Here is a 62,110-nt window from a genome sequence, read left to right as displayed (position 1 = left end):
GCTTCGTCACGCCAGTCAGATAAACCATCACACAGATTTATCAGCAAACCGCTGGAAAACCGTCAGTTTTCATTCAGAATGGCTTTACGTCGAGGTTGTAGTCGTTTTCTGTTGTAATCGTTTGTTTGTGAAAATATCGATATTGACATATAAACACACATCTTATCACATGTGCAGATTTTGACAGAAAAATCTCGTTACAGACACGGATTATACAATCCAGGGTCACTGCTGTGTTTCATGACCAGTCAGTGAAGAGGAAAGTGTTCATGGGTGCCAGAAGTCGATTCCCACACTTGGCCACTTTCTGAAGTGTGTCAACTATGTGTGTGTGTGTGTGGGGGGGGGGGGGGACGACTTAGCAGGATATCCTGGCTAAGACGCCCGGTGCTGCTGAGCCACAAGCCTGTTCAAGCCCCCAGTGGGTGAAAGGTCGCAGGTATCAGGTGAAACCCGAGGCGCCGTCGGCCTCATGGGCCGCGGCGAGGAAGGTTACAAAGAGCGCTCCATTCAGAAAGCCTGCGGCGGATTATCTCCCGCAGCGCAATGGAACCGGGGGATTGCATCAGCCGGCCGAAGGGGGGAGGAGCCTGCAGGGGGGGGAGGCGCCACGAGCAAAGCCCCTATTGTCAATCAGATTTTTTAGGTTTTTTTCTCCTTTCCTTCCCTCCACCTTCCTTTTCTTCCCTCCACCTTCCTTTCCTTCCCTCCACCTTCCTTTTCACTAACTCGCCCCACACTGAAGCAGAGTTTCCAGTTGTGCAGCTGACTTCAGCGTCTTTATCTTCATTTGTTTGTGCAAAAGTTAAAACTACAAAGTTGAAGAGCTTCAACAAAGTCCTCCCCATACAATCCAGTTCAATATAATCTTTATTTATAAAGCACTTTGAAACAGCTCGAGCCAAACAAAGTAAATAACAGCATGAGAAACTTAAATGACAAATAAATAAATACAATTAAAATGTGAAAAGTCTTAAAAAATAGCAGAAAATACTTTACTGGTAATACAAAAATATTATGTAGAAGAAAATTCTATTTAGATGTTTTATAAGAGAAAAACATATAAATATAAAACTGAACTTAATCTTATTGATATACTTGTAAATTCAGAAATGTAATCTGGTTATTGAAAGATTTTTTTTTTGGGACTTTTTACTTGAAAAAACTGACAAAAAAATATGTTTCAGGCGTAAACTTGTTTTTTTTTTTAAAGAATAGTTTCGCCTTTGCAGAACAATGTTTTTAAAACGACGTTTGTTTTCACGGAAACGGCAGACAGGCTGAAAAATATGTAGTTTACATGTCAGGCCACTAGTGGCCGCTGTCTATTTTTTCAAAGAAACACATGCACAAGAGAAAAAAAGTGCAATGAACATCGACAATGGGAGTACACCGACACTCGTAGTTGGATTGTTGATACAGAGACGCTCTGAAGGCGGCCATTGTTGTTATCGTCCATCTGCTTCACTACGGCCGGGGTGCACAAGCGCACAAGCGCCATTTCTGTCGTCTACATGGAGAGCGTTTTCATAAAGTTGCATTATTCCCCGTTTCCACGTTTTCAACAAGTTCCACCTTGGAAGCCGTTTCCAAAAAGTTGCATTTCACCTGAAAATGTCGTCTTAATTGTAAGACTTTATCAAATAAAGAAATACTTTATGTCTTATTCCTTTAAAAAAAAATTGGATTTAGGTTTAACGTATATAAAATCAAACATGTTGGGAATGTATTTATTAGGTTTAGTTTCCTGTATATAAATGCAAATGGACCATTGCCATTAGAAATCATCATTAGAGTATAAATGGCCTGTGTGACGAAGGGAAAGGTGTATTCTTTAGGTCCTATGGCTCCATTGGTTGTGTGAAAATACCTTTAATTTCAAAATAGCATGAACAAGTTTACATCGGACATGAGCCAATACATTTTTTTTTCTTGATCCGACCAAAACTAAAATCCATTTTAACAATTAAAGGTCAAATCTGAGCCAGAACAGCTTCAGTGTACAAAAATCAATTTCAAAATATTTATAGGTTTTATGTATTTTGGGGTCACTTCAGGGGAAGTAATCAAATGAAATGAAGAATATTTAAGGTTTTTAGTTTTTTTTTTTTTACCACAGTTCAACAATATGATCTGAACTTCTTCACGAACAATATTATCTAAAAGATTTTTTTCCCGACTCTTCACCTCCGGCTCGCTCCCACCATCTGTTGCATAATTAGGCTTCGCTCGGAAAACTCGAGTCTGGATGAAGCATTTCTCTCCGGGGCTCCAAGCTATTCAGCACCCGGCCGTTACCTGGCGCAGAGCCTTTGGAGTCAGCCGTGTGATGTTTACACACTTCTTCACTGCTGTTTCACCTGCCCACACACACACACACACACACACACACACACACACACACACACACACACACACACACACACACACACACACACACACACATCTGGATCCAGCAAGTCAGCGCCACACCAGAGACTAAACATCCCGCGCAATTTGTCTGAATTTGAAGAAAATTAAGAGAAGAACAAAAAAACTGGGTTGCTGCGTTGTAAATGTGATTTGTGAAAATATAAGATGCAGGTCTGCGTTCTCCAGACAGCGAATGTGAACTGAAACTTCACGAAGTTCATAAAAATATGAACAGGAACTGATGCATAACACAGAAGACGAGGTTGAAGTGCTTCAGTCTGACGTGCACGAGGCTTGTTTCCATGGCTGCTTATCATCCATAAGTCGTTTGAAACGCAGGATGGCGGCGCGCTGGAGCCGATCCCAGCCAAGGCCACGCCCCCCCCCCCCCCAAAAAAAAAATATTAATTACCACGGACCTGCATATCCACCTGGTTCAGAGCTGCTATGAGCAGCCAGACCTGTAGGGGGCAGTGTAACCAGAAGCATGAAGCCACTATAGCCAATCAGAATCCTGGAAAAAAAACATGAACTGTGCCGTAAATATCCGCCTCTTTTGATGGAATTTAAAAAAAAACAAGTTTTTCTAAATCTCCACGGTGATTTTCAGGAATCCTCGTTTGTAGAGACTCGTAGAAACGCAGAGAAATATCACCTTTTTTTTTTTGTTTGTTTGTTTTGCCTGAGTCTGAGCGGAGGCGGGATGCATCGTGGAAAACATGCAGAGACACACTCATTTCAGAGCTGGTGATTAACTTTGAATGCATGTTTTTAGATGGGAAACCAAAGTAAAAAAAAAGAAGGTTAAACTAAAGAAAGTAGAGGAGGAATGGGGAGATCCTGCAAAATATCCTCAGGACAGATCAAAACGCAGACTTGATGTTCCTGCTGTGAGGCGTTAAAATAGTGCTGAAATAACCTTTAAATTTAAACCGTAAAGATTTTTGTTTGTTGCGGCACAAAGTATAAGTGATGAATATTTTTGCAAAAATCAAACAATTAATAACAAAAATCTCAATATGAAATAAATTTTAATGAAACTAATAATATTTAAATAAATATCAAATAAAATAATTTAAAAAAGAGAAATAATAATGCATTTAATTTCTAATGCACTTTTCATTTTAAAAACATCTAAAAGAACTTGTTGCATTATGGGTGTTTAACGTCAGTTTGAAGAAATGTAGTTAGAAAAAATAAATTCAAGGTTTTCTTTGAAATGTTCACAATTTGCTTGGTGGGTTGGTCGGATTGGAACCTCCAACCTGCTCTGTGCTGTGCTCATCTACCTTACGATCGCAGCCGGCTGGTCCTGCATGTTAACGTCACCATGTGTTTAAACTGGAACTGGAGTGTCGTGGCGAGAGCTCAGACTCTGGAGAGCTTCTTATTACTGCACACTTAGTGCGCCCAGTATTAAGGCATATATATATATATATATATATATATATATATATATATATATATATATATAGGTGTGTGTGTGTGTGTGTGTGTGTGTGTGACGGCGGAGGTGTGAGTCCTGCCGGACTCTCCCACAGTTTGAGCCTGAGAACTGGGGCACGTTTGACTCCACATAAAGCCTTTTTCATTATGTGTTGGATCCTGACAAATCCCTGTGTGATCTGTTGGCATCTATCCTTCACGTGACTGCACACCTCGTACACACACACACACACACACACACACACACACACACACACACACACACACACACACACACACACACACACACACACACACACACACACACGCATCTTACACACATTCCTTCTCTCCGGCGGGAGACGAGGCCGGCCGGAGACAAAGCTAACGTTAATCTCCCGCCGAAGGTCGGCGGCGCTTCCATTCAGAACGACGGTCAGGAGAGCAGATTCTCAAAGGTCAAAGGGAAACTTGGCAGTCGGACCTCGAGAGCCTTTCAACAGTTTTTACTGCGGTCGATTAATTAAACGTCGCCGACTCAAAGTCGCACACAAACCGGCTTCATTCCGCCGCACAGCGAGAGTCGGATTCTTCATTTATGTCGACCGGGACTCGTTGCCAAAAACCCACTGGTGCACGTAACTCGTCTTTACACGCCAGGACCAGTTTGCTCCGCACCCTGACAGAAAGCGCCATATGTCTCTGTCCAATAATTCACCACAGCTGCCCGGGCGCATCCCGCCTGTTCCTCCGAGCTTATCAAACCTTTATCTCCTCTCGTTCAAACTCCCACCACGTCTCAATGTTACAGCAAGAAACAAAGTCAGTTGTTTGCACGGTGGACGTTCTTGTTATTTGGACACCTGAAGTCACGTTACATCAATGAGCAACAACAAGAATATTTCATGTCATCGGCCTGCGCTCAAAGCAAGACGTACTGTCCCAAGCACATTTCCAAACGTCCTTTATCACCCGGGCCCTCGCCGAGCTTTTTGTTTCTGTCCCACCACTCGCTCGTCCTCCCTGTCTCATAGGCTCCGCCTCCAGGCGAAGGCAGACAGGGTGAGGGTTTTTCCACTGTCCGCTCTGTAAACTTCCACTGCGGAGAAGGGCTGAGAATGCAGAGTCAGGGGGGGTCCGCGCTATCTGGTTAATTCTGAAATGAAATCCTGTGGAGGGAGGGAGTGCGTGTGTGTGTGCGTGCGTGTGTGTGTGTGTGTGTGTGTGTGTGTGAGATACAGGAGAAGCTTGCTGCATCATCCTCTGTCAGCACTTCATTGAATATCAAAAACTAAGCTGCTCCCTAGTGGTAGCTTCCTGCAACTTCGACCGTTCTTTTTATTAAATCGTGTGTGTGTGTGTGTGTGTGTGTGTGTGTGTGTGTGTGTGTGTGTGTGTGTGTGTGTGTGTGTGTGTGTGTGTGTGTGTGTGTTGGATTACTGCAACATGAAGTCTTCACTGCATCATTCCCTGACAGTTGTTCTGTACATATCAAAGCAGCTGGCGCCCTCTGGTGGCAGCTTGGTGTAACTTCAGCCATTTAAGGGGAACAAATGATCTGCAGCTTGTCTTCACATTAAGAACCATGCCTGTGCTCGCGCCCGCGTCTAAAGGCCTGAAATCCTAAACGGGGTGAGAAACTCCCTCTGGCCGGAAGCCATTCTTGTCCCCCTGAAGTCAGATAAGGGCCAAAGCTAAAAATAGCTCACAACCATAAATGGAGAAGGAAGTCAGATGAGTGTGAGTGTGTGAGTGTGACTGACTCAGGTGATAAGTTTCAGTGAACGGACGTCACATGCGCGCTGACTTTTGACACGATATCGAGAGAAACCAGAAAAGAGTGTGTGTGTCTGTGTTGCTGAAGTTGGATTTTATGACCCTGCAGTGTGCGCACAGTTTAAGACGACAACACGAGGTGAACAGCGTGTTCTTATTTTTTTTCCACCAAATTGCCAGGAGGAAAAAATACCCACACAGAAACACACTGCAGCAAATACAAAACGGCGTCTGTGGGCAGAATGTCCCGGAGTGGCAGAAATGTTGGATATTTAGAAGGTGTGGTGTGTTTGTGTGCGTTACTGTGTTCTTTCTCTGACGCAAATCAAATGATGTGAAGGCCTAAACGAGACTCTGTTTACTGACGCAGACCGATTGCGGCTCCAGCAGAATGGACGGCGTGCCAGAGTGTGTGGTACTCACGGGGAAAAGCACGATGGGGACGGTCAGCGTGACGGCGGTGAGCACGGCCAGACGCACCAGCAGCAGCATCGTGTCGAACTTGTACACTTTGGTGAAGGTGTGTAGTAACTCCGCCTCCACAAAATCTGCGTTGAAGAGGAGAGACGCATCGCGTTGTGGGCGGAGCCTTGAAAAACAAATACATTTGGTCCCATTGAGCCCGTGTGCGTTGGTCTCACCGTAGAAGGTGAGGTAGCCGAACAGCGCCGACAGCATGTACATGATGAGCATCGCCAGGATGGACAGGTTGGAGACGTTCTGCATCTTCTTTCTGCTGCGGCTGCAAACAAAACACACCTTCACCTTAAGTGTGTGTGTGTGTGTGTGTGGTGTGTGTGTGTGTGTGTGGTGTGTGTGTGTGAGACTCATATTCACACACCGAGGGAATCCAAAGTCATTAAAATACTTTTAATGTGTGTTTCTGGACATTTCAGTACCTTAAAACCTAGAGTATACAGTTTGTTTATTGTGTCTTTATGACAAGAGCTGCGATACACTGATAGACAGACAGACAGACAGACAGACAGACAGACAGACAGACAGACAGACAGACAGACAGACAGACAGATAGACAGATAGATAGATAGATAGATAGATAGATAGATAGATAGATAGACAGAGCTTTATTGTCTCTCATACATACACACCACAGGCGTATACAAGAATGAAATGTTTCTGCAAAAGGCTCAACTTTGGCTTTTAAAAGCAAACAATAAAGATATAAATCTACACAGTAGAAGATATAAAAAACAGTGTAAATCACAAAAACTGAGAAATTGTATTGGATTTGTGATGAATAATTACAGATTATTTCACTGGATTATAATCCTCACAGATTTGCGTTCGGGGGCCACGTTTCACCAGTAAAGTCAAGTTTGTCTTTGTTGTACATTTTCACAAAGCCAAACAATTTGAACATAAAGACAATTTTAATGATGTTTCTGGTGAACTGATGAAATAACCCCTCCTGTGACCACTATGACCAGGACCAATTAACGATGCACCGCCGATGTACGGGTGATACAGCTTTAAGAAAATCCAGATTTATCAGACACGTTCATCAGAACGAGCTTTGAAACTGACGTGCAGCGTCAAGTAGTGGTAATTTGACACCAGCTTCATTACTGTGAAGACAGGAATCATTAAGATATTCATTAATTATTACTATAACAAATTATTTAGAATGTAGTCGAAGAATCGCCAAAGCAGGGTTCAGAAAGTCTTTGCTCTGCTTGGAGAAAGGATTCCCCGAGTACTGAGACGTCTTCAGTACTCGGCGAGCAAAGTAATGGAGTATTTTGACGTGGAGGGACTCACTCTTTGAGCTCGCTGTAGATCGGCAGAACCTCCGGGTGGCAGACGAAGGCGAAGGCCAGGATGGGCACCGTGTAGGCCGTCTGCAGGGAAAGTCACAAACAAATATTTAATATTTAAAAGGAAACCAGCAGTGTTGGAGCCAGTGACACATTCTAAACACAATAAACTATCGAGGGACCCAAAACCGAACCTTGTGGGACGCCAAAGGCAGAAAATCACCAAACTACGCCAGCTTATTTACTCAGACGTAAAGTGAAGATGTCAGGACTTTTCTTCCAGTAACTGAAGGACAGAGACGACTTGTTCTTTTGGAAGCTGCAGGAGCTGGAAAAATTAAAGCCTCGGAAAACTTTATCCATTTTATTTTATTTATTTTTTTAAAAGTGGTGACGCATTGAAAAGTTGGACGTGAGTCGACGTAATCTGTACATTTCATTTCCCACTGCTGCCGTCAAAACGTTGGCTTTTACAACTGATGTCAGAGAGAAAATAAAGAACATTCCTTCTGTTTTTCATGAATAATCATTAAGTTAAAAGGCCGTTTTATTTGATTTAGTATATTTAATGAGTGTATATCTGTAATTCGTCCAGTTTTTTTTAATGCAAGTTCTTCTCTCAGGGCAAAAAACACAATAAAACTGGCAAATCAATGGAAATGAACCTGTGTACTTCCCTCTAAAACGTCACTGAGGATTTCGTGTGGTGTCACTGTGACGCTGATTTATTATCGATGAACACGCCGTTCCCAAACATGTTTTAACAAGGACTCGCTTTTCTTCACGTGTTTGTTTTTACTGCGTCGTGGATTTCTAAAGCCTTTAGTCTTAAAAAGAAAGACAAACTGCCGGCGCACCTGAGAGTTGAAGACGAAGTACTTGGGCGTGCACATCTCCTCCTCGTCGGCGTGGGGCTCGAAGTGCACCCCCGCGGTCTGGTGCGCGTCGTGGCTGCCGGGCGCCGCCGGCGAAACGTCGGCTCGGGAGAAATCCATCTGCGCCGTCCGGTTGTGCGGCGCGTACAGCCCCGGCGCGTCGGAGGCGTTGGCGCTGAGGTTGGCGTGGCCGTAGAAGAAGGGCAGCGGGCAGGGCAGCTGACTCTTCTTGTAGATCAACTGTGAGGAAGAAGGACGGGACGGGATTATGCTGCAGTCACGACGACGTCGGAATCCATCAGAACCTGTCGGGGCGTGCAACTTTAAAAATAACATTGTCCAAGCGAGCGCCGTGTCCAAGACAGGCAGCAGCACACTGAGGTTTCACACACATAAAACACATAAAACACATAAAACAAAATATAAGAAAAATGTCAATACATTAAAAAACATGCACATTTTCTATCCCCAAAAAAGACCTATCACAGTGCTGTCGCCGATATGCAGCATCAAGGAGTTGTAATTTGACACCAGCATCACCGTTTTGACTGTATAAAGGAAATAAAAAAACATGTGATGCATGCACACCTTCTGTTTCTCACTTTTATTCTACGTTTGATTTAAAAAAACAAAAAAAAAAAAACATTAAAACTTGCTCACCATCATTATATAACTTCAGGAAGATTGTGCAGTAAAATACTATATTTTTACGCGGTATGACACTGAAACCTGCTCTGATGAAGAATAATACCTTTTTTCCACGCGGCCCTACTCGCCTTGCCTCGACCCGACTCCACCACCGCGGTGTGGGCGGAGTCACCTGAGCTCCCCCCGTATGATGCAGAGCGAACATGCATCGGATACCAGCTCAAACTAATTAAATAGTGTATATTTCTATATGTTCAGTAAGGCCGAGTAGGAACTAGTGGGAAGAAGAAGAAGAAGAAGTACTTACAACACTTAAGAAGAAGACCATGCAGCTGAGGGAGAAGCCACTGGTGTAGCCCAGGTAACCTGGAGAGGAGAAAACAGCAGCAACTGAAGCACCAGACACTTGGACCTGCAGTCAGAGAGTTTTTATCTCGTGATTATTTAGTTCTCATTTTCAGGTTTTGCCCTACTTTGTGCAGCTTTCTCACTTTAAAGAACTTGATTCCACTCACTGGACCTTCGGCTCATTAAATAACTTTTTACTCTTTATATCGAAGCACAAAGGAAGCTGCAGCGGTCGTTTGATCCAAATGACACATAAAATGACAATAAAGCAGTTCAGTAAATGACCAAGCAGCTTTTCTTTGAGACACTTTACACAGTTGGGAGGAGGAGGGTTAGAAACGTTTCTAGAAGAAGAACCACACAACCAGAACCAATGGAACCACTTAGCAGACGAACAATCTCCATTTTTCTTCACATTTCTTCAGTTTGACTTCATCCCTCCCTCTGCTTTACCCGCCCAGACACCATCTCTCATTCCCCCTCTGCTCTCTTCTTTCCTTTTGGCTTTCGCCTCATTCTGGGACCTATTCTAGGATGTGGGTCGCGACCCAGGAATCCGATGATTCAGAATCCGACGGAGCGAAACTCACACAAGTCCAGTTGGACGCTGGAGGTTCGGTCCTTTTCGGCTAATTGTCTTTCATTGCCTAATCTGAACGGAGGAGGATTTTGGCGCCGACCCCTGCTCCTAGAGCCTCTGAGCGGCGGCGCTGACGAGGTTGTGTTGTGTTACCGTACGGCTGACGGAGAGCCGGACTAGCGTTACATTATTTCTGGTTTGGCAGCGCCGAGGCCGGACAGCTGCAGGAACATGGAAACCAACAATCCCAGCTTCTTAGAAGTCCGAGTGTGACGGAGAACATGAGGCGGCACCTTACCCAGGTTTTTCAGGAGGGACAACGGGAGGATGATTCCCACCGAGACGAACACCACCAGGTAGTTTCCGTTCAGGTACCACTCGCTGCCGAGCACAGCGCAGGGTTACAGTCACACTCACTACGCACACATTTTACCTGCAAAGAGAAACTCACCCCGAGTTTTCCTCCAGGCGCATGAAGGTCCTGATCACCTCTGGAAGCTCGTACTTCACGATGAAGAGGTAGCTGGACATGGCTGCAGGGGGGCGGAGTCAGTCAGTGGGTCTGCAGGTATCACAGCCCTTCAGTTTATAAGGAATCTAGAGATTCCCACTTACCTCCGATGTTCTGCATGATAATGGATCCGAACGCGGCCATTTTCCCCGGCCAGCCGAACGCCCGCTCGCCCAGCTTCTCATAGATGAGGGATCCTGTCAAGAGCAGACGTGGCGATGAACATTCACCCGCACGGATCAACGTGAAAAGACAAAAACCCCGAGGTCGTCAGAGCCAGTGACCATCACATAAAAACTGCTTCTGTCATTCCAAAACTCTTTAACCCGTGTGTCTCTATTTGTGTGACTCGCAGGACATTTGTACTTCACAGATTTGCACACAGACGCCGTATTAAAAGGGTTTTAATGACCTCAGCAAGGACTGGCAGGTGCTTTTTGGTCGACAAGTTGTCTTGTTGATATTCATAACACGAAGTAGCCTGCCGTCTAAATCGAGGGCAAAGAAAACCCAGAAGAGCACTTAGAAAATCCGTCTGGTGGCGAAGAGACATTTTCAGTTCCTCGCAGTCGAAACACAAATTGTATTCTGCATGTACACACATTTTTACACAAGCACATGTTAATACTGTGAAAATACAAATCAAAACACAAACAACTATCCACACATGTAAAGGAGCTGCACACAAGTGTTTGGCCTCATTTATTTATAGCGTTTTAAATGAAAATTCTAAATTTTTGCGTTTTGAGAGAGGCACCTCATGGAGATCAGCGTCTGTTGCCATGGAGACGCTCCCCGCTCAGTGTTTCACAGTCATGTAGCTACCTGACAGGCTAGTTAGCATCGATATGAGCTAACGGCTATCATGCTAGTGATGCTAACTCGGTTCTGCAAACAAATGTGGCGTTGGTGAAGGTCTGCGCTCTACCGAGTGTAGCTCTAGTTTGTTTTTGTAATGAAACACACATTAGCTCAGAGAACAAAACGCTCGAAACATTAACAATGCCAGAACACGGACATCTGTATGGGCAGATGAGGGAGTTGGATTGTTATTACGGTGACTGTCAAAATAAAAGTACCAAGTCCAGGAGAATCTGGACTGGGAGTCATGAGGAGGAAACACGTGCAGAAGAACTATTCACTACGGCCGTGGTGTGCCTGCGCAGTAGTGACGTTTCAAAATAGTTGCGTTTCCATGGAGACAGTCGTGGCGTTTAAAAAAATAAACTCGTTTTCAACAAGTTGCATTTGCTGTCTTTTGAGGTTTCAGAATAAGATTGTAGTGAGTCATCAACGATCCTCACAGTCCACACACAACCAACCTCCTTCTTTTGCAGTCATGAGCAGCAGATGCACCGAGTAGAGGGAGAGAATGGCCACGCCCACCAGGAGGATCCTAGAGAGAGAGAGAGAGAGAGAGAGAGAGAGAGAGAGAGAGAGAGAGAGAGAGAGAGAGAGAGAGAGAATCAGCTTGTATTTCTTTTAAACCTGCAGATCTGAAGTTATTTTCACCCTCCTCCTCCTCCTCCTCCTCCTCCTCCTCCACCTGCTGGAAGTCATTCAGGTGACCATGCAGCGAGCGGCGGGGCCATGGGGGGGACATGGGGGGGAAGAGGGGGGGTGGGGGGTGTATTGGGTGACAGCGGGGCGTCAGATGTTGGAAGCCGTCCATGAAAGCTGATGATGCACGGGACGGTTCCGATGTCAAAGCACGGCGGGACTGCGTGTCACCGCCGCAGACGGTAATGTGATGAGGATCGGCGCTCTATTTTTAGCGAAGTCGCCGAGTCGGAAGGTTAATTTGTCCAACAGATCGAGCGAAAGATGAGACACAATGCCGACAACGAACATTATATCCCTACAAATCCGTTGTTTAAGAGCGAAGAGGATGAACACTGCAGCTCATCATTAAAAGCTTCCAGGTACAGGTTCTGAGTTTCTGCCACGATTTGTGCTTTTGATGTAATAAAGATGTATTTCCACAGGAAACGGTTCTGTGGGTTCGTTCTGTCACTTCATACGTACACGAAGAGCACGATGCCAGTGTTGGCCATGGCGTAGGACAAACCCAGGATCCCGCTGCCCATGATGGCGTTGCTCAGGTTGAAGACGGACATGCCGAAGGAGGTGTGGCCTGGGTGCTGAGAGAGAGAGAGAGAGAGAGAGAGAGAGAGAGAGAGAGAGAGAGAGAGTTTTTATTTTATTTCATTTATTCTACGATAACTTTATAGTAAATTTTGATCAGTTTTCCACTTCCCAAAAGATTTCTATTATATATAAAATGTGTAATTGTGTTTTTTTAGACTGTCCCTGGTGCGTTACAAAGGGTTAAACACACATACATTACTGCTTTCTTTAAGTATTTCTGTGTTTTTGAGCCATAAATTTAAAACCAAATATGACAGATAAAGTTTTTCTTAAGCGACGCAGTAAACCACTTTGTACTCACATCAGGAAGATTTTCATAATTTCAGCTCAAACTGTCTTAAATTCAGCTTATTATACATGAAGCGATTCACATTTTTATATGAAACTGCTTGAATAGAAAAGCTGATTATGTTATTAAATATGAATAACTCTGAATTATTTGCCAGAAAATTTAAATTCTTTGAAATTTGAAGGTTTATTGAAACTTATGACGGCTTGAATGTGTACGAGAATATTTAGCTCAGTTTATTTACCTTCTTTTATTATCGTGTTAAATACTTTCTGCACTTGTTCCCGTCACTTTAAAGGTAACTAATATTTGATATTTGAAGAAGCTCTGGATGTTTGTGAAGCGTTTCCTGAATATCTGATATTTATTCTGAGATTCTGCTTCACTTCCTCCTCACAACACAAACAACCTCGAACTTTGATGAAATACGTGACGTTTTGCTCAATGACGAGAAAAACGTCATATTTTGGACAATTTTAGACTTAATTGCTCTTGTATATAAATCACACAGCTTTAGTTTGATTTTTTTCACATAAAAAAAAAAAACATTCAATATTAAAAAGTCAAGGTCAAATCTTCAGTGAGTATTCCAATCAAACCTCTGAGTACATTCTTTTTTCAATCTGGAAGTCTAGAATTCATCTAGAAGGCTGAGGAAGCCATGTATTATGTATAATAATTGTAATTGACAACACCGTTGCCATGGAAACCAGAGCGGTAACCACGCAGCTCGATAACATTGACACTGTCAATATTTGCACTCATTCTGTGGAATGTCTGTTCGAGGAGGAGATTCATTCTCTTACATATTCTTCATGGTATTCCTCGTATTTCTTCTTCATCAAACCATTTGACAAGAACTTCTGGCTTTCTCCGTCTTCGTTGTCGTCCAGAAATTGGCTTCATGGAACAAGAAAAAAAAAAACAGAGAGAGAGAGAGAGAGAGAGAGAGAGAGAGAGAGAGAGAGAGAGAGATTACAACAATCTGAAAATGTTGCAGTCAAGATTTCACAATACAAGTAAATACTACACACACTTTGTGTAGATAAGCGGGAACAGAGTAAGTTCAGTCGGTGTCGCGTTTAAATGAACCAAAATCAGATGAAAGAGCAAAATGAACGTATAATTGAACCAAAGTTGCAAGGTCGTGAATATAAAAGGAATTCTATACTCATAATAAATGTTGAAGAGTCTTAGGACCCGCTTTTGCATTTTCGTTTCAGTAAAACTTTACACACACACGTACACATACAAAACTGTGTGTGTACAAATGTAAACAGACCAATACATACACATAGAAATCTTTATACTCATACAAATGTCAGTACAGACACACAAAATGAGATACACACACTCAAATCTCTAATTCCTATTATATCGGCACAATAATCCTCAACTAGAAAAAAAAGACATATTGATCTGTGTAAAAAAGTGCTTTAGTACGTTGTACTGAAGTATTTGCTCCGGTTGTGAGGAGCAGGAAGAGGAGCAGCGTTACATTTTTTTGTGTATTTTTCCCTGTTTACATGGTAACGGAGCGTTTTCGAAAAGTTGTGTTTTCCCGTTTCTACGCTGACGGATTTGAAGCATTTTCAAAAAGATGTTTTCCCTGTTTACATGAGAGCAGATCATTTCTGAAAAGTTGCATTTCTAAAGGAGATGAATTTGGAGTGTTTTTTCTAAAACACGTGGACTCGATCCCACTGAGGTCGTGACACCGCCACAGGAAGTTCAGTTAGGAGGTGAAACTCTGCGCTCGCCGCCGGCTCACCTGTCGATGGTGGCCTTCTCCGAGTCGATGGGCTCGCTGAAGCGGTCGTCCAGACTGTCGGCGCTGTCGTCGTCCAGCTCCGTGACCACCTTCCTCAGCTCCATGCGATCCACAACCCCCGGCATGGCGGCGCTCACGGCAGGACAGGACGCTCACAACGCTCGCGGTTCTGAGCCTTCTCCACAAAGTGACGCTGGACACTTTTATAAAATGTTTTTAAAAGGTGGGCTGGATGTGGTCACCTGGAGGAGGTAAAAACACAACATGGTCAGAGGTTTGGTTGTTTGGCTTCTTCAAGTTCAGCACAGTAGTGAACAGTGACGCCGGGAACGTGTTACTTAGTTACTTAGTAATCCTCACCCTTATTTTTTTACTGTAAACTGCTACTATATTCAAACCAGTAATCAGATTACAGTTACTTCTACAAGTCACTATGCGTTACTATTGTAGTGTAACTATTGTAGTGTAACTATTGTAGCGTTACAGCGTCACTGTTGTAGCGTTACATTGTTACTATAGCAGGAAGCCCCGCCCCCTTTTTTTATAGGCAAAACCGGTTGTCATTTTTATGCCGTCGGTAGCCGCTGAAAGTCACTTAAAAGGTAACATGTAATCCAACAGTTACTTTTAAAAGCAAGTAATCAGCAAAAAAACACTTACTTACTACGTTACTTCTTAAAGGAGTAACTAGTAATTGGAATACTTTTTAACTGGTAATGAGGGAAACAGCCCTCTGATATATGTATGACCTTACAGAGGAATGCTGGGATACGACACAATCTTGGCACCTCGTTTTCCAGCTTTTATTTTTTCTCTTGATTTATTTCGACTCATAAAACACGAATATAAATCTCTCCGGTTTCCTCCGTCAGTGGGACGGTGTAGCGCGAACGTAGACGGAGTTAAGTCAACAGAGAGGAAGCAGGTCATGGATCCGTCCGGTTCACGAGGCGCGGCGGCCATCAGCAGGGCGAGGTTTACCCGCCTCGCCGAACAAATAAAACAAAAAACAAAAGAAGCACAGGAACATTTTTCTGTTTTCCAACAGCGGCGTTCATCTTCAAGTTATGTAAGAAGGAGGTCAGAGGCAGGGAGGGGAGTCAGAACGATTCCAACCAGCAGCAAAATGATTTACACTGCAGCCCGTCACTCACACAAAGGACTCTTTGATCGGGCTGCTGGGAGCGGAAACTGCCAAAAGTACACAAACCCTGGTGACAAGTACACAACCGCAATAACAGCAACCGAGATCAGCTCACAAAATAAAAGGTTCCAGGTTTACCAGCTGCCGTCTGGGAAACTTGTGCCGAGGCCCCGTTTACATCGTTCCAAGGGAAAAAGCAAAGTTTTGCATTAAACGTTTTGAAGAAACTCTTTTAAATCCGCTGCCGTTTCCTGTTTCCTCTTTACGCTTCCTGTCGACGTCTGAACATGTGAGCTTGTGTCTTCAGTGTGTTGAATTTTATTCTTGTCAAAGCAGGATCCAACAATAAAGTCTGTCTCTATTTCCATGGACGAGGCAGAAACCAAACCCTTAAAACGGTGCAGTGAGCATGTGGGGCCACTAGTTGGCGCTGATGATTGTTTTCTTAATGAAGCAAAACACACAGAGAAGTTCTAAACGTTAACGACGGTCAGTACGCTCATGAGGACGGACAACCAAGTCGACAAACCATCAAACGGTTTACGTTTCACTAACTGACTTCATCTTCAAAAACCTGCCGCAAGGGATTCTGGGAAATCAAAGATGGCGTCGCGGCCGCTAAAGAGAAAATATCAACAATCAGTCAGAAAGTCTGACTTTCTCAGAGAAAGAGTTGATAACAGCCTGAACTGTTGTGGGACTGATGGTTCCAATCCAGATGGAGTGAACGAGCAACGTCCCGCGAATGTTTAATTTAAATGCTGAAAAAAACGTGAAAAAACGAGTGTGAAGACGAATTTTGCTTCCGAGGGTTTTTAGACGACGTATTAAGAGACGGACGTCAACAACCAAAAGCTGCATCCTAAATATTTTTCATTTTTATTCTGCCGGAGTCACTTTCCCCCCCCGTTTCCATGGAGACGGAGGCGTTTTCACTTCGGGCACAAAGTCACGGAGCCGCATTTTCATGGCGACGAACCCCCGAGCCGCCGTTCTCCGTGTTGCTGCCATGTTGGCTGAGCTGCAGTTTTGTGTTGACAGTCAACACGTCTTAACCTCCCATGTTTCCATGAAGCAGCTGGACTCCGGCTGGAAACACCTGAACGTTTTCCTTCCCCCCGTGGCCTTTCGCCTCTGGAGGCTCACTCCCCGCGAATGAATTTATTTGGATTTTCAACGTGTGCAGACAAACTAAAACGTGCAAATGCATATTCATCTTTTTCCTGACATGTAAAAAAAAAATAAAAAAAAGTCATAGATATGACTTATTGTAGTCCTCATAAAAAAACTAAAATTATAGTGAACCATTAAAAACACACAAGTGTACAAAGGTACGGTATAGAGCTATAATAAATAGATAAATAAGTTCTTCCAATACAAATCTGTTGAACAAAATTATTTATCGCAAACAACCATGGACAACACACACCAGCAACACACCAGCAACACATCAGCAACACACACCAGCAACACATCAGCAACACATCAGCAACACATCAGCAACACATCAGCAACACACATCAGCAACACACATCACTATGCCGCTCCTCCCGTGGCGCAAGGCGGCGGGGAAACTGGAGAACGGGTCTCGCTTCCCGCGGCCAAGAGGATTAACCTGTCTGACTGGGTTAGCATCACATGCTATCAACACAGGGGCACATGCCGCACACACACACACACACGCACGCACGCACACGCACGCACGCGCACACACACACACACACACACACACTAACATCAAGGATGAACAAAACGTGCTTAAAGGTTCATTCTTGCATTTCTTGTTGTATTTTGAGTTTTTTCTATTTTTTTTTATAATCAATTATTTCAAATAAGCATTCACTATTCTTATATTATAGATACATTTTCCATAACACCCGTATAGAAGGACATAAACATTAAAAACCAAACAGAAAACGACGACATCAACAAAAGAAGGGACCCCCTCTCCTCTTCCTCCTTTTACTTCAGTCTTTTCTCATTAAATAAGTAAAATTTCTGTTTCAATTGAATCGTTCAGACTTCAGCATTCACACACACACACACACACGCACACACACACACGCTATTCAGATAAAACACACAAACTCCACTACAGTGCAGGTTTACATCATTCCAAACCTGTTCAGCTCAATGTGAGAGCAGAAAGACTGAAACATTTCCACTGAGGAAGACGATGGTTTGGATATTTCTCTCTGCTCTCGTCAGAAAACCGACAGGAATACTTCATCCATCCTCAACTCAAACAAACTGTTGCATCAGCCGTTCCTGCAGAATCCCTCCCAGCCAGAGTGCAAACACAGTGCAGGTCCCCGAACAGATTCCTTCAGCCACAACAGCAACAAAACAACAGCAACAAAACAACAACGCGTACACACGCAGAATTGACAAAAAGAACCAACTTTTTACAAATCATCTCCAAACTTTCATCATGACCCAGAAAACTACGTTCACTTACTGAAAAGTCCTTCAGGAAGGTTTCCTTAAAAAGTTCCCTGGTGTTTTGTTTTTGTTCCTTCTTTTTTTTTTTTTTAGAATGAGTTTATTTGAAGACGTGAGACGGACGGCAGACGAGCTGCGGCTCTTTTGTAACTCAGGTATGAACGGCGGCTTTTAAAAGGGCGGAGGGAGGGCCTCCGTCCTCCAATGAGGGCAGAAGCACTTTTCCTCAGGACGTCAACCCCCCCGGACTACACACACACACACACACACACACACACACACACACACACACACACACACACGTGTCAGGTAGAAACACAGACAGGGTGTCCAAACTTTGTCCAATGAGGGCCGCTTTCTGAAAAATATCAGCAAAAAGGTGAAGTTTATCAAGAAAATCGATAGAAATCTATTTTTTATTCCCCAGCAGGACGTTCTCTCGCTCAGTGGCTGTTGGTTCTATATATTTCTCTCTATATATTATCTGTATTCTTACCCTACTTGCATGTATGTCAGAGTTACGCCTCGTTTACGCGACGTTTCAAGTGAAAACATCGTTTTTGTGTTTCCAGTTCACACAAAAATGACGCAAATCGCTGAAAACGATGTTGCTCTGTTCGGCCACTAGTTGGTGCCGTCGATCTTTCTTTCTTCTTTTGCGCGCAGGGAGCAACACATTTTAAATATACCAATGGGGAGGACGTCTGTATGGACTAACAACCAAAACGCAAACAATTGTTTTTTTTTTTTTCTTGAAATCGTTGTTGCGTAAACGCAAACCGAGAACCGGCGCCGTTAAAGACCCGCGACATGATCACATGACCAGTTTTCTTACAGGAAGGAATCACACACACACACACACACACACACACACACACACACACACACACACACACACACACACACAGGTTTCAGGGTAGTGGGCCGTGCCACCAGCCGGCCAATCAGAGAGCAGCGCTGGGGGGATGTCACTGCACCTGAGGTCATGTTCGTGTCGGGGATGAGCGTTTTTTTTTTATTTATCTCAGTCGACTTTGTTAACAACTTTCCAAAACCACTAAAGCCACTCCGGCTCCATGTGAGGAGCAAAACTACAACCTCTTCTTTTTAAAAGCTTCTCGACTCAATCAAGCCTCAGAAAAGTTCCGCAGCTCAAATTCAGATTGAATAAGAAACATTTTTAACGGCACAGTGTTGTCCGAAGCGCATATAAATCTATATATACTCGATTATTGGAGCGTATATCGATATGAACTGAGGAGCTTTTTTACTTCTAATTAAAACGTTTGTGATTGTGTTTGAAGTTCTTTGATTTCCATGGCGCCCGGTGCGCCATAAAGGATAATTAAGTCAGAGTTAAATAGTCACATGACGTGTGTGAACACGTGAATCTTTGTGGGAAAAGTTCCAGTGACTCATATTTCAACCAAAGCAAAGTGTTTGTTTCAAAAGTCAGTTTGTCACCATTAATAACGGGAGTGAAAAGGCAGATTCTTCTCTAACATTCCTCCGAGTGGGCGGGGCTTAGTTTAAACACACCTGGTCGCTCACCTGAAGCTGGAAGCCCCGCTGCAGGCTGCACAAGCAACCTCAGGTATTTTGGGGGCAAATAAAACCAGAAAACAAACCAACAAGTATTACTGTAGTTCCTCAAGAAACACGTATTCTGTAGTAATAAACCCATTTTTTATAACTCTCCTTATTGGAAGCAGTTTCACAGGTAATGATAGAATACAGTGCAATGCAGAAAACCTCCCCCCCACCATCACACCCCCACCCACACCCCCACCACCACCATCACACCCCCACCCACACCCACACCACCACCATCACACCCCCACCCACACCCAGCAGTTATCAGAGCACAACGGTCAAGGACAAATCAACAATACTAAGTACTAAATAATACACGAAAAGGAGAAAGACAAATGGAAAAATAAAAATAATTATATATATATTATTTTTAATGACGAGAGTAAATACAATAAAACGCATTTAAAATAATAATAAATCAACAATACTAAGTACTAAAGAATACACGAAAAGGAGAAAGACAAATGGAAGAAAATATAAATAATTATATATATATTATTTTTAACGAAGAGAGTAAATACAATAAAACGCATTTACAATAATAATAAATCAACAAAAGAATAGAAAAGGGAGGCTCAGTCATTAGACGTCAGAGATTCAATATGATTTAGTCTCCAAGTATTTTTGAATGACTTCAGTGAGCAATAATGAAAAATAAAAAATAATTTTTAATTATTTATTTTTGTTTTAATGTTTTTAATTCTTTTCAACCACTTTCCATCTTTGAACAGTCGACTTCATACATTTAGCAAAGTCTTTACTGTTCATTTCTGTGCTGCTCTTTCATAATTCACATAAAGTTTCAAGTGAAAACGCATCATTTTGAACGCTTTTACAAAAATAAATATATACGTCTTGTTTCAGGGAGGTTTTTGAAGCAGGGAGTAAACAATTTCATATTGGAATTATTCTACTAAGGTTTTTTTTTTCTTGCGTTTGACCTTTTAAACAGGCGACTGAATTCAGGAGACCTACCATAGTAACGGCGTCGACCCATAACATAAAACTACCTGAATACACAACCTCGGTAACACATGGTTGACACAGAGTGTGTAAAAGTTGCTCAAATGAGAAAGCAACTCGATGTGTCCGGCAGCTGAATCTCCATCAATGACGACCCGTTCTCGGCTTTAGAACGACCATCAAAGAGCACCGATGGTTTCTGGACCCTGAGTTTGGTTTCCTGACGTGAAGCGACTGAGAGGAAAACACGGCGTGTTGACGTCAGCTGGTAAACAAGAGGCCCCAAGGAAGACGGACAAAGAGGTCATTAACCCCCGAAAACATGGGGACAGTGAGGACCGCCGCCACGTTCCCGTCTCTGGATCGCCGCCATCTTTGTTGTGAGGCTTCGTCAGCCATCGATAGGAGCAGGAATCTGAAGGCCTCTAAATTAAGACCGAACCTCACGAGCCCACGTGACTGAAATACCAAACTCTGCCCGTCGGTAAATCATCGGCCAGATGACGTCCAATATTTGTCCAAATACTTTAAAAAGTCCGTGGGTAGAAAAAACTAAAGGGGACCTGCCAGAGCAAAAGATAGTTCTCTTCCATCTCAAATGCTGTAGTTCAGAAGAACGTTTAAAAACTGTCTTGGCTTCATGTTGGCGTCGTCTATTCACCGTCTGTCCGGCGTTACCCAATCTCAGGGTACACCCTGGAAAGGTCAACGGTCCGTGATCGCAGTCACGCTGACTCAGTGACACGAATTACCGCGTCACACCAGTGGAAATTTACGGTTTGCCCGAAGCCAAAGAGCCTGCAAAGTGTTGTACTGGACAGCAGTACTGAGAAATACCTCCAGTGTGTTTTCTGAGCCGATCTGACTGACACTGATACTGGTACAGATACTGATATCGATACTAGTACAGACACTAATACAGATATCGATACTAGTACAGATACTGATACCAACACTGACACTGATACAGATAGATACTGATACCAATACTGATCAGGATACCAATACTGATCGGGATACCAATACTGATCGGGATACAGATATCAATACCAGTGCTTTAAACTAAAATGTGACGATAAGCATACGTGGTAAAAGAAGCAAGTTAGAGATATCTTATTTCAAACTATGTAAATATTGACTTTTTAACACGAGACTCGATGTACAAACAGGCAGTATTGGAATAATCAATATTGTTATCGGTCTTTACGTCACGAGTGGTTAACAAAGCAGCCTCAGAATAAGAATATCCCCCGGGTCGAATTCCTGCCTGTGTAAACTCAGAAGTCAGAAAGTCCCGGCAATGTGTTCCTAAATCAAATAAATACTACAAGTATCACAATCAATTGATTATTTTCAAAACCGTTTAGAAACCATCCAGAGCAGACACTCATCTGGAGAACAGAAACATCAACCTTACATCAACCTCACTGACGGTAAAGTCCGGGTCAAAGTTGTGTAAAATCTAAGTGTTGAAAACTTCCTGATGTCTCAATAGTGTGAGGGTGGTGCAACTTTTAAAAAACACTTCATTAGGGTGTCTGGACGGATCCTTTAAGGGTGTTTGTTGGTAAAAAATGGAGGAAAAAAGAAGTGGTAAAGAGAGAAGACTGCCGTCAGGTTAGAACTGTACTCGAGTACAAAGGATATAACTACAAACATGCACAAAGTGGAAACACCGAACGAGGAGCTGCGGTTTGATATCGTCCAGGATATTCAATAGGAAAGTTAAAACTCAAGCGTCACAGATTGAACATCGACAGGAAAAGTGACACCAAGAATAAAACAAACTAATTCCAGGGACTGAACAATACTCTATAAGCATTAAAAACGACGAGTACACAGACATTATCTCAGTCTATATTCTCCTGGTAGTTTTATATCTGTGAATCATCAGTAACTGTCCATTCTAATGACCGTGCACTCGCCATCGTTTATATATATATCGTTCTCTAGGTGCAGCACAAAAACAACCAACAGCACCCACTAGTGGCCCAACTTGAAAACTATCAGTGTTTGTGTTTTCAAAGCTTCCCTGAAACGAAAACGCAAAAAAAAAAAAAAAAAATAGACGCATTTTGACAGGATATTTAAGTTCACCTGATATCTAATTAAAATATCCTGAAGTAATACTCTGATCTGAAGTACTTTAATGTCTAAAGTCGCCTCAACAGTTTCTGGTATAAACTGAATTTTCAGGTTTTTGCCATCCTGGCCCCGCCCACAGCGCGCTGCGATTGGCTGCATGGATGGTAAGTAACGAAAAAAAAGTTTTTAGAAGATTCAGTTTTTATATATGAACTCGTTACGCAACATGACTTGATCATTCTTAGAGTTCTAACGTGATGCCTCACATTGACAAAGTGTCGACTCGACGCTATTTTCGTTTCCCAGCGTTTTATTTCTGGGTTCCAAGTGTGAACGAGCGCCGCAGGCTCCTCCAGGCATCAAGTAGAAAAAGTTCACAAAAACACTCTTTGTTTCTTTTTAATGACGAAAAACTACGTCTAATAGATTCGGCACGCTGGACAGAAAAGCACAACGATGCTTCACAGTAATCTCAGTTTGGATTGTTTATCTGGGAATCACCCGACATAAATATTCCAAAGAGTTTAGGATAGGAAGGAATATTTCTGTGGCAGATTTAAAACGAAAACTTGTGATTCCACCGCGGTCATGTGACGCGGCAGGTCGGCCTTCAGTCAAATCCCAGATTGAGGATTTTTCGGCGTCCTAACCTGTCGCGACTCGCTGCGCTGCCCTTATCGGTTGTATTGATCCGCCTGCAAACAGCCGTGTTTTAGAACAATATGCAATTTCCCTCAGCCGCCCTGTTCTGACCTTGAGTCCTTGTGGCTCCGCCCCCCAGCGAGCTCATAGGAAAAGCCTCGGATGAACAAAAGGAGGAATTTGTTCTGCTACAATATCAGAATGATGAGGACAGATTTATTAAATGTTTCCACGATGTGGGAGGATGAAGGCTCCGTAAATGTGACGCCTCATTCAGAGAACGTTTCTCTCTCAGCGGCGTTTTGAAAACGATAAGAGTCGGAGCATTTTCAGCGTTTTTTTTAAAAGTTTCACCGAGGGAGTCATTTTCAAAAAGTTGCTCTTTCAGCGCCTCCGAGCACCGCCGTCGTATAAACGGACACTCATAACGCAACGGGAGTTTTCTGTTTTCATTCAGAAATGTCTTTGTGTTAATGAGGCCTAAGAAACATTACGTGACTTGAAACTTTCATTTAGTTTTCTGTGATTAATAAATTCAAATTAACGTATTCAAAATCTAAACTCCACCAAAATAAATGAACAGGAGCTTTTTAATCCAGTCCAGCAGCTACGTCACATGAAACCAATTTAAAATACAAGAAGAAGAAGAAAACACCTTCAAAAAGTTCATAATTCTGTTTCCCTTTTATATCCTGATCGTAGGATAATAATCTCCGTAGATTATTATGGATTTATTATCCAGAATGTGATCAGCCAAAATGAAATCACTTTTTTCCTTTAGGTCTTTTTTTGTAAATCTGCAAAATTCGATCAAAATCGGTTCACAAGTTTCCAAGTTCCGGTGTTGAAAGCGCGGCGGCGCGTTGGCGCTGGCGGCGGCGCGTTGGCGCTGGCGGCGGCGGCTCTTTAAATCAAACGAATCTCATCCTCTATGCTGATTGTTACAGATTTAAGAGAAGCTGAATGTTGTGATCGTAGGACTTTTACATGTTCTTATTTCTAATTGATATTTTATATATTTTCCATACATCTAGTCCGTATATATTTGGTATCGTATCATACGGCTTGTTTATCCTTCTCTTCATGGGAAACAAATTGAACAAGTGCATGTAAATACATTTCTAGGAATTACTTTTGATGAAAAGCCTCAGATAAAAATCCTGAAGTCCAAATTAGCAAAAGAAATATTGGCATAATGTATAAAATCAGTATTTGATCAAAATTCACTGAACTTATTCTAGAACTCCTTCATTCTTAGTTATAGTGTCAAAATGGATGCTTTTTTTTTTTTTTTTACTTCAGATCATCACGACTCAAGCAGATTATTATTTTACTCCAACAAATCCTCTGTCAAATCAAAGACGTTAAAAATACACAATATTGTACTTTTTGGTGTCAAATGTACTTAATAATCCTTCAAATCAATAATGCTGAAAGAATTAGTGAATTAGTGGCGGACGAGTCAGAAAACACAACCACACATGATCAATACTTCAGTCCTGCTTAAGTTTTCAGGTAGAAATATTCAGCGTCACTTCCCCAGATTTTAATCTAATCTCTTGAGATTACAGAATAACACCAAATTATGCCCCCCCCCCCCCCGTTACGCGAAACTCCCCGAGTCTTCGTGTCAAACGATTTCCTCTGAAACCGACTCGGCTCGTGGCTCCTTCACACATTCACACCGCCGGTTACATCAGCCGGCGGCGGTGGCGGCGGCGGCGCACAGGAGGCCCTGACCTACATTTCTCTCATTCATGTACCCCCCCCCCCCCACCCCACCCCCCCACCTCTCCTCCGCCGCAACTTTGTGAAGACATGTAAACGACATCATTTTCAAGATGTTTTTGAGCGAAATGCAAAAACTTTTCTGGAGCAAGAATGAAAAAACTTTACATTTTCACTTGGCCTCGGCGCCGTTTCAAGTGAAAATGCAAAGTTTTTCTTGCGTTTTGGGTTTTCGTTCACGCGACAACGCTGCTGAAAACGCAACTTCTTTAAAAACGCAACTTCTTTAAAAACGTAACTTCTTTAAAAACGGCTCTGAGCAGGTGGAGGAAACACAACTTTTCTGAAACGCTGCTTCTGCGCATGCACACATTGTTCTCTGCATGCATGTGTGTGTGTGTGTGTGTGTGTGTGTGTGTGGGTGGTTTCTTTTACAAAAACACACGGCAGCACCCACTAGTGGCCTGACGTGTGAATCACATCGTTTTCAAGATGTTATTGTGTGAATGCAAAACTTGTAAAAACGAAGCATTTCCACTGGAAACGGAGCCTAAGATGGAAAACAAGTTGCCCAAGAAGATCAATAAAGTGTCTTTAATCGTGATTTTCAAACCTTTTCTCAGATTTTCCAGAACCTCCAGCTAATGTTCATTCACACGTTAAGTTTTCACGCTGCTCCTTCAGAAGATCCACACATCGATCGACGTCACACCAAAAGCTTCTTCTGCAGATCTGTGACGCTTAAAAAAACAAAATCCTCCCAGCAGCTCCTCGTCTGACGATTGTACAGAAAGTCTGTTAGCGACACAAGAAACTCACTATGTCTTATCCTCCGCATGCAGACTTTTCAAAAGTGCCGTCAGAAGTAATGACCAGGAGGCCAGAAAATTCGTTGAGCGGAACGACGGCCACCTCTGTTATGTAAGTAAAGAGCGCAGAGGGCTTGAAAACATACAGTCACTATGTGGCAACTGGGTATTTTTAGCCTTGAAGGGTGGCTGCACAACCTGAAGTCACCACTTAAACATGCTCGATCATAGAGATTACCCCTGGACATAGAGATTACCCCTGGACATAGAGATTACCCCTGGACATAGAGATTACCCCTGGACATAGAGATTACCCCTGGACACCGTCCTGCTTTTCAGCCCTGGGATCCAAACTGTGCTGTGAGAAGCATCATAAATGTGTTTTTTTTTTCTTTCCTCTTCAAAGTGCTTCCAGTTTACTTTGTGGACAAGGAGAGAATAAAACCACAAGTTCAGATGATGGAGATTAAATCCAGTTAAAGTGATGAATTCAATGTTTTCCATCACAGCATGACAGCAGTTTGCGCCTGTGGCTGCAGCCATAATATATTTATCAGCTCTCAGGGAGGCCAAACACAGCATGTCACACCATTGGCTCTCGTTTCCAAATCCAGGATTTTTACATAAAACTTGTGAGCAACACAACAATCCTTTGTGTAAAAAAAGGAGAGAATCGACCTCCTTTGTGTTTTTCCTTCATTCTCACGTGAAGAAACTGAGGAGCAAAACACAGAAACTTCATGCAAACTGCAGCCACGATCAACCGGTGGACTGAAATGGTGTTTTCTTCTTGATTACCGGGAGACTGAAGTGAGTTGGTTTCATAAATAAAGACGCGTGTTTTGGCGCTTTGAGGGCAACACCCTGCAGGAAGACGCTCCTCTGGAAAAAACGCGTTTTGTTTTCTCCTTTTAAAACTCCAAACTGTTCATGAGTTTACATCATGGGGGAGGGATTGTATCTGGTACATTAAACGAGGTTGGAAATCCACAAGATCCGCGCACCAGTGATCCTTCTTTAATTTCCAATCTCACTTTCAGAAGAATTAAAGCGCCCGCGTCCTGCGCGTCAAACGCGGCGGTGCGGAATTAACCATCTAACTTCTCCGCAGATTGCGGAAAAACGTGTTTGAGTTGGAGAATTAAAGAAAAGAAAAACAAAGAGAAAGGCAGGGTGTTAGTGCTTGTCTTACCGAAAGTGTGTGAGAGAACGCGGCGGACAGCTGCAGCGGGCGGCGGGGCGGCGGAGCGGCGGAGGCGGACTGCCGGAGCCAGAGGAGACCCTTCCCATTTAACTAGACTGAGTGGAAATTTCCATCTGCCATGTGATGATGGCAACTCCTGAAGCGTCGTGTTACACCGCGGAGCGCTGCTGGGGGCTCCTCATCCCCCCCGGCCACCTCCTCCTCTTCATTCCTTCCTTTTCTCTTCTTTCGCAAACACTTTTACGCACAAAGTCTTTTCTTCTTTTTTTGGGATGAATATTTCAGAGAAACTTTCAAACATTAATGCATTTTTAATTTTCCAAACCTGAGCTTCATATGTAAACCCGAGCGTGCACATTGACGTCAGGAGAAGTGCGTTTGCAGAGAGTTTGGGGTGAAAAATGTGGTTTTATTTATGACTCGGACGCGCGCTCCTTTGTTTACATTCCGCCAGGCCACGTTGCGGAGGGGGAACCTCCACACTGCTGCACACTGCAATCATCTTTTAAAGGGAACGGAGGGATGCTCACAACACAAAGCTTAATTAGTAAGTCAAAGGAGGCTGTTTCTTTAAGCACCTTTTACCCCAAGGGGCAGGAACAGAGGAAGAATTACCTAAATGAGTTTCTTCATTAAATTGCAGCAAATGTTCAGTTGATCAACTTTTGTGAAGGAAATTGCAAAACAATCCTGCAACTAAACACATTTTTGAGACAAATTATGAAACGACAGTCCTGAGCTGCTTTAAAAATACGAGACAGACTCAAGCATTCAAACTATGGAGCAGGAGAGATTCCTCTTTTTAATCTTTAACAGATGTGAGTAAACTAAATGGCAAACCTGAGAGAAAATACGTCAGTGATTCATGTCATGCTCTGATTCTCACGCACATAAACACTGCAGGTAAACCAACCTGGAGGCCTGTGCAGGTTCCACATCACTCCTCCTCCCCGAGGCAGAGAGAACTTCTGTAAAACCTGGTCTGATGCCTCAATATGAGTTTAACTAAGATGTTTTTAGAGTGTCAGGAGGTGGATTAATGTTTTTAAACTGAGTTTAAATTCTGCTTCTTTTTCTGCACAATTAGTTCTGTGCATCTCCTCTGAGTGTGAATTTCTGTTGTTCTGTCGTCTTAGTCTGACGATTTCTTTTCAAATATTAAACCGCAAAACCAAAAAATCTTTTTTCAAACGGAGGAGATGAAAGAGATGAAAGAGAAACATGAGAAACGTTTGTTTTAATGAAAGATGAGAATCAAAGTGTAATAAATAAATAAGTAATAAATGATAATAACTACACTTTTCTCATTCTGTTGCACACACATGTTTAATTATACATTCAGAGGAGGTCATCATGAGCAGAGAGTCAGTATCGGTGCATCTCCTCCATAAAACTAACAAAACTAAATTCAAGCACCTCCTTCCACATCATTCAACACATAAAGCCTCTGGCAGGTGATTCTGTAGCGCCGGTCGCCGGGATTTCCTCTTCCTGTCTTTACTGTGAAGAGGAAGCCGAGGATCGTCTGATAATATCCGTTAGTTTGTCCTCAGGAATATCAGGCTGGTGCAAAATACTACATGTATACTTGAAATAGTACTTGAAATACTTGAAAAGGAAAGTGGCTCCGCCTCTTTCAGAGATCCTGCTGCAGATCGTCTCCTTCATTGTGTTTCCATCCATCCATCCCTCCATCCCTCTATCCATCCATCCCTCCATCCATCCATCCCTCCATCCATATATCCATCCATCCCTCATCCATCCATCCCTCCATCCCTCTATCCATCCATCCATCCATCCCTCCAAATGTTGTTTTTTCTCTTGTTTCCATAGAGATGTACTTGCATTTCGCTCCGTTTCCATGGAGACGGAGTCACAGTCTTTTTTATAAAGTTTTCAAAAAGTTGTGTTTTCAGTGGTTAATGGGTCTAAAACTCAACCAAAGATTTCCGTTTTCAGTGTCTCCTTCTGTTTGTTCATTCCCATTTCTTTATCTTAGTGTCATGTTCATGTAAATGTGCGGTTGTGCAGCAGTTTCATGGGGGGAAAAAAAGAATTCCATGTTTTTTGCTTGAGTTTCTTTCACCAACAGAAGTTAATTAGGAACAATTTAAGCAACGGCAGAGCGGCTGTCAGCTTCCGGCTCCGTGAACTCTCACATGAGGGCAGTTGGTTGGTTCTGTAGGAAATAAAAGTTGTAATAATGGCCGACGGTCCACAGCTGGGATGTGGATCCAGAGTAGCTGGTATCCGTGATTCAGCTCCTCCTCCACGTGGCACAGCCACTCAAGCTGTGTCCATGAAGAAGAGTTACCTGATATGAACTCACTGAGCTTCACAGGTTTAAATACGCTGCAGTTGAACCTCCATGTTCCTCTGGTGTGGAACAGACTTCATGATGTTTGAGCTTCTGTTGGGAGCAGCTGGGAACCATAAAACTCTGTATGTCAATACAGAGTTTGGTTTTATTTCTTCAAGCTCCCTAAATATTTCATGAAATGTAAATGTCTGACATATTTGAAAGTGGTTTCACGGCAGTGGTTTAGTGCCGTTAAATCAGACCAATGCATTTCTGTGTGATCGCTTCACGAGCCTGTGGTTACCTGTTGGATATAGTCGGCAAAACTCCAGTTTTTCTTGGGGAAAACGGTAATTTTCTGTCTGTGGCAGCAGTGAATTCACTGGGGGAACCGTCCATCTGGTGGTCTGATGTCAGCCGCCCCCGACTCCTGCAGCTCCAGTCTGGAGGAATTAATGCTAAACTTAATGTGCTGCAATGAAGGCGACTAAAATGGACATAAAACGTTCTTTGAAGGAGTCGTATCCTCCTCCTGTTCACCTCCACCTCCTCCTCCTGTTCACCTCCTCCTCCTCCTCTCCTCCTGTTCCTCCTGTTCACCTCCTCCTCCTCCTCCTGTTCTCCTCCTCCTCCTGGTCTGGTCGGTCCAGAAACCTTCAGTATTCTAAGTTTCTAGCTCCTCCTTGATTTTCCTCATTTGAATATTGGATCATAGGAGCTACATTCAGAATCTGCTGTGTCTGTGTGAGCTGGACTGGCTCCACCCACACATGCCCATCTTGGGAAGAGGAGGAAGAACTTCCTCTCGTGGTGCCATGTGCCAGAGCAGAGCTGCCTAATTGTGGGAGGAGTCAAAGGGAGGAGCCTACCTTGATTGGGATTGACTGAACCCCCGATGACACTATATAGGGTTTGATTTCTGATTGGATGCTTGGAGCAACACACTTTTTAAAACCTGAAACAGAGGAGTTTCTGCAAAAAGTTGGTCAAATATATATATAGAAATAAATAAATGAATAAATGAATACACGCAGGCGAAACCATAACCCCCACCTTTCTTTGGCGAAGGTAAAAAGTGCGTTCTGAGATTTTATTTGCCTCAAACTTTACAGCATCTTCCTACAATCATATCGTCTCATCTCATGTTTAACAGTTTTTTCATAAAATGACCAAGACTTTTTCTTTGTTTCTTCTTGAGCCACCGTGCTCCACTGGGACGTAGCAGAGCGCCGCAGAGGGAAATAAAAGAACATTCTATTCTGTTCTGTAAGAACATGGGTGCAGAGCAGAGACACGTTGCACCACGTTGTGGTCGGAGCCTCGCCGCTCCGCAGCCTCACAAATGAAAGGAATGTTCTATTTCAGAGAAGTGGGTCACTCGGCTCTCTGGGTTTCTACAGTTCGGACCTCAAACCCACACATCCATCATCTGCTGGCTCAATCTGCTGCTTTCCTGCAAGAAGAGAGCAGAGAACCAAGGACTAACTGCAGTGACATCACCGCATGCAGAGCTCCTGCAGGCTGATCCGAGGTGTTGGTAATGACTGTCAGCTGAAGCTGACCTGCCCTCATGTGTGACTCACGACTCGCAGCAACTCGTGAAAACTATAAAAAGAAGAGTTCGACTGTCTCACCTCGTTGAAGGAGGTTATTTCTCAGCTGAGTGCGACCGAGACTCCTGCTGATTCATCCCCGCTGGTCGGCTGCAGGAGGAGAGGAAGAACCTGCAGTCGGTGCTGAGGGCGGCAGAGCCCATCAGAGACATTTGAACTGAGCAACTCGGAGAAAGACGCTTTAAAACGTGAAGATACACAGAATAAACTGCTTCTCGCCTCAAGGAGCCACACAAAACTCAAAGAACGACTCTTGTTGACATTCTTTCTTCTTGTGGAGTCGAATGTCGTTCAGAATCATTAACCTATAAAACATCGTACGATATATTCTCTTGGTTGGTTTTTGTGACGTACGTAAGATGAGTCTGTCGCAAGTGAAAGATCGGAGGTGAGTCTGAGTCTGAGTACGGTGACTGTCAAAATAAAACTACCAAGTCCAGGAGAATCTGGACTGGGAGTCGGACTACGTCTACTGAGCATGTGCAGGAAAACTAGCATGAGCAGTCGCAGCGTTTCAGAAAAGTTTTTTCTCCGTTGTAAACGAACGCCCCAAAATGAGACAAACACTTCCAGTTTTGAAAACGTCGTTGTGTAAACGGGGCTCCAGTAAAGAGTTTCTGTTTGTATTAATTCATTGTGAGAAACTAAAGTCAAGATGAAGCAGCCGAGCTTCAGCTAAACGGGAAGATAAAACCAGAGTTAGGACACCATGAAATCCTTCATTTCAGTTCAGTTCATTGACATCACAAGAAATTTTTTCCTGTTCTTACCTTTAAAAATCCCCCTGGAGACCAAAGCAATAAAAACGAGTGTATTATTCAGGTATTTCCTTTACAGTGTGTTTCCTAACGTTTCTGATAGTCAGGCTATTGATGTGCGGAACATGAGGATTCTTCCAACAGACTTTCCTTCATTTGGTCAGATGAAACCACAGCAGAGTGATTCCTGTCCAAAAGTATCTGCATACATCTGCATTATTATAGTATTTTACACAAAAATGTGAAATACTTTATATGTTTAAACTGTCACTGCAATGCCTGGTAATTCTTTTATGGCTCGATTCTGTTCACATCATCACTGAAATCTACAGATTTATTGAAAAAACATCCCTGCTACAGTCTATGGAGTATATTTTAAGGTGAAAGTACAAGTCTGCTGTGACTGAAGTCAATCAACTACTGCAGTATCTGTAACTCCCATTTAAACTGAGCTCACCTGAATGAAGTGACCTGACAAGACCTCGCCTGATAAACCTGAGAGTTTCTGGCTTCAGCCTCCGACTGTAAAGATAAAAGAATCAGTGGCTTCACGTGAGGAACTAACGTCACTCAGAGTACTTTGACCCTCATGATGACGAAAGAAGCAGTAAAAGTGTTTCCAGCCGAGTGACAATGTTTTTATATCACCACTGTTTCACACCTTCTTACTTTACTCCTTTTGTTATCGATTCATAAGAAGTTCCACAGGTTCATTGTATTAACAAGTATTTAAAATGTGGTTTTTTTAAACCATAAAGCATAAAGGAAACTTCTCTAGAAACTTCAAAGACGAAAACTCCACACAGAAAACCTCCTGGATGCTTCAGCACGTCCAGTATTGATCAATAAGGCCTGAAACTGGGAACGACTCTGTTGATTTGAGGGTTAAACCACCTGATTGAGTGAAAGAGCATCGCTTTTGTTTCAGAAATGTTTTGTGTTTACAAGGTACGGGGGCCCAGAATGGCCAACAGCACAACACAACTGCAAAATGATACAACACAACAACAACAAGCTACAACACAACAACAACAAGCTACAACACAACAACAAGAACCTACAACACAACAACACAAAGTCACAACACAACAACAAGAAGCTACAACACAACAACAAGAAGCTACAACACAACAACACAAAGTCACAACACAACAACAAGAAGCTCCAACACAACAACACAAAGTCACAACACAACAACAAGAAGCTACAACACAACAACAAGAAGCTACAACACAACAACACAAAGTCACAACACAACAACAAGAAGCTACAACACAACAACAACAAGCTACAACACAACAACAACAAGCTACAACACAACAACAACAAGCTACAACACAACAACAAGAAGCTACAACACAACAACACAAAGTCACAACACAACAACAAGAAGCTACAACACAACAACACAAAGTCACAACACAACAACAAGAAGCTACAACACAACAACACAAAGTCCAACCTTCTGATTAGGAGACGACCACTCTACCAGCTGAGTCTTGCCAGATTTTGATAAAGAATGATGGTAAGGCTATGGTAAGGCCTCCAAATGATGATCAACGTGAAAATGACCAAAATTGAGAAAATGATAGATTTTGATCAAAAGTGATGGTAAGGTGTCCTTGGCCAGCTCAGTAGGTAGAGCATGAGACTCTCAGTCTCAAGGTGGAGGGTTCATGTCCCATGCTGGGCGCCACCTTCCTGTCGCCCCCCCATCTTCCTGTGGGCTCTCCACCTGCAGGAAGGTTCTTAATGGTGCAATGTGATCTGGGTGACGGTGCTCAGACTGACACCACCACCACCCGGAAACGGAGAAAATGGATGGATGGAGGGATGGAGGGATGGATGGATGGATGGATGGATGGATGGATGATGGTAAGGGTTCCAAATGATGAAAATAGCAAAAAATTAGAAAAAGATGGATTTTGATCAAAAATGATGGTAAGGCCTCCAAATAGTGAATAAGACAAAAAATTAAGAAAATAATGGAATTTGATCAAATAATATGGTGAGACTATGGTAAGGCCTCCAAATGATGAAAATTGGGAAAATGATGGATGAAAATGAAAATTGTGAAGATGAATTGTTTTTGGAAAATTATGGATTTTGATCTAAAATGACAGTAAGGCTATAGTAAGGCTTCCAAATAGTGAAAATGACAGAAATCAGATGGTGAATGGATTTCACTTATCACGCTTTACATAGTTCATCACATTACAAGGTGCTGTCACTCCAACAGGAGCAATTTCAGGTTCAGTGCCTTTCCCAAGGACACCTGGTAGTGGAAATCAGGATTGAACCTCCAACCTTCTGATTAGGAGGCTATAGTAAGACCTCCAAATGATGAAAATGGTACAAATTGAGAAAATTGTGGGATTTGCTTAAAGAAAAATGATGGAAAGGCCATAGTATACAATCATTTTTTATCAAAATCCATCATTTTCTAAGTTTTTTCTGGTGGCTCAGAAGAGCCAACAACTACGGAAGAGTTTTAGGGCCACGGAAGAAAAAAAAAAAAATTCGGAGGCTGAAGTCCGTCTATCCACATGCCAGCGGTGTGACTGCTTCCTCAAAATGCCTCGCAGGCGGTTAAATGAAGTGATGAAAAGATGCTTCAGGACAGAATGTCTCATAAACACGGTCAGTTATCATCAGTACCAGGACCAGAAGAGACGGAGCAGCTGCTGCCTGGTTCCGTCGTGGAAGTTCGTCCAATACGAAGGACAAAGACACGGATCCTGGGCTGCTTATTTAAATGTTCTTATTAATGAAGGAAATCCTGTGTAACATCACACGTCCTTTAGCAGTAAGCAACCCGATATAGTCAGAATTAAGTGATTTAATATGATTTCACGTCGATTTTAGCCTCCGAATTTTTATTTCTTCTTCAGTGGCCCTAAAACTCTTCCGTAAACAACAAATGCCGCAACACAACAACAATACAAATCTAAATGCTTCGACATGTAATTTAATGTCGTAAATTTACTATATTTAATAATATAAATTTACTATATTTAATAATATAAATTTAATGTCATGTGCATTGTTCATATATGTTTGAAACAAAGCTAAAATATAAGAGCAAGAGACCAGCAAACACCCACCAGTGGGCTGGGCTGTGTCGTGTCGTGTCGTGTCGTGTCGTGCCGTGCCGTGCCGTGCCGTGCCGTGCCGTGCCGTGTCGTGTCGTGTCGTGTCGTGTCGGGCTGTGTTGTGTTGTGTTGTGTTGTGTTGTGTTGTGTTGTGCTGTGCTGTGCTGTGCTGTGCTGTGCTGTGTTGTGTTGCTGACCGCCGTATCTGAGCTCAGTTGTGGTGTAAACAGACGCCCAAAAACACAACAAAGCTTTTTCCATTTCCACGTGTTCGTTACATAAACGAGTCTTTGAGTCTTAAATCTGCTGATCAGGTGAAACGTTTGCTGCCGAAGCGACGACGTTGCCGATGAAGGGTTATATTTGCAGAGCGACACGTGCAGATGTCCCGTCCTCTCTGTTCAAACACCATCGAACTCCACAACCCGAACTTGGCTCGCTCAAATCGACAAACGGACGTTACATAAACTCCAAAGTGGAACGCACTCGTCACAGTGAGGTAGCTTCTATTGAGCAAACCGGTCAAACAAAAGATGTCGACATGTTAACGTGCAACAAAAAAAAAAGAGACGGAGGCATGCTGCTTCTTGCTGCTGGAGATGCTTGAGATGAAGACGGTGGATTTAAGAATGAAACCTCCCGCTCATCCAGACGTGTATTGGGTAACTATGGGTTTTCTGAGAAACAACCACATCTGTGGTCTCATTGACAAACAGCTCAGGGGGACTCAGCATACATGTTTTCATTATGTCCAACATCTGTCCCCCCACTTTGGCATAAGACGAGTTCTCCTCTGTTCAAAGGAGGGAGCGCCGACCCCGACGAAGACCCCTCACCTCACATACAAATGGATGTTTATCCAGATGGATTTTATTTTGACCGCCAGAACAAATACGGCCGATAAGAATAAACTCTTCTCTCGACACAGAGACACAAGAATTTAGGATTTATCTCGATGAAGGTGAACAACCTGGCAGCGGAACCGAGTTAGCATCGCTACCAAGTTAGCCGTTAGCTCATATCAATGCTAACTAGCCCGTCAGGTGCTACATCGCTGTGAAACACCGAGCAGGGAGCGTCTCCATGGCAACAGACGCCGAACAAAACGTGATTATAAATAGATACATTTCAAAATTGTGAAAAGAAATGCTAGCACTGTTAAAACAAATACTAATAACATGATATACATCACTGTTTATACAAATATGATAATAATAATAATGATAATAATAATAATAATAATAATAATAATAATAATAATAATAATAATAATAATGGAGATACTTCACAAATGTCACTCAAAGCTTCTGTTTTTTACATATCTTGGATTTTTAATGAGTTATACATTATATTAACTACACAATTTTGCATGAATTTTAGTTGTGCCTGCCGCTCACCGCCATCAACTGTCCCCTCCATGCTGCCACTTAGAGAGGATAATATGGATGTGTAATTGTGACAGTAATAGTATGAATAAAGTAGAAATAATAGTTAAACTGTATCAATAAAGTAGCAGTAAAAGTTAAAAAGTATCAATAAAGTAGCAGTAATAGTTAAAAGGTATCAATAAAGTAGCAGTAAAAGTTAAAAAGTATCAATAGAGTAGCAGTAATAGTTAAAAAGCACCACTGAAATGCCAGTAAAAGTGAAAATATCTATAAAAACAGTATTTGATATCTTTTGTGTGTAGTTTTTTTTTTATGAACAGCAACTTATTTTCTATGGCTGTGTAACAAAATATATCTGAGAAGCTGAACTTTTGCCGTGAAAAGTTAAATTTAAAAAGAAATCATAATAATGTCAATAATGATTTTTCAATAGAAAAAGAGACAAGTAATATTTGAAGTATGAATATTCTGGCATCGTCTGCATAAATCCACATCTACATGTTCATATGTACTAAGCTCATCTTTGAATTGTGCTTTTTATAAGATCAGCATCACAAAAGGTCTAACAAACTCCCAGATGTGAGGTTCCTAAACTCCTGGAGTTCAGAAGAAGTTCACCATGAATAGAAACCAGCAGATTAAGAAAACATTGACTAGGATTCCTTCAGAAGAAATGTGAAAGCTTTGCTGCGTGTGCCGCTTGACGTGGAGGCAGAGCTTAGTCTTTGTTATCAGCAGTGATCAGCTCCCTCCCTTTCAAAGTAAAACGTGAGCAGAGGAAACAGGTTCTACTCTTTATCTTCAGGTTTTATGACGTATTTTACCAGGAAGCCACAGAAAGGACAGAAGGAGGGAAACCTGATGATCCGTCCCTCATAAACTCTGTTGTTTCTTTCAGGATTTGCACCTTGTTGGGTTTTGGGTTGATCCCCCCCCCCCCCCCCCCCCCCCCCCATGTGCCCCCCATACCACAATGAAAGGCCTCTGCATAATTTCCCGATTCTTCCGCTTCTCTGCCCCAGCTATTAATTTGTGAAGCTCGTTGCGTAACGTCTTATGCAATGTGTTTTTCCCGAGGGCCCCCCTCTCGGTAATGGGTCTGGGGGCTGTTGATATTCACATGCCCCCCCCCCCACCCCTTGCTGTCGGGGTCCGACCTTCAAACAAAACCCAAACAGGCCAACGGTCGGCCGGGTCGCCGTCGCCACGTACAACAACAGGGGGACACGTGCAGTTTGTCCGTTATCAAACCATTATTTCTGTTTTTGAAACACGTCGGAGAAGAAAACTGATTCTTGGAGCGTCTGGCGTGAAAAAGTTCCAAATGTGGATCACTGGAAAGGAAAAATACCTTTTGCTTGAAGAAACAGTAGCACAGGAGGAAAACAACTCATTCATTCATACAAAGACAATAAAGTCGTCCACCATTAATTTCTTTACTCGATATATGAAAAATGTATAAAACATTAAACAGAAACTCAAAAGAATTCTGAAATCTCGTCGGTGGACGAGTCGTCCTACGATCATTTAAAGTGTTTTGTTACTTGATGTGTTGTTAATGAGGGCAGTTCACATTTACACCTCAATACTGAGGCTTCGTTTCCACGGCAACGGAGCTCGGAGACACTGGAACGCAACTTTATGAAAACAGCTCCGAGGGCGGAACCTTTCACAAACACGCCGAAGTTTCTGCTGTTCCGTAGATTTACAGGAACAACAATTAGCCTGGTTTCTTTCGTTCATTGACAAAAGAAAGAAAAACAAAACAAAACGTTTTTAAAGTTATGACTGGAAGGCAGCAAGCGACCCGGTTTCATCCTGAGAGGAGCGGACCGGTACAATAGTGACGTAAATAACCTTTAAATTTAAACTTTGAAGGTTTAATTTGTAGAGTTTATGTCATGTTTATGTCGATATTTTGGAAAAACTTTTACAATTACTATGGAAAACGACTATAAGCTCAACATGGCATTCTGCATGTTTGTACACAGCGAGGCTGACGGCGCCGCTCCGAGGCTGAAGGTTCATAAAAACACTAAACATGAACGGAGGTTTTTTTCTTGTGCAGCAACACGTCCCGGTCGTCTCCGGCAATAATGATTCAAGCTTCAGAGCTTCAGCTTAAAACGAACATGAAAGCAGGTTAATTTGGTGCTTTAATAGAATCTTCTCTGCTCTGGGAGCAGAACCTCCGTCTTCACTGGTAAGAACTGATGTGACGTTTGATTTCCTTCACAAGTCAGTGACTCTGGTCAAGACGCACAACTATGAACGGCTGCTGAACATCCTGCAGCCTCAAACTACGACAGTATGAATGTTTGGCATCACAGATGATTTTTAAAATGTAAGACACGTGAGCCGGGAGGCAGAACTCTGGGCTTCAACCGGCCAAAATAGCCGCCGGCTATCTTTGTCCTCATGTGACTGACCAAAGCAGCCTGAGGTTACCTTCACACGAGCCCGTCTGATTGGTCGCTGCGGCGTCGCGCGGCCTCCTGGTGGAAGCGGCGCTCTGCTCAGGAAGGTTGTCGGCGGATTGTTTCTGCTGTTTGAGGAGCTGAAGTGTGTGTCCGGGTCGTCACGCATCCAGAAATCAAACTCTCTGCTTGTGTGATTCCAGGGACGCAGGAAACAAACTGCCAAAGCAAATAAGAGCGTTAACTCGACACTGGAGGAGAAAATAAATTAAAAAAAGCTCCTTTTATTACAGTTAATTATCAAAACGTTCTCCACGTCCAGTGCAGTATCACCAGTCGGGTTGTTTAGAGGCGTGAAGAGAAACTTCACCTCATCAGTCCCTTTTATTTTGGACGGTCTTTCTAACTTCGTAGTTTTACCAGGTGGTATTGTTCCTTCACTGATAGTCTGCTGGGATCTCTGTGCAAAATTATCATCACTTGAAGAAAAATACAAAGAAAATAATAAAAAAGAATGTGGATTCAATGTCCAAACCAATAATTCACTGGACTGAACAGAGAGAAATGAAACGGTGTCATAATAAACTTTAAATTTAAACTTTAGAGTGTTTTTGTTGCTGTGATGGAGAGAATGTGTGAGGAAAAAGCCTTTAATTTCACAAAACCAATTCTCCTGCACCAAAAATGAGTACAATCTCAACATTAAACCAATTTTAACGTCGCAAAATAGTGAAATGTAAAAGTCAAACTGCTGGTAGAGGCTGGGTGAGGACAGGACTGAGTTCTACCTTCACCTGCTTCTACGTTTAATGAGTCTCTGATGAATGACGCTGATCTTAGTTCAACTTGTATCGTAGGTTTGAGACAAAAAAAAAAGAGCTGAACTTTATGATTTATGAGGAAACCATGAATCACAAGAGTACAAAGTACAGATGTTGAAAACTTTGGCATCTCTTCACAATAATCCTCCGTTACTGTCCGAGTCTCTCGCCACTCAAGAGGTTCCTCGTGGGAAACGGTGATCAGGCTGACGGGACGTCATGCGCCAGTCGTTTTCACAAATTGAGTTGTGGTAATTTTGCACAAACTGGAGGAGGAGGAGGAGGAGGAGGAGGAGGAGGAGGGCGAGGAGGAGGAGGGGGGCGAGGAGGAGGAGGAGGAAGAGGGCGAGGAGGAGGAGGAGGAGGAGGGCGAAGAGGGGGAGGAGGGCGAGGAGGAGATGGAGGAGGAGGAGGGGGGCGAGGAGGAGGAGGAGGCGGAGGGCGAGGAGGAGGAGGAGGAGATGCTGGGGTGGGTGGGCCGGGGCCCGGTACTTTTCCACCAGGCAGCTGAACAAATGGCCAGGGCCTCTGGAATTTTCTAAACGGCCGCGGCCTTATCAAGAGGGAATCACTTTTTCCCTCCTTCTTCTCCTTGAGCCTTTGTTCTGACACTGTGTGTGTGTGTGTGTGTGTGTGTGTGTGTGTGTGTGTGTGTGTGTGTGTGTGTGTGTGTGTGTGTGTGTGTGTGTGTGTGTGTGTGTGTTGGGGGGGCTGAGCCAGAATGTTATTGTTTCCGGAGCCTCAGATGACATGCTTCTGGGCGGCAGAGAGAGAGAGAGAGAGAGAGAGAGAGAGAGAGAGAGAGAGAGAGAGAGAGAGAGAGAGAGAGAGAGAGAGAGAGAGAGAGAGAGGATCCTCCACCATGAGCTTTGTCTGAACACCACCTGCAGAACGGGCCCCAACACCTTCCTGTCCACTTACATCATATTTTTAGATCAGCGCGTTGAGCCTCTGCCACAAGAAGAGAGCCCCCCAGAGGAGAGACCCCCCCCCCCCCCCCCTTTCCCCGGGGGGGAGGCATGAAAGAGAAGTTGAGATTTAAAAAAACCTGATAAAATAAAGGAAAAGAAAGTTGTGAAACGTGATTTTCAATGAAGGACACTTCGTGTTGTCTACCTGGAATGTGAACTCTTCAACCCACACCCTGTGTGTGTGTGTGTGTGTGTGTGTGTGTGTGTGTGTGTGTGTGTGTGTGTGTGTGTGTGTGTGTGTGTGTGTGTGTGTGTGCGTCTTACACACACAGAGCGACGATAACCTGATGTATGACCTGCACAGTCATTTTCACCTCCCACAGTTGTCAGTGTGAAAGCACACATGTGTCAACATGATCCCACACACACACACACACACACACACACACACACACACACACACACACACACACACACACAGAACTTGACAAACTAGCTGGAGCCGCCCACCTATATGTTCAGGACGTACAGCTACACAAACAATGACATGAATTTTGGCCCATCGAACAATGAAAATATTGTTTTATCAAACTTTTGCATAACAACCAAAAAGGTCTTTTCTTTTTTTAGCTGTTTGCAACATTTGCCAACATTTTCACGACTTGTTTGAATGACGTTCTTTGAATCTCGTCCGTCGACTGACAGCAACACTTTTAAAGTATTAAAGGCTTGGGCGTCTGAGAGTTTAGAGTTTTATTAGAATTAATGACACGCATGATATTTTATAAAATACCTAAGCGGTATGACGGTATAGTGCAGAGGTCTGCCACTTGCAGATTTCCAGCCGCTCTGTTGCGACTCCTTGAAAGTTCCAGAAATGTGCTTGCATGTTAATTCTAAACAACGCTGTTTTTCAAAAACGGTCCAGTCTCCTGGCTAAAAACAGCTGAAGAAAGATAAACAGTTGGAATTACAAAAAATGGATCAACTATCTAAAACTACTCCACAAAATAACAACAAACAAACAGGAATAATTAAAAAAAATTAAACTGGAAAAACAGCTAAAGAGTCAAATGTAAGTTATTGATCAGCAACTGACAACTAAACAAAATATAAATGTATAAAGTAATTATACATTACCTACATATGCCAATAAATAATAACATTGATACATAAATCTGAATTAAAAAGTGACTAAGGAAACTTAAAGTTTATAACGTTAAAATGAAGTATTATAAAACTATTTAAAGAGGTAATCATCAGCATTACATCCCAGATAAAACAAACCAGGTGAAAAATATTTTTTGTTTAATGAATAAATCCATAAGAATACTTCCAGTGGAGTGATTTTGAACGCGAGTCTCTAAAAGTCAGATCATGATGTGAAAACTAGAAATACGTTCTTCTCTTTACATCCTCTAGAGGGCAGCACCTGCATGTGATAACGTCAAGCAGAGATGCAGTACTGAACATGTCCACCAGAGGTAAGTGATTCCATGTATTTATAATAACATGTGATGAGTTCAATTTAATTCCAAGACATTTTTTTTTAAAGACAGAATATTCAAGTGAAGATACTAATAAACTGACATAATTTACCGACTTTGCAGAATTCAGGAGCCTTTAGATTTATAATCCCACAAGATTAGGACTCAAACGCCTTTTCAGCATTTTTTTTACAAAAGCTGCTGAATTTCCCAGCTGCCAGACAAAAAGCTTTTCATTTTACAAGGGACAAATGGCCTGAGATGAAATACTTCTTAAAGCAGTTTTAATTGGAGAAGAAGAAGCAGCTGAGAATATGAGTGCTCACACAATGAGGAAGAAAAGCTGCCATTGTTCGCTGCCGTCACAAAGACTCAAAATCTGCCAAACGTGTGCAGCAGCCTGAAGACTCTCTCCTCCGAAGAAATTAGCAGCATTAATGGAGGGACGAGTCGTTCCTCCCCGCCCATTGTGTTTTTACTGAGTGCTGTTTCATACACTTCATTATTCCCGGCGATACGAGGGGCCGTCGGTCATTCTGCACGAATCTGGTTATGTGGAGAAGTTTTCATTGTGCCTGTCAGTCATCGCTGCTGAGATCGTGGAGAATCCTTCCACTTATTTTGGGAATTCGCCACCGAGTGTCACACATCTGGTCTGTGGGCTGAAACAAGGTCTAATCTGGCCTGAACAAATAGGAAAACAGGACGTTTTCATCCTCCTGACTGGTTTTTTTTGTTGGAATTTGATAACATCCCAGCAAAAGATGTGCCTTTGGGTTGGATGACATAACCTTTACAGCTTCCACAACAGTGCAAAATGTATAAATGAGGCAAAGAAGAGAATCGATTCACACAAAAACCTCAAAAACTCTTGAAGTCTGTCGCGTCCTGTGTTTGTTTTGTCCTCTGAGTCAAACCTGCGATTTCTTCACTGGACAAACAAGCAAAGGGAAGTTATGAGGCCTCGGGTCACTCAAGGTTGATGGCTTCAGGGTTCAAACAGTCTTTTTGTTGGCAGGGTTGCCAGATCTGACCGCTCCAAGAACAAAAACAAGTAGGGCAGAAGCAACTGATCAATTTAAAATAGTGGTCAACTAATGTACTCATCGGTTCATTTTTATTTATTTTTTAATTTTATTTTTACCGTCAGCTCGTCGTTCTTTTTCACATTTTGAACCAATCTTTTCTAGAAGCTACCACACTGTGGCAGTAATGAGCCGCCTGCAGCAGTAATCTACCAACGCAGCAGGAGGAGAAGCCAACAGCCAATAGTTGACCCTTGTTTTACGTCACATGCGCCGCAGCGCAGTCGAGTTGATGCTTTCAGCAAGATGGCGCTAGTGGCTGGGAAAAGGTTCTGGAGACGGGAGAAAAGAAAAACATCCAACAAAGCGTTGAAACAGTAAATCTACAAAGAAGACGTGTGACAGTTTATATTTCTGTCCAGTTATTGTTAATTAACTATTCACTAAGCTCATTGTGTTCGTTCTGAGCTGTTTTACAGAATTAGCTCGTGTTTTTGAAACTATTTTCTTGATAACTTACCTGGGTAAACAAAGGCTAAACAAATATGTTTTAAGAAAAAAAACAACTTAAAATTACTAATAGAATAATTGTAAAATGCACAGAATCTTCCTAAAAAAAAAACGATTGCACAGACATATTGGCCCTCATCCCTTCAAGGTCCGTTTACAAGTGAAAAAGCAGAGATTTGTTTGTGTTTTTGTTTTAAAACAATGTTCATTACATTCATTTCATAAGCGGGTGCAGCTGTTTGTTTTGGTAATGAAACCACACGCACACAGAAAACTACACACTACAGACATTAACAATGGTGAGTGCACAGACATTGCGCCGAAGTGCATAATCAGCAGCAGCATTAACAAAAAGTTGCGCTTGTTTTCCATTTCGATCTGTTCAAAAAGGTATTTTCTCAGTGGTTCCGAGGCGCCGTCGTCGTGTAAACAGACGCCCACAAACATTCTACATGTTGGAGTCATTTTCAGGAGCAATTGTTTTGGTTGTGTTTAGACTTTTCCATCATGTATACTCTGCGCCACAACAAAGAAAAGCTTTAAAGTTTAAATGCAAAGGGTATTAAGACAATAGGACAATTAACCATCCGTACAATTGGAAATTCTTACAATACAACCGTTTTCCTGTGACGTTCTGCTGCCGTCTGTGTCCAGAGTAAATCTGGGTTTAAAATCCTGGTGCTGGACAAGTGTCCGTTCACCAACACCAACCTGGATCCTGTTTGTCAAAAAGTGTAAAAGCAACACTAAGAACTGAGCAGGTTATTTAAAATCCAATGCCAGGGGGTCAGCAATTAAAATGTGAGGCTTATTAAAACCAGAGTTTAGAATCCTTACTTTGGTTCCTCCTGGTTCTTTTTACACTGTCAGAATAAAAGGTTTGGTGTCGTCGGCACCCTTGCCTTCTGATAAGAAAACGGTAAGGAATTGAATTTGCCACCTAAAAGGGAGACCACCATATCTTTTATGTCCTTTTCAAAGATTTATTTATCATTTTAATTATTATTATTGATTACACACATCCTCCCATCAACTACTTACATCTTGTATACAGTTTTCAGATGAACAAAACACCCCCGTGCCCCATACAGGCAAATGAAGGTCTAAATCAGGGGTGTCAAACGTACGGCCCAGTGGGTTCAGTCCGGCCCGCGGGATAAATATGCATTATTAAAGAAAAAAATTTTTTTTTTAAGAAAAAAAAAAAAAAATAAATAAAAATGAATAACCGTATTTTCACGACCAAAAGGCACACCGTACTAAAAGGCGCAGTCTCAGTTATGTGTGCCATTACTGCATTTAACACACACATAAGGCGCACCTGCTCATAGGGCGCGGGTTCCATGCCCACACTTCCCCCTTTAACGTTCTCATGGTGTCCGCATTACAACAACACACACACACAAGTGTGCGTATTTAAAAATAGAGCGGGAGCAAAACTGAGTTTGGTTGTGCTTTATTTAAGTATTGATTACAAAGTACTAACAAACATACCAGGTTCATTTTCTTCACTGTCGGAGTCACTTTCCGTGCCGTGCGGCTCCTTGGAAATGATGCCGGCTTTTGCAAATTGTGGCGTAACTCGCCCGGCGCTGCCTTCCACTCTTAGTGAAACTGTGGTCTCCATCGGTCATCCATCGCTCCCACGCCGCTCGCAGCCTTACTTTGAACGGCCGGTTCACACCGATGTCCACCGGAAATGTTCAATTTTCATTTCTTCTGCTCACGTTACTGCTTTTAGTCGAATGGTGACCGTCGAAACGCTTCTCCCACTCGTTCTTTGTGCGATGATCCACTGCTCGAGTCTTTCCTCCAACTCGGGCCACCTCGCCTTATGTCCGCGGAAACTCAGCTGCGTCTTCTTCACCTGTCGGAGCTCGTTTTCCAGCTTCCTCCACTTGCGAACCAAGTTCTCTCGCGGCTGCTCGATTTCCTTGTTCCTCCGCTGATGGCCTTCAGTTTAAAGTTAAACTGCTTCATAAGCGTGTCTCTTCGCCATTTTCAGGGTTGTTAAAACAACGATGTTCTGCATAACGCACATACCCGTTCATTTATATACAATCCACGCCCACACTTCCCCCTTTAACGTTCTCATGGTGTTCTCTACTACGTCCGCTTTACAACAACAACACACGCACATAGGGCGCGCCGCACCATAGGGCGCACTGCGCGCTTTACCTGCTTTTTCTGTTGACTCTGGCGCCCTCTTCAGTGAAATGTCTTTGTCAAAAAAGAGAAAAGTGGACACAGAGTGTCGGATTTTTCAAGAAAAATGGACGTCTTCCTATCTGTTCACGGAGGTGAATGGTAAACCCGTGTGCCTGGTGTGCATGCAGCAAGTTTCGGTGCTTAAGGAATACAATATTCGGCGCCACTATGAATCTCAGCATGGTGAAAAATACAACAGCTTGCACGGAGAAGTGAGAAAACTGAAGGTAAATGAAATGCTGGTGGGTCTGAGGAAACAGCAATCTGTTTTCACCCGGAGCCGAGAGGTCAGTGATGCTGCGGTGAAAGCCAGCTACGTAATTGCTAGCCATATAGCATTAGCGTCAAAGCCGTACTGTGACAGGGAGTTCGTCAAAAACTGTATGCTGAAGGCTGCCGGAATTGTGTGTCCTGAGAAGCGACAAGTTTTTGCCAATATTAGCTTGAGGAGAAATACCGTGGCAGACAGGATTTCGGAACTATCGGCAGATTTGGACCGCCAACTGAAACGCAAAGGGGAGTCATTTCTGGCATTTTCTATTGCAATTGATGAGAGTACTGATATTACGGACGTCGCTCAACTGGCCATATTCATTCATGGAGTTGACGAGACTTTGACTGTCACAGAAGAGTTTGTCGAGTTGGTGCCTATGACCGACACCACAACAGCTGAGGACATTTTGCGCTCCGTTGTTGGAGCGCTGGACAGTCGGGGCGGACTGGTCCCACGCCGTAAGCCTGGCTACTGATGCGCCGTCAATGTTCGGGAAAAAGGCAGGTGTTGTGACAAAGTTCAGAGAGAAAGTACAAGCTGCAAATGGAGGAGGTGATTTTTGGACTTTTCATTGCATTTTGCATCAGGAGGCATTATGTTGCAAGTCGCTAAAAATGGATCACGTCATGGAGGTGGTTGTCCGAACTGTTAATTTCATCCGAGCCAGAGGTCTCAATCATCGTCAGTTTGACAGCTTTCTCAGTGACTGTAACATTCCCCATGGTCTGAATACCACACTGAAGGAAGAGGGTGAAGCAGAGGTGCTGAAGCGCTTCTTTGATCTACGTGGGGAAATCGGACAATTCATGGAGAAAAAAGGAAAACCTGTTCAGGAATTACAGAGCCCACTTTGGCTGCAGGACCTTGCATTTATGGTTGATATTACAGAGCACTTGAATAATCTGAACAAAATGTTGCAAGGACGCAAAAAAATTGTACCACAGTATTATGACAGCATCCGTGCATTCAAGTTAAAGCTCACGTTATGGGAGACGCAGATGGCAGGCGGTGACCCTGCTCATGTCCCCTGTCTCAGAGATGTGTGAGCGTTAATCCTGACGTGACACAGTACAAAGACAAGATTTCAGGGTTGCTGAGGGAGTTTGAGAAGCGATTTCAGGTCTTTAGCGAACTTGAGACAGAATTTGCAGTTTTTCGCTCACCATTCACAGTCAGAGCTTCTGATTGGTCCGTTGACATGCAACTTTAAATCATTGATTTGCAGTGTGATGTAGAATTGAAGGACAAATTTGCTTCTGTGGGCTTGGACACATTTTACAAGTATCTCCTACCAGGCTATCCTAAATTGACGGCACTGGCTGCAAAAATGTTGTCCATGTTTGGGACTACCTACTTTTGTGAGCAGGTCTTCTCAGTAATGAACATTAATAAAACAAAGCTCACACATAAGCACATAAATGAGATTCTGAAACTGGCTGCTTCTCAGGACATGATGCCTGATATTGATGCACTTGTGCAGGCTAAAAGATGCCAAGTTTCAGGGGCAAATACTGAGCAAGACTAAATGGTATGGAATGCTGCTTTCAGCATTGCACTAAATGTGTTTGATGTATTTTAACATGCAGGACAGTGGGTTTATGTTCCACAAAACTGTGAATAAATGTTTTGCAACATTGAACAATCACTGATCAGTTTTTATGCATAATGCACTTGAATAAATGTTAAAGTGAGTAAAAGTGTTTATATTAAGTGTGTATATATTTAGTAAAAGGGGTAATTCATTTCATATAAAGATTTTTATAATTTACTTCTTCTTCTTTGCACTAATACAAAGAAAAAAAGTGGACTTATTGTTAGTTCTATGTAATTTTGGAATGAGTTTACTGGTCCGGCCCCCTTGAGATCCGATTAAGTTGTATACGGCCCCAAGACCAAAATGAGTTTGACACCCCTGGTCTAAATAATCAGAAACACATTTGAGCTTCGAATGAACTAACGTGAAGTCCATACTTCTGTCACTCCCCTCATTATTTTCATTCCCTTCTTGCAGAGTCCTTCGTTTGTTTGTCTGTTGAAAGACCAAAAAAAATCAAACCCGACACTAATAACTAGATTGAAAATTGTACATGAATTACACATTTGAAAAACTACTGATGAAAGCTGAAGTATATCAAAATACTGCTTGATTACAATACTTTGAGAAAAGTGGATGAATCCGAGCCAGTGGCAGCCTCGCCTCTGTCAGCAGCCCCAGGGCAGCTGTGTCACCACCACCGCCGCCGCCACCGCCGCCGCCGCCACCACCACCGCTGTGACTGGTGTGAATGAAGAATGGTTTCTGCTTGTGCTTTGAGTCACCTCGAATAAAACGCCATAGAAATCAAAGCTATTATTGTTAATATAGCGACGCTGACCAACTCTTCCAACATTTTCTTCCATTCTTCTTGCTGATGTCTGTGACCATCTCTTACAACATTTTCTTCCATTCTTCTTGCTGAAGTCCGACCATCTCTTCCAACATTATCCTGTCAACAGAACCAGAGAAGAGGTGGTGAGCAGGACGTCACCTGACTGGAAGACCATGAAACTGTTTGATTGAGTTCCTTTTATCATCTACTGAATATAAAATATTGTGAACCCTCATGCTTTAAACTCCCAAAGTATTTTCTTTTTAAAAATTCTGAAGGTGAGAAATCAGAACGTAGGACTGATGCTACGTCAGCAAACATCAGGCCCACACCAACACAACCTAAAAACTCCACAATGAAGGCAACAAGGAAACTGTGGAAAGAGAAAAGAAATTGAAACGGACGTGAGAACGAAGACTGACGAGTAAACAAGAAACTGGAAGAGCTGAAGAGGGTAAAATCAGGTCTGTTGTGGAGCCAGCATTGGTTTGGTGAAGAGATGAAGGACCAAGACCTAACAGATCATCCACTGGGCAAGAGAGCTCCGGATGAGGCTTTCTGAAGGAGTTACATGAGAGGAAATGTTGGTACTGATGGGTTCTCCTAACATGGACGGATCCAGAGAGTCAACCAAGACCAACACACCCCCCAAACTGGAGGACATCTGTTACATCTGAAGCTGGGTACAGGCCTGGTTAAAACCATGATCTGATGTGTTACTCTGCAAAGTCTATGAGCATGTTTGACAAATATCTGTGACCGAAGCTCCAGGAAGACTAGTAGCTTTGGCTCCAGTGACCCGGCACAGGATTAGTGGTATGGATGGATGGATGGATGGATGGATGGATGGATGGATGGATGGATGGATGGATGGATGGATGGATGGATGGATGGATGGATGGATGGATGCTGAAGGACGAACTCTGCTTGCGTCTCATCAGGAGAACGTGTAGCTGCTGATAAAGGTATCCGCCCCTGCACTCAGTTGAAGTGCCGGAATGTTCCGACACTGAACGCTTGAAACCAGCCGGTACGCCTCTCTGTTCTAACAAATGTTAAAGAAGCTGCTGACATCGGCTACATTTTCAACATATTTCATGGAAAACATACTTGGTTTTGTCCAGCTGGTGTCTCAAAGTTTGGGTCGTGTACCGGATGTATTCGGCCGTGTCTCTCAGTGATTGGCTGGCCTCAGTCGTATGGTCACCCTTGATCATTTTCTTCCAGCTGTTGATGGCGTTACAAAGGTCAATAGCTAGTGTCACGCCATAGCACACAACCTGAGGATGAATGAAAACTCGTGAGTATGAGACAGACACATGGGGAACACTGACAGTTTGTGGAATGGCTAACATGACCTGCTCTTAAACTCTTGAAATGAGAATTTCAAGTCAAAGAAAATCAGAGTAAGAATTGTAGTTGAATTTGGAACGGACATGGCAAACTGCCCAGGTCATCAGCTAAAGTAACCTTCCGCCTCACATGTCCTGCATTTAACGTCCCTGAAATGTTTCAGTAAATCAGACAGAAGTGGGTGGCACCAGGGTGCAGGACCCCCTGTGGGGGGTCACAGAGGTTAGAAACTAAAATACTAAACATATTAAGTATTTGCTCCTTTATTAAATCTTGTATGTTTAGTAAACATTTTACCTGCAGGGGGCGACCTCACAGCACACAGTGACTGGACAGTATTGTCTGGTCTAGTCTAGTCTACCAGGAGTTGTTTCTCATCTTGTCCTGTCTTGTCCAGTTTAACCTGGTCTGGTCTGGTCTGGTCTGGTCTGTCCTAGACTAGACCACATTAGTCTCATTCATCCTAATTCAGTCTGGTTTAGTCAATCCGAGGCTGGTCATGTTTGGCCTGTTCTGATCTGGTCTCTTCTAAGTCTGGGTCCTGGTCTTTCTCAGCCTGAACAGAACCCTGTAAAGACCAGGAACCGTTAAAAGTTCAGGGTTTGGGTCTCACCTTGATGCCTCTGGTGAGTTTTGTTCGAAATCCAGGTGAGGACGAGCTGCTGCTTTTCTTCTCACTGCCCTTAAAACCGAATAAATTTGGAAGCTCAGCGAGGGCTGCCACGTTTCTGGTCAGGTCGAGTTTGGCCTTCAACCCTCCGACGGCTTCCGGTTTGATTTTCTGGGACAGGCTGTGCATTAATTTGCTGAACCTGAAATTGTCCCCTATACCGTTGCGTGCGGCCACGGCCTCCACCATACAGGCCATGAAGAGTCGTTCCTGGTTACCCGACGGGTTCTCGCTCCGGATCTCATCTTCCAGCCTTTGACACAGATGCTGGATGCCTTGTTCTGTTTTCTTGATCTCCTTCTCGAGCTGCTCCAACGCTTTCATTCTGCCACTGGACAGAACGTTCTCGATGGCTGCAGTTCCCTGGGAAATGGCCGTCCCCACTGTGGTGCATACTCTTCCTGAGATCTTTACGATATCAGAGGCTACTTTTCCAAACACCAAGGTGTAAACACTGGCTAAGAACAAGCACCCAGATCCGACCACCGAAAACGAGTTCCCCGCACAATCCCCGGCATTACACTTCTTCTTGATGGACTCCAGGTCTTTGGCCATGTCCTCCATCTTCTCTGCACTTTCCTCCCACTGTGTGAGGCCCATTAAAAACTTCTCCAGAAGGTCGTCAGCGAGGCCCATGATGGAGGTCACGACGTCCTAATCTGAAGGAAGAGAGTCTGAAGTCAGAGAAACATTTCAATGTCTCCTGTTTAACATTAACCCATTTATGCCCACATTGTTTTCGGTCTTGTAAGGCATATAACTTTATCAGTTGAGTCCCTCTGAATCATGTTATATATTTATTTATTCCCATTTTGTTCTTTGTTTTGAAGAAAATAGCACACAGCTTGCCACTAGGTCAAATGTCACCTAATAATAATATTAATATAGTAATAACAAAATAATAATAAAGTCTTATTAAATAATAAAAAGATGGAGGGGTGTAAAACAAAAAAATATGTTAAACTGTACATGGATACCAATGCTAGCTGATGATCACGGTTCAAACCTTGGTTCCTCCTGTATAAAATCAAAACCAAACAAGTTGAACTGGTTTCTTGATGCATAAATAACCTTTGAATCAGATATACATCTCAGACCAAGTCTGTATGATATCAAAACAATCTCCAACAGGTTAAAACATAACAACAAAAGGTTTCAAACAATGAATTCACGCTGCCAAACAAAAAACCGCCAAGCCAGCGTGAGAACAAGTTGGTGGAAATAAAATCACATGTTGTTGCTGATTTTGCAAATGAACCAGAACAGAAATAATCATTTCTATGTCACAGAAATGTAATGCATATGAAATAGATAACCTACATATTCTCAAAACCTAATTTCTTCCCATACGTTCCGTTAGCTTTCATGCATGTTCTGCCTGGTTCTGTTCTGGACTCTTGGACTTTAAACCGACTGGCTGATTCCAGTCGGAGCAAGAATGACTCAGTGAACCTGTGAATATATCCTGCTTCTGCTTCAGATTAAAATCTCGATTCTCAGGTTATAACAACACACTCATGATACTTCTCAGGGTAATCTGCTGCTCTGGTGAGTGTAAAGGAGAAACTGAAAGTGTCTTATAGTTACTCCCTTACACAAGTACAAGGTGATTTCAGGATTATGAAGGAGTAATTGAATGTATGCGCAACATCTCACAATACTGCAGCGCAATCTGGAATAAGTAATCTTTTACTAATCCACCGTGTTTGAGAAGAGAAAGAGTTTCTCACCTGCTCAGCTCGTGTCTGCTTCGGTTTATCTGTCAAAATAGAAGTGAAAGTTAGAGCTGATGTGCGAGTTTGAACGAATCGTTCAAAACCCGCGAGTCACTTTACTGGAAGGTGACTCATCATTTTCATTCACTGGTTCACTGAGTCATTATTGCTCCAGCCGTCCAGCTGCAGAGGAAAACAGAAATGTGCTGCTGCTCGTCGAAATATATCACCTTACTCACTTTAGTCGCCGTGTGGGAAAAGCAGGCGTGCTGCTACTGCTAATAGCTGCTAATAGCTGCTACTAGCACTAGTAGCCACGCCGCTAGTGCTAATAGCTGCTGCCGGATCAGAAAGCTCATATGAGGCGTTCAGTGCTCGAGTCAGCGACTCAGCTTGACTCACCTCTTCCTCATGTAGTACTCCAAACCTGTAAATAAATTCATCAAAATTAATCCTACAGGCTGTTGTGGCATCAATGGTAACTTTATTAGTGCTCAATATGTCGTGTTCATACTTTCAGAGCAACAACTTTTTCACTCGGGTTAAATCTTAGATTTCACAGCTTCATTATCAATTGGGTCGTTTAAACAGACGTGATTGTACTCAGAATGGATTATTATATCGCATCATATCTTTATGTACTCATCTATATGCTATGATATATACTGGCACTAAATAAAAGAAAGCCAGTGTTGCTGGGCTTGTTTATTTATAAACCTTTATTTAACCAGCTTGGTCCCATAGAGATTAAAAACCTCTTACCAAGGGAGACCGGGCTGAGCTAAGCCAGGATCCAAACGTTGCTTCACCTGCTGGTTTGCTGCTTCCTGCTTGTTCATCTAACGTACATCTAAACTGTAACTATTAAATGTCATGGCTGCATTATGTTAAGTTTTTTCTTCATTTGATGTCTAACAGGTTTTTTGCAGCTCCAGAAAATTTAATTTGTTGAAAAATTACAAAAAAAGCAGCCGTTTTGGTTATAAAGATTGCAGAACCCCGTTCTCAGGTGCTTTTCTTTGTTTCCAAATTCAGATTAATTTCCTGTAAAACGTTTGATAACCTCCTTAACCAACACATCAACAGGTTTGGGCCCTCATTTAAATGTGCCTGTTTGCAGATGATATCACGTTATTCGTGATGAATCGACGGCAATAAAACACCCAATCTGAAAGCACAGTGAAGAGGCCAGTGGCTCCATCTCCGTCCACTCTGGAAGCTAATTGTTCAGACTAAGTGTGACTTTACAGTTAATTGCTGACGTTGTATGATGGACACCAGCGGTCACATGTCGGCGTTCATACTTCCACAAATAGATCACCACAATCCTGCAGGGTCGGTTTTTAATTGGACCAAACCTGACAAGTGTGAAAACACTTTCTTTTTTTTTTAAGTGGTTAAAGTTCACACTCTGCCCTCCTCTACTTCATAAACATCATTCCCAAGAAGCAGCTGTCAGATCATTTCACACAATTCCACAACACTAAAGTAGAAAAACACCACGGCGTGCGCTCTGAGTGAGTGTAGTCGTATTAAACGCTGTTCTGAAGGATCCTGTGAGAACAACAAGAGACTGTGATGGAAAAATGGGTCACCCAAAACAAACTAAAATTAACAGCTGCAGCTGAGTGAAGTCAGAAGGTGAATTTATTTATGTTTTTTGTAGAAAGGAATTGTTGTGTTTGCAAAAGTGAGGCAACATGAAAACTTTGACTTTTGCCTTCAGAATAAGCCCATTTCTTTAAAACGTGTCTTCAAGTGCGCATACTAATTGTTATACTGTGGTAAGTCGACAGGATATCAAGTATTTATTTTTTTATTTACAAAAATGTGCAAAAAAAAACCCCCAAGAGAAACAAACAGAAGCAACATAAACAAAAAAAAAACCACTCATTCAAAATGAGTAATCTCCAGATTACTTGACAGACACTCCAATATGAAAATACGTGCGTTACATGTTGGAAAAGGTGGGAGGAAGAAGTATTACTTTATCACTTCGTATTCACAATCTGGCATCAAAAATAATGACAGATAAACTCAGTAGTCGAATCTCTGTTGGCGCCCATGTTTAGAAGTACAGTAGTATTGGCTATTGAAGTGTTTAGTGCTTTAGTTTTACTGTTTTGCACTTCCAGGCCACCGTACATTCAGGATGTAAATGTATGATAATGCTCATATTCTGCTGGACATGGTACTTTTATTTTGACAGTCACCGTAATAACGATCCAACTTGGTCGTCCCTTCTCCAGAATGTCCGTGTTCTAACAGTGTCAGAACGTTGAAAGCGGATCATTCTCAACCAACATCACCCACTAGTGGCCCAACATGAGAACTACATTGTTTTCAGTTTCATTCATTTCCAAATTTATTTCGAGCTACACAACACACAACACAGGCATAAAAGCCAGAAAAAAATACAATAAAAGAAAAAATAATAATCAACACTCTAGCTCGAAAAGGAGTGGGAAGAAGACAAGCTTATTAACTCCCACCCCTGTTCATAAACTTAAATAATAATGATAATGTGGCTGCTACAATAACACTGTTAAAATAAAACAGAAAAATAAAACAACAACAACAAAAACATCCAAGACATATAGTCTATTATATAATGTAAGATATTACCAATACAATATAATCACTTAGTTAGTTCTTGTTAACTGAAATACATGTTATATCCTCTTACAATAATAACAACCATAATGATAATAATAATGATACCAATAACAATAATAACAACTGCAATAGTATAATAGTAACAACAACAATAGACTTCATCATTAGCTAGATCTGACCTTTAAAGTATACATCACTTTGTAACACCCATTAGTAATCAAGTACCCATTTCCTCCTTCTGGTATTTTGACCATACCATTTTTTTATATCTTGATTTGATTGAATTGCCTTGTGAATGTGAAACTCTTTTCAAAACGATGTGTTTTGCTTGTGTAAACGGGGCCTGAGTCGGTATACAGTATCTGTCTGACTAGATATTAATATTATATTATTATCAGAACTTGAGCATATTTGAATCTTTCCTATCAAAATAACCCTGCAGTCCACACCGCTTCCTCCCACGGCAGAAAAGATTTGGCCCATCAAGAAAATTATAAATTAAACTAGTCCGGTATACTTTTTTTGACTTGTGTTTCCAGCATGAGATTCACAATTAGCCAATAATTTCTTTCAAATGTCTAAATTTAATGTCAGTTTTTATTCTATTCTGAATGAAAATCTGTTTTGACGTTTATTACAGCGTCACGATGTTTTCAGAGTAAAACACCTTCATACTACTACAGTGAAAAGATAAAAGTGCTGGTGGTCGTTTGTATTCGCAGTGAGAACGTGGGCTGGGATGCCAAGCCGGTTTTATTTATTTCTTTTTCTAATGTCACGGGGGTCTGGGAAGGTGCTGCATGCATTATTAAACCCACACGTCTCACATGGACACACTGAAGGGGGGTTTCACACTAAAGTGCTGAGCTGTGTGGACGCAGATACAACACAAGTAATGTTGTGGGCAGTAAAACCTGAGAAACACGCAGAGCTGAATTTCAAGCTCTTTATTTATTATCATCTACCCATCCAGCCCATTGATTATCATCACGGTCTCTCAGACACTGAAATCATTTATGTGCATGGTCAGAAACTTGATTTATTCACAAAAGCCCCCAAAAATATGATTTTCTTTGTTGTTGTATTACCTCTATATTTCTGGAGCTTTGTGGGTGCAACAAAAGCAGATTACTCATGGAGAGAACATGCAAACTCCACACAGAAAGACCCCAAACACAAGAAGATCTTTTCTTTTACTGTGAGATAAAAGTCATCAAATGATTTTAGTTTAGAACATGAAAAGTATAAACTGAAAATCAGAGTTACGTGTTCAGCTCTGAACTCACATTAAATGATAACCTCACAGGATTTGTAATCATTTTATATATAATAATTCTATTTATTTCACCAATATTTATGTCTTTGTGTTTTATGGGAAGATTAAAGCAAATGCACACATGCACGTTATCTGAAGTAATTTCCAAATAAATAAAAACTGAGTGTCTTTTCTTTTTTTTGACTGATTGTATTTTGAAAACTGCGAAAATGACTAAATAACTTGAGGTTTTTGGTCGCAGACCTTCACTTCCTCTCCGTGTCTCTACTGAAGTTATGAAATAAGAGCAAGCAGCCAAATACTAACAGACTTCACCATCTACATGTGAAAGTCGAAGCGCCCGCTCCACCTGCACACGTTCACGTTCTAAAACTCCATCAGTCGGTAATGCTGCCGGCTGGTTGGGCGTCGCTCTTAAAGGTAATTGCAGAGTATTTGCTTCCATTAGCAGAGCACCAGGTCGTTATTACCGGCAGTGAGCTGCTGCTGCTGCTGCTGAGGGCGAATCCACACACTTTCAGAACCCCACACCGAGCTCGTCTTACACCGTCACTCCAATCTGGACGGCACAATCAAGAACAGTTAATTGCGTGTTTTAAGTCACTGCAGATGTTTAAGAACAACATCAGGTTAGACATTTTTAATATCTGCAATCAGACGTTTTCCTAAAAGCATCTCAGTGGACGATTTCCCACTGAAGCCGGCTCTCTGCGTGGCGGCTGGAATTTATTTTCCATTACAGGTTCAAAACCGCAGCTCCATTTGGGAAAATCAGCCCCAAAGTTCAAGTGGTGCAAACGGAGACAGTTAATGCAGGAGGCTGATCTTTTGCAATGAATAGCTGGAGGACATTTTCACAGCGATGGCTTCCAAAACAGAATTCTGAGATCCGGTGGTATTTACCCAGAGAAAGAAACTAAAATTACACCTCATTCCTGCACTCAAGGCCTCCACCTGCTGCTGCTGGAATTAATTGTCTTCAGTGGAGAAGGATGGGGAAGAGTTCCGTCACATGGTGGAGTTGTGGTTATAGTCAGGTTGTCAAAGTTCAGCGTTTACAGATTCTAACTTTAGATTAAAAAACAAAACAAAACCTTGTGGTCTAAGCAATCAGAAAAACAAGGTTTCCATTCACCCCAACGATGATATGGCCGCCATCTTGGATTTTACATAATGGCTGCTGTAAAAAATGTTTTCGTCAGTTTGTGAATAACCTAGAGCTTTTATTTTGATAGTTAAACTCCCATTTTCAGTGCCAATGAATATATACATGCACGTTATCTGAAGTAATTTCCAAATAAATAAAACCTGAGTGTCTTTTCTTTTTTTTGACTGATTGTATTTTATGAGCAATATATACAATGCTCAATGTAAACACTGAGACAGATTGGTCATTGGGTCATACGAAGCACCAACTGAACATGTCGTGGTCGGATTATTGTGGCATTATAAAATATTCTATTACATGGAAAAAACTCAGATTATTGTTTTTGGCCCCACAGAGGAAAGGTTAAAGGTCAACGCTCATCTTAACTTCCCGTCACTCATGACATTTAAAGCTTTAAATGTTCTTTAGGGGCTAAATACGTAGAATATGAAACCTCCAGACCTCCGAGCTCCTCAGGAAGAGGTTTACTAAACCACCAGTAATGGGAAAGACATTTCTTTACAAGGCAGCGGTTTTGTTGAGAATTGAGGAGTGAGATCACTTTGAACTCACTTTTTCTTCATAAACACGACTCGTCACAACCAGAACAAGAACACAACTGCAGAGATGTTACACTACTTTTGTAATTTTCCTGAGTAAAAAGATATATTGGCAGGAAGCCCCGCCCCTTTTTTCAGAGTTTTTAGCAAAACCGGTTTCCTTTGTGTTGAGACAGTGGGGGGTGTATTCGACAGCTGCTGAAAGTAACTAAAACGTTACTTATATTCTAACTTAGTTACTTTTAAAAACAAGTAATCAGTAAAGTAATTAAGTTACTTTTTAAAGGAGTAACTCGTAATCAGTAATCAGATTATTTTTTCAAGGTAACTGTGGCAACACTTGTCTCAACTGGAAAAGGGTAGGAAGGAAGAATAAGCCTGCTCCTTCTCCAATATTCAATAATCATATTTCATAATCGTCTTGCCTCCTCACTCTTATGTCGACCAAAACTAAAATTACCAGTAGATAATCTGTTCTCATGTTGCTTCGATGCATTCGTCGGCTTGTATATCATCTCTGACTATTTCTGTTATGGAGGACTAAAAGTGCCAAAATTAAATAAATAAATAAATAAATGCACCATTAAATAATGATTTAAATGCGACACGACGTCATTAAAATTGGAATTAAATATATAAATGTGTCATTAGATTCATTAAAATACCAATTTATTTGATGTAAAACATGTATAGAAAAGTATTTCCCGATTTAATGAATTAATTCATGGTCCGGTGTCGCAGCACTTTGTGAATTTATTTGATCAGTCAAACTCTCCGATGTTTGTATGAATTTGGCTTTACAGCATTGAATAAGTACTCGTGTTGGAAAGTCTCTAAACGTTAGTACTCCTACGTTAAAGAAGTGGTATCGGTGCGTCCTTGAATTGACCAACAACTTCCTGAATACGTCATTAATAATTATATTGCTAAACTTGATTAAGTTTCTTTAATTCATTGTTTTTTTATCTCGACAACTTCCCAGGCGACCTTGTGGCCGTCTGCCGACGCGGCGGCGGCCGTCTGCCGAGGCGGCGGCGGCCTCCCCTCGACTCCCTGGAGAATAACGACGGCTCGGTGTCAACGAACGAACGGCCACGAGGGCTGTTGAACTCCGGCTGAACGAAAAGAGCCATCCAGACCCATCCTCTTCATCAACCCTTCGTCTTGCGCTCAGGATCCCGCTGGGCTCCAATCCGACCGTATAATCAGCCACTATGTTATACCTGCGTCGCAAAAAACGATGCATTTAAATGCATGTAAGTATCATGGAAGGTAGGATGGAACCGGAGGATGCAGGGTTTATTGTGCATCACTTCACGGACATCTTGAGGCTGAACTCCAGGAGCGACGGAGAAACGGCGGGTTCGTCCATCTCTTGCATATCAACAAGGTGAGGGAGCGATCCGGAGCCAAGATGGACACTCTGGAAGATTCCCAAGAGTCGCTCACCCCTTTGATGGCCGCTGCTGCCGCCGCCGCCACCGCCGCCATGGTAACATGGAGCGATTTGTGCGTCGCTGTCTCCTGGGCGGAGAGAGAGCTGGTAATTACCAGGATGCTGTGATTAGGATGGAGTCGGGATTATCAGGACCCCTAACGGGCCTCGTCCTCCCGCAGTTCATGGGATTGACTCATCTTCAGAAATAAGAATCCTATTGATTTTTTTGGTCTTTTTCTATTTAGTGCGTGTGTGTGTGTGTGTGTGTGTGTGTGTGTGTGTGTGTGTGTGTGTGTGTGTGTGTAGGTCTGGGAGATCGAACAAGATATTAAAAGGAAAAAAAAAAAAAAGAGGTGACGGTGCCTCGAGCGCCGAGTTTTACAACCTTGACGAATCAATTCAGTGACAAATACTTTCATGTGGTATGAAAGACGCCATCAGAACGAACACACGCACAGACACACGCACGCACGCACGCAGGTACGCAGCCTCGTCACAGACAATAAAAAGTAAAGTTTCCCATATGGAGGATGTTTAAGATTAAATATGGAGATGTCAAGTGAACACATAAGGCAGCAGAATCACCTTTTTTATTTAATTCCAAAAGATAAACACTTTTTTGTAGAAAAGAGGGGGGATTATGTAAACTCTGTGCACAGCTTAACGCCATCTGAAAGATTCTGCTCCAACGAGCAAATCCTAAAAGGCTGCTCTTCTTTTGACAGTAAAAACAAAACAAAAAGGTTTGTGAGCTGCAGCTGTGCTTCGTGTTCCACTGCCGGTTGAGTCTCGTATCGACCGTTTGGCTGCACTACGGCGCCGCGGCTCTGGAAAAATGAAAAAAAAGGCGTCGTCAAGGTCACACACGTAATTACCGCAGCGTTATCGCTAATGAACCGAATCGCCCTCGTGCGAGCCGAAACCCGCCGACGGCCCGACGCTCCAGCCGAGCAGGAGTGGAAATCTGTGCTCGAGTTTCTCTTCAGTACGAAGAAAGATCCGCCTGCTGTCAGACCTGAAGGATCAACTGAAGGGATTCGTGAGGCGTCAGTCACGTTATCACCTCCATTTCTCCAACATTTCCAGGTTATTGGGACCTGGGAGTCACTCGAGGGAGGATTCCTTAGGTTTGTCTGCTTGTCAGGTTATTGATGGGCGGAGTTTGTGACCCGACGCAGCGAAGAATTCCTCTCATTTCTGAACCGTTTCTTAGGAGCCTTTCGTATTGGGATAGTCCGGGACTCGGGTCACCTGGGAGGGGGCGGAGCCGAGAATCTTCACCCCTTCATTTGGTTCGATGGCGTCCGCTTTGACTTTAGAGGCTGGATCAAACTGTCGCGCAGTTACAGCAGCTGCCATTTGGGGGCGCTGTCGCCTGAAACAAACCCTGAGCAGAGAGGAAGTGAAGAAGAATCACGGCTCAGGCTGTGGAGCGACTTGCTCCTGTTCCTCCGAACGCTCGATTCCACAAGTTCTTTTGAAATGCACGTTTTTATTGAAGAAAGCTTTCAGCTAAATATTTCTCTCACTTTTACTGTATTTCATGAAATTTGTAAGTTCTGTTTTATTGAACCCATTTTATGTACTGCACTTTGTGATTTTTTTCTTATCTGTGAAAATCACTTTATAAATGAACCTTACTTGAATTTGCTGTAAGTTTTCGTGCAAAATGTTTGTTTTTTAACACCAAAAAATCCATTAACATTTAAATTTACAGGTTATTATTCTACTATTTCACCAGATGATGTGATGCGTTTGGCTCCCGACACTAGAAGGTTTATCAGACGTACATCTACTGAGTGTATAATAAATGACTGTACTGTAAATACTCTCCTGGCTGTTTATTCTTCTTTATTCTCTTGCTTTATATTTTCTCTAAGGTACATGTAAACTGACTGTACGTTGCATAATAATTTTTAATTTGACGACAAAAAAAGAAAAAGCCCAGAATACGAAGTATTTTTATTTATTTTTTTATTTTTTAAACAAGAACATTTACAGACTCTAGTGGTGGTTAAGCATGCAATCATCCATCATAGATATAAACAACACAACAGAAATACAAGCAGTCAAAAGGTAGTAAATAAATCAATACAGGTTAACAATAACAAATATATTAATCTGGGCTTTTTATATTGAAATTAAATCAAAGACAGAATATCTTTGAATACCTTTTGGGAAACTGCGCTTGACATTTTTTTGAGAAATGAAAACTATCGTCTAAACTCATTTTAAAGCAGTTGGAGGGTTTCATTTATTACAACGTAGGAATCTCTCTCAACCTCTGCTCTGATTTCCAGCCTCCGCCACACCTCCTCCTCTCTCTCGCTCTCTCTCTCTCCCCTCCTCCTCCTCTTCATCCTCTTCATCCTCTCTGGCTTCACATCCTGTTGTACAGCTGCTCTGGTCTTCCCGTGTTTATTCTGCGGAGGACGCCTCCCTCACCCTCCAGCCCTCAGCCCGACACTTCAGCTGCGTCTCGCCTGGGTTTTTTTTTATTTTTTTTTTTTTATTTTTTCTCTCCTCCGGATCAAACATGCGCCTCCCGACAGGAACCGACAAGTTGCGTCTCGGATTGTAAACGATCTGCAGACGGGACTCGTCTGGACCAGGAGACGGAGGAGCGATGGTGTGAATAGCAGATCAAGGTGAGACGCGTTCCTCTGCCTCACTCGGAACATGAGCAATTTAGTGCGTAATGTGCGTAATTTGCGTAATGTGGATCATCAGTTTTTCATATTGATTTTATTATTTTTTTTTTTAATCATCTCATTTTTGAAACTTTTAAATTTTTTTTTAAATCAATCCTTGAGCTATAATTGTTATGAGCAAGCTGGTTTGGTTGGGTCATTAACCAAATGTGGCAGAAAACAGCCAATGAATAAAATCCCTGGATCATTAGACGTTTAAAGAAAAACTAAGGAGTTGAATTATTGATTGTTTTTTAAAAGCACACACTCATCTCTTTAAGATTATATATGTGCATAAAGACGAC

General features: G+C 42.4%; 3 protein-coding genes across 4 annotated transcripts in view; 1 reads left to right on the top strand and 2 right to left on the bottom strand.

Annotated features, from left to right (window-relative positions):
• The window catches only part of slc38a4 (solute carrier family 38 member 4), a 22,309-nt gene extending 4,029 nt beyond the window's left edge, over positions 1 to 18,280 (bottom strand). The window contains exons 1-13 of the mRNA XM_080492574.1: positions 18,161 to 18,280; positions 14,559 to 14,800; positions 13,594 to 13,687; positions 12,376 to 12,491; positions 11,673 to 11,746; positions 10,455 to 10,547; positions 10,291 to 10,372; positions 10,138 to 10,220; positions 9,219 to 9,277; positions 8,246 to 8,503; positions 7,393 to 7,472; positions 6,255 to 6,355; positions 6,037 to 6,161 (exon numbers count right to left, since the gene is read on the bottom strand). Coding sequence (XP_080348700.1) covers positions 6,037 to 6,161; positions 6,255 to 6,355; positions 7,393 to 7,472; positions 8,246 to 8,503; positions 9,219 to 9,277; positions 10,138 to 10,220; positions 10,291 to 10,372; positions 10,455 to 10,547; positions 11,673 to 11,746; positions 12,376 to 12,491; positions 13,594 to 13,687; positions 14,559 to 14,683 — 1,290 coding nt within the window. The 5' untranslated portion in view covers positions 14,684 to 14,800; positions 18,161 to 18,280. The remainder of the gene's footprint in view (positions 1 to 6,036; positions 6,162 to 6,254; positions 6,356 to 7,392; positions 7,473 to 8,245; positions 8,504 to 9,218; positions 9,278 to 10,137; positions 10,221 to 10,290; positions 10,373 to 10,454; positions 10,548 to 11,672; positions 11,747 to 12,375; positions 12,492 to 13,593; positions 13,688 to 14,558; positions 14,801 to 18,160) is intronic.
• Positions 18,281 to 46,801: 28,521 nt separating this feature from the next.
• On the bottom strand, positions 46,802 to 52,138 carry LOC308126996 (uncharacterized protein). 2 transcript variants are annotated; one of them, XM_080491725.1, is made up of 5 exons: positions 52,094 to 52,138; positions 50,307 to 51,022; positions 49,451 to 49,620; positions 48,404 to 48,457; positions 46,802 to 48,290 (listed from the first exon to the last, which is right to left on the bottom strand). In XM_080491725.1, exons 2-5 carry the CDS (start codon positions 50,997 to 50,999, stop codon positions 48,287 to 48,289), a joined length of 921 nt encoding a protein of 306 aa, XP_080347851.1. In that variant the 5' UTR covers positions 51,000 to 51,022; positions 52,094 to 52,138; the 3' UTR covers positions 46,802 to 48,286. The 2 variants fall into 2 exon arrangements, with proteins under 2 accessions (XP_080347851.1, XP_080347852.1); XM_080491726.1 differs by having other exon boundaries at positions 46,810 to 48,290; positions 48,407 to 48,457.
• A 9,382-nt stretch (positions 52,139 to 61,520) lies between these two features.
• The window catches only part of LOC308126980 (amphoterin-induced protein 2-like), a 4,586-nt gene continuing 3,996 nt past the window's right edge, over positions 61,521 to 62,110 (top strand). Inside the window, exon 1 of the mRNA XM_080491701.1 lies at positions 61,521 to 61,763. The gene's annotated coding sequence lies outside the window, so the exon portion shown is untranslated. The remainder of the gene's footprint in view (positions 61,764 to 62,110) is intronic.

The sequence above is a fragment of the Lipophrys pholis genome (assembly GCF_963383615.2).
Source record: "Lipophrys pholis genome assembly, chromosome: 22".
NCBI classification, from domain to species: Eukaryota; Metazoa; Chordata; class Actinopteri; order Blenniiformes; family Blenniidae; genus Lipophrys; species Lipophrys pholis.
The sequence above is the reverse complement of the archived record's forward strand: the minus strand, read 5'-3'. Positions and strand labels throughout refer to the sequence as shown.

Excerpts from the sequence above, each read along its gene's own strand:
- LOC308126996 (XM_080491725.1), bottom strand. The coding sequence starts at position 50,999 with ATGGGCCTCGCTGACGACCTTCTGGAGAAGTTTTTAATGGGCCTCACA. Across the intron at positions 49,621-50,306 it reads AACTCACCAGAGGCATCAAG|GTTGTGTGCTATGGCGTGAC; the intron begins GTGAGACCCAAA and ends ATTCATCCTCAG. Across the intron at positions 48,458-49,450 it reads CACCAGCTGGACAAAACCAA|GATAATGTTGGAAGAGATGG; the intron begins GTATGTTTTCCA and ends TTCTGTTGACAG.